This window comes from Microtus pennsylvanicus, chromosome 18 (assembly GCF_037038515.1).
Source record: "Microtus pennsylvanicus isolate mMicPen1 chromosome 18, mMicPen1.hap1, whole genome shotgun sequence".
In the NCBI taxonomy this organism is placed as follows: domain Eukaryota; kingdom Metazoa; phylum Chordata; class Mammalia; order Rodentia; family Cricetidae; genus Microtus; species Microtus pennsylvanicus.
The window spans coordinates 3,085,481-3,139,972 of NC_134596.1; the positions used below are offsets into that span (position 1 = coordinate 3,085,481).

Below are 54,492 nucleotides of genomic sequence, written 5' to 3' on the forward strand. Positions count from 1 at the left end.
CAGTTGGAGTTGGAGGCTGGCTCTTTGGAATCCTTTCTCTCCTTACACTGAGGGATTCTTGGGGCTCACAGGAAGGTCGTAAGGCTGGCACTGTGAGGACCTGACTCTGCAAACTCCATTTTAAAGAAGGGACTTCATCTTAAGCCACATAACGAGCTGGGGGGAGAGCAGATCAGCTCCAGAAATGAGCTGCCATAGCAGAAACTTGAACAGATGCCCTAAAAATGGCCAATTACGGAGCTAGGGAGCAGGGCCATAAGATTTAACGAGGTCCAGATGTTCTTGGGAGGCGTCCTGTCCTTGAACATGCCTTGTCAGTAATTTATGACTCTTTGTTAGGTTTTTGTGCCCCAAAACTGACCAATGGCTTCAGAAACTACCTTACCCTATGCCTTCCTTAGCCAGTTCCAAGGCAACAGGACATGAACTCCCCTGATTACAGCGTTTCCCCTTTAAAAGTTCTATCCTCCCTGGGCTGGAGAGATGGCTCAGAGGTTAAGAGCACTGACTGCTCTTCCAGAGGTCCTGAGTTCAATTCCCAGAGCCCAATGGTGGCTCACAGCCCTCTGTAATGAGGTCTGGTGTCCTCTTCTGGCCTACGGGCATACATGTAGACAGAATACTGTATACATAACAAATAAATAAATCCTCTCAGGGCTCCCTGCCACACTCTCCGTACCCACCATGCTGGGGAGCTGGAAAGGTGTTGGTCCAAACTCGAGTTTGAAATAAAAACCCTCGTGTCATTTGCATGGTAAATCCAGCTCCAGAGACGTGGACATCACAGTGTGGAAGCACAGTTACCTGCTGACACCTACCTGCCCCTCATGCTACCCTCCGTGAGCACACAGCCCTCCGTGAGCACACTGCCCTCCATGAGCACACTGCCCTCCGTGAGCACACAGTCCTCCGTGAGCACACAGCCCTCCGTGAGCACACTGTCCTCCGTGAGCACACAGCCCTCCGTGAGCACACTGCCCTCCGTGAGCACAGTCCTCCGTGAGCACAGAGCCCTCCGTGAGCACAGTCCTCCGTGAGCACACGGTCCTCCGTGAGCACACTGCCCTCCGTGAGCACACAGTCCTCCGTGAGCACACAGTCCTCCGTGAGCACACTGCCCTCCGTGAGCACACAGTCCTCCGTGAGCACACAGTCCTCCATGAGCACACAGTCCTCCGTGAGCACACTGCCCTCCGTGAGCACACAGTCCTCCGTGAGCACAGTCCTCCGTGAACACACTGTCCTCCGTGAGCACACTGCCCTCCGTGAGCACACAGTCCTCCGTGAGCACACTGCCCTCCGTGAGCACACTGTCCTCCGTGAGCACACTGCCCTCCGTGAGCACACAGTCCTCCGTGAGCACACTGCCCTCCGTGAGCACACAGTCCTCCTAAGCACACTGCCCTCCGTGAGCACACTGCCCTCCGTGAGCACACAGTCCTCCATAAGCACACAGTCCTCCGTGAGCACACAGTCCTCCGTGAGCACACTGCCCTCCATAAGCAAGCACACTGCCCTCCGTGAGCACAGTCCTCCGTGAGCACACTGCCCTCCGTGAGCACACTGCCCTCCATAAGCACACAGTCCTCCGTGAGCACAGTCCTCCATAAGCACACAGTCCTCCGTGAGCACAGTCCTCCATAAGCACACAGTCCTCCGTGAGCACAGTCCTCCATAAGCACACAGTCCTCCGTGAGCACACAGTCCTCCGTGAGCACACAGTCCTCCTAAGCACACTGCCCTCCGTGAGCACACTGCCCTCCGTGAGCACACAGTCCTCCGTGAGCACACAGTCCTCCGTGAGCACACTGCCCTCCGTGAGCACACTGCCCTCCATAAGCACACAGTCCTCCGTGAGCACACAGTCCTCCGTGAGCACACTGCCCTCCATAAGCACACAGTCCTCCGTGAGCACACTGCCCTCCATAAGCACACAGTCCTCCGTGAGCACACAGTCCTCCTAAGCACACTGCCCTCCGTGAGCACACAGCCCTCCGTGAGCACACAGTCCTCCGTGAGCACACTGCCCTCCGTAAGCACACAGTCCTCCATGAGCACACAGTCCTCCTAAGCACACTGCCCTCCGTGAGCACACTGCCCTCCGTGAGCACACAGTCCTCCGTGAGCACACTGCCCTCCGTGAGCACACAGTCCTCCGTGAGCACACAGTCCTCCGTGAGCACACAGTCCTCCGTGAGCACACTGCCCTCCGTGAGCACACAGTCCTCCTAAGCACACTGCCCTCCGTGAGCACACAGTCCTCCTAAGCACACTGCCCTCCATGAGCACACTGCCCTCCGTGAGCACACAGTCCTCCGTGAGCACACAGTCCTCCGTAAACACACTGCCCTCCATAAGCACACAGTCCTCCGTGAGCACACAGTCCTCCGTGAGCACACAGTCCTCCGTGAGCACACAGTCCTCCGTAAACACACTGCCCTCCATAAGCACACAGTCCTCCGTGAGCACACAGTCCTCCGTGAGCACACAGTCCTCCGTGAGCACACTGCCCTCCGTAAGCACACAGTCCTCCGTGAGCACACAGTCCTCCGTGAGCACACTGCCCTCCGTAAGCACACAGTCCTCCATGAGCACACAGTCCTCCTAAGCACACTGCCCTCCGTGAGCACACTGCCCTCCGTGAGCACACAGTCCTCCGTGAGCACACTGCCCTCCATAAGCACACAGTCCTCCGTGAGCACACAGTCCTCCTAAGCACACTGCCCTCCGTGAGCACACTGCCCTCCGTGAGCACACAGTCCTCCGTGAGCACACTGCCCTCCGTGAGCACACAGTCCTCCGTGAGCACACAGTCCTCCGTGAGCACACAGTCCTCCGTAAACACACTGCCCTCCATAAGCACACAGTCCTCCGTGAGCACACAGTCCTCCGTGAGCACACTGCCCTCCGTGAGCACACTGCCCTCCGTAAGCACACAGTCCTCCGTGAGCACACAGTCCTCCTAAGCACACTGCCCTCCGTGAGCACACTGCCCTCCGTGAGCACACAGTCCTCCGTGAGCACACTGCCCTCCGTGAGCACACTGCCCTCCATAAGCACACAGCCCTCCGTGAGCACACTGCCCTCCGTGAGCACACAGTCCTCTTCCGTGAGCACACAGTCCTCCTCCGTGAGCACACAGTCCTCCGTGAGCACACAGTCCTCCTAAGCACACTGCCCTCCTTAAGCACACAGTCCTCCGTGAGCACACTGCCCTCCATAAGCACACAGCCCTCCGTGAGCACACTGCCCTCCGTGAGCACACAGTCCTCCTCCGTGAGCACACAGTCCTCCGTGAGCACACTGCCCTCCGTGAGCACACAGTCCTCCGTGAGCACACAGTCCTCCGTGAGCACACAGTCCTCCGTGAGCACACAGTCCTCCGTGAGCACACAGTCCTCCGTGAGCACACAGCCCTCCGTGAGCACACAGCCCTCCGTGAGCACACTGCCCTCTATAAGCACACAGTCCTCCGTGAGCACACTGCCCTCCGTGAGCACAGTCCTCCGTGAGCACAGTCCTCCGTGAGCACACAGTCCTCCGTGAGCACACAGCCCTCCGTGAGCACACTGCCCTCTATAAGCACACAGTCCTCCGTGAGCACACTGCCCTCCGTGAGCACACTGCCCTCCATAAGCACACAGTCCTCCGTGAGCACACAGTCCTCCATAAGCACACAGTCCTCCGTGAGCACACTGCCCTCCGTGAGCACACAGTCCTCCGTGAGCACACTGCCCTCCCATAAGCACACTGCCCTCCGTGAGCACAGTCCTCCATAAGCACACAGTCCTCCGTAAGCACACAGCCCTCCGTGAGCACACTGCCCTCCGTGAGCACAGTCCTCCATGAGCACACAGTCCTCCGTGAGCACACTGCCCTCCGTGAGCACACTGCCCTCCGTGAGCACACAGTCCTCCGTGAGCACACAGTCCTCCTCCGTGAGCACACAGTCCTCCGTAAGCACACGGCCCTCCATAAGCAAGCACACTGCCCTCCGTGAGCACACTGCCCTCCGTGAGCACACTGCCCTCCGTGAGCACACAGCCCTCCATGAGCACACTGCCCTCCGTGAGCACACTGCCCTCCGTGAGCACACAGTCCTCCTCCGTGAGCACAGTCCTCCGTGAGCACACAGTCCTCCGTGAGCACACAGTCCTCCGTGAGCACACTGCCCTCCATGAGCACACTGCCCTCCGTGAGCACACTGCCCTCCATGAGCACAGTCCTCCATAAGCACACGGCCCTCCGTGAGCACACTGCCCTCCGTGAGCACACTGCCCTCCGTGAGCACACTGCCCTCCGTGAGCACACTGCCCTCCGTGAGCACACTGCCCTCCATGAGCACAGTCCTCCATAAGCACACAGTCCTCCGTGAGCACACTGCCCTCCGTGAGCACACTGCCCTCCGTGAGCACACAGTCCTCCGTGAGCACACTGCCCTCCGTGAGCACACAGTCCTCCGTGAGCACACAGTCCTCCGTGAGCACACTGCCCTCCGTGAGCACACTGCCCTCCGTGAGCACACTGCCCTCCGTGAGCACTGCCCTCCGTGAGCACACTGCCCTCCGTGAGCACACTGCCCTCCGTGAGCACACAGTCCTCCGTGAGCACACAGTCCTCCGTGAGCACACAGTCCTCCGTGAGCACACAGCCCTCCGTGAGCACACTGCCCTCCATAAGCAAGCACACTCCCATCACTGGAACTTTAGCCCTGTGACTCGTGCTTGCAGAAGAGACAACCTCAAACTTATTTATTCCTCAGCAAAATGAGATGTCCACGTGGACAGGACATGAGCCCCACAGGTGTCCTCGCTGATAAGACATAAGTACCCAGGCACAGTGACACAGGAGACAGCTCCAGAAGCAGTCCCTAGAACCCTCGGTCGACAACAGTCTCTCCACTTCTTAGCCCTGGGGCTGCATCTCAGAGCGACCAGTCTCCCATGCCACCTCCTGTCACTCAGCCAGTGGTGAACTCAGCCTGTGCTCAGGGGCACATTTCTCCACCTCAGGGGCAGGAGAAATAGTTCCTAAGTTTTATAGAACAAAAGGACAAAAAGGTACCAAAAAGAGGAGACAAGATGTTTGTGGGTAGAGGTGCTTGCTGCCAACCGATCCTGACATCCCAAGTTCGATCCCCAGGAACCTATATGTTGGAAAAGACTCCTGAAAGGTCAGCGGTTGTCCTTTGACCTCCACATACGCACTATGACACATACACATAAGAAATAAATATAATAAAGAGAAGGCTCAGAAGTTAAGAGCTCTTGCTGTTCTTGCAGAGGACCGACCAGGGTTGAGTTCCCCAGCACCCACATGGTGGCTCACAATCTTCTGTAACTTCAGTCCCAGGGGATCCGATGCCTTCTTCCGACATCTTTGGACGTACTGGTGGTGCACAGACATCCATGCAGGCCAAATACCCACACACATGAAAAAAAATTTTTTTAAAGAAAAGATCCAGGCAGTGGTGGCACACGCCTTTAGTCCCACCGCTTGGAAGGCAAATCTCTGTGAGTTCAAGGCCAGCCTGATCTACAGAGTGAATTCCAGGACAACCAGGGCTAAACAGAGAAACCCTGTCTTGGGGTGGGGGTCAGGGGGAAGAAGAAAAAGAAAAAAAGAAAGTAAGCCATCGTAATTAACCAATTAATGATGTTGGTTGCTTACCAAGGGACAACATTCCTTCTATGAAGTGATATTTCAAAGAATATAAAATCGCAGCAAACTCTGTTAAGGCCCCTGAATTCATCTTCCTCCTTTCCCAGCTGTGAATTACAATTTCTGAGGAATTTCACAAACAAGACTACGAACTGTGTGTTCTGTAGGGAAGCATCTTAAGCACGGGGTCCTTATCAGCTCTGACCCTACCCTGTGCCTCTCAGGAAACACCTTGTGAGTTCATTTACGGAAAAGCAGCAGGGGAACCCTTAGAAGTGTTTGCACGGCCTGAAGAGCTAGTGCACCGGGAAAAGGTGCTGGCTGTGCAAGTCCTAGGACCTGGGTTCAGTCCCTGAAAACCACGTGATGGGAGGAGGGAGCTGACCTCTAACCACAGACACCCACTAAATAAATCTAATAAAAACGTTTAGCCGGACAGTGGCGGCGCACGCCTTTAATCCCAGCGCTTGGGAATGAATTTGAGGCCAGGGTGGTCTACAGAGAGAGTTCCAGGACAGCCAGGGCTGTTACACTGAGAAACTTTGTCATGAAAAACAAACAAAAAAAAACACGCCTTTAATCCCAGCACTCGGGAGGCAGAGGCAGGCGGATCTCTGTGAGTTCGAGACCAGCCTGGTCTACAAGAGCTAGTTCCAGGACAGGCTCCAAAACCACAGAGAAACCCTGTCTTGAAAAACCAAAAAAAAAAAAAAAAAAAAAATAACAAACAACAAAACAAAAAAAAGACCTCACAGGGGATTCTCTCTTGAGAAGCTGCACTTGGATGAGCACTGTTTTCTCCTTAAATGTCTTTCCCTACCAATGCCCACGATGCATGCATATCTACTCAGGCACATACATATTCTTGTTGTTTTTGTTTTTCAAGACAGGGTTTCTCTGTAGCTTTGGAGCCAGTTCTGGAACTCACTCTGTAGACCAGGCTGGTCTCGAACTCACAGAGATCCACCTGCCTCTGCCTCCCGAGTGCTGGGATTAAAGGCATGTGCCACCACCGCCGGGCCACATACATATTTTTTAATCTCTGCGATGCATGCATTCCAAAGTTGATGAGAGCAAGAACTTTAGTCCCAGTCCCATGGGAAAATGGCAAAGACCCCCAATCCTGCCACTGGGGTGAGGCTGGCGAGGACGGCAAAGCCTTTCTCGGGGCCATGTGTGGCTGTTGATCCTGTGTGTGGGGAAAAGCCCATGGTAGCTCTCGTGGCCTGAAGACCGCCCCATGGAGATGAACTCATACCATTGCCCAGCTTTTCTGTTCAACTCTACATAATAAAGGGTGTTCTCCCCAGGGGCTCAGGTTTTCTGTGTCCTTTTTTCTTCATTCCTTGAATGTCCCAGTCATGTCTGTCTCCAGAGCCATTCTGGATGCAGCAGACCTCCACGTCACTCTGTGGCAGACACATCTAACTAATTGTAATTTAAAGGGCTTTGTTTTGTTTTTCAAGATAGGGTTTTTTGTTTGTTTGTTTGTTTTGTGTAGCAGTGGTTGCCCTAGAATTTGCTCTGTAGAGTAGTTTGGCCTTGAACTCATAGAGACCTGCCTGCCTGTGCCTTCTCAGTGCTGGGATAAAGCTTGCATCATCACGGCCAGGTTAAGAAAGATAAAATTTTTAAAGCATTCTGGTTTTGAGCCTGGGGATGTAGTTCAGTTGGTAGAATTCTTACCTAGCAAATGTGCAACCCTGAGTTCGATCCCAAGCTCTACATAAAAAGGGCGTGGTGGAGAACACCAAGATTCGAGGTGGAGGCTACAAGTTCAAGCTCATCCTCAGGCACGGGCTGTGGAGACTGCCAAAAACAAACAAATGAGAGGCAGGAGCGTTGCTGCAAGTTTGAGAATAGCCCAAGGTACATAGTGAGGCCCTGTCTCAAAAAAAAACAGAACAAAATCAAAAAACAAAAACAGGCAGGTAGTAGTGATACACACCTTTAATCCCAGAACTCGGGAGGCACAGGCAGGCGGATCTCTGATCTTGAGGCCAGCCTGGTAGTTCCAGGATAGTTAGGGCTACACAGAGAAACCTTGTCTTGAAAAACTAAAAACAAAACAAATGCGCACCCCCACACACAACGGAGCCAGCCGTGGTGACACAGGATTTTAATCCCAGCACTCAGGAGGCAGAAGCAGGTGGATCTCTATGAGTTCAAGGCCAGCCTGGTCTACAGAGTTTCAGGTCAGACAGGGCTATGTAGAGACCTTGTCTCAAAACTAACAAACATAAGTCAGTATGTATACAGTCTGGGCTCTGCTCCTGTATTAACACCAACAGGCTGTCCCCTTGTCACAGCCCCCCACCCCCTACCCCGCAATCCCAGCACAATGGAGGCTGCGGCTGGAACACGGGTAGGAATCTGTGGTTAGACACAGTGAGACTGTCTCAAAACGAAAGGACCCAAACAGGAGTAGCAGCAACCCCTGCTGGCCATCCTGCCTCCTTAGAGTGTGCGAGTGATCTTCCACAGTAGGGCCAGACCTGTCCTGTTTTGCTGTCACCAAACCAGGACCCTGTGTGTGCCCGGTGGTGGTGGCAATCAGGAAGCAGAAGCAGGATCTCTGTGAGTTGAAGAGCCTGGTCTACAGAGTGAGTTCCAGAACAGCCAGGGATACAGAGAGAAACTGTCTCAAAAACAAACAAACAAACGAACAAACAAAAAAACTAAACAGAAAACCAGAACCCTGCTGCTGCTGAGAAGCCCTATAGTCTCCACCAGACATGCCATGCCACAGAATCTTCCAGGAGCATACTAAAACAACTCCACAGAGCTAGCTCTAAAAGACCCAAGGTCCCACACCATAGCAAACTTCTGCAGCTACCTACCAAAGGTCATTGTTGCAGGGCTGTGGTGTCCCACCTGCCCAGCTGCTAGTGAGGATGGACACCCTTTACAGATGTGACTCTGGGCCACACAGCTGGTGAGTGGGGTTCAGTCTCGGGACCCCTGGAATTGGGGGTTACCTGCTTGTGTTTCCACTTACAGGGATGAGGGGTACAGATAGTAGATAGTAGGTTTACAGCCATTGCAACAGACAGGAAGTAGGTTCAACTCTCTGTAAAGAGAATCAAGGAAGTGTGGGCCAGTGAGATGGTTTAGTGGGCAGTAGGTAGGGGACTTGCTGGCAAGCATGAAGACCTGTGTTTGACTCATGGGAACCACGATGAAGAGAACAGATTACCCTGACCTTCATTGGGGGAGAGGAGGGCTGGGGGTTCTGTGGCAGGCACACACTCAAATATTTTCATTTTTAGAAAGGCTGGACTCTGATCTGTCTGCCTCTGAGTGCTGGGATTAAAAATGTACACCACGTTTTGCTTGTTTTTGAGACAGGGTCTCCAGTGGCCTTAAACTCTGCTTCTCCTCAAGTCTGTTTCCTGAATGCTTGCAGTTGGTCTGAGGTACTGGATGGCCCCCAGAACCCTGCACACCCCAGACAAGCACTTCTCCTTGGAGCTACAATCCCAGCATCGCATTGTTCCGGTGGGTTCTAGGTCGGCGCTACACCTGAGCCACATCCCCATACCAGCTCTTTAGTTTACTGAGCCAGGGTCTAAGCCGCCCAGGCTGGTCTCTGAAGACCCTCCTGCCTCAGCTTACCCTCCTGTCTACAAGAGCTTAGAGCTGGACATGTCAGATGCCATTGGTGCCCAGGATTAAAGACCAAAACAGACTGGATGGTGGTGGCAGACGCTATTTTTTTGAGTTTGAAGCTAGTCTAGTCTCGAGGGATGGTTCCAGGGCAGCCAGAGAAAGCAGCTTGGAGAAAAGAGAAAGACCATAAAGGGCTGTCACCTGGAATCTCAGCACCTAGAGGTCGACCTGGTCAATAAAGAAAGCTTCCGGCCAGCTAGGGACACAAAGCACGACCCTGACAAAATAACTAAACATCAAGCCACCTAGGGTGGAAGTGCCGGTCTGGCTGGCACTGGGGGCTTCAGTGAGCCAGAGTGCAGAGGGGGGCAGCCAGGGGTCTCTCCTCACCACTCCCACCTCCTCATGGCCTGTCACAGGTACCAAGGAGAAGCCCCAACTACCACTGGGAGGAAATAAGAGCCGGGTTGCTGTAAACACAAGGCCCCACCCGAACGGAAGCACCTGTGGTTGGAGGGGCCACACCTCTCAACAATTGGCTTCTTATTCCTCAGGGTCCCTGTCCCCTGCAGTCCCTCCCCTCAGGGGTGGCTGGCAGGATCCCAGCTTGGGCGGTGGCCCCCCTGACCTGTCCCTGCCCCTTCCTGCTTGCTTTGATGTAGGCCCACTTCCTTTGACAGGAACCCCCTCCCTCAGAGGCTGGTAAAAGGCAGAAGGCCACGGTGAGGCAGTGTGCGGCACCTCCTGCAGACAGAGGACTCTTCCCAAGGCCCTGTCTCCCAACCCTTGTACCAGTGCTGAGCTTCAGACCCTGGTACAGGCCTGGGGGGCAGGGACTTGGGGACCCCAGCAGCAGCAGCTCCAGCGCCTCCCTCCAGGTCTGTCTCCTTCCCACATACCTGGGGATGCCTTGGGTCCTTTTCCTGAGTGGGTATCCCCACCACTCCCACTACCCTGGGGTCCTCTTCCCATATACCAAGTCATCTTTCCCATCTCAACAGCGCTCTGTCCTCCCTGTCCTGGGAACCGGTGGTAGGCAGCGGCTCTCCGGAAGTGGCCACTCAAACAGACTGTTGACACTCAAGTGGACAGCCTGCCTCTACCTAGGTGGCTCACCTGCAAGGCTGTCTTCCTCTCCAGCTGCGGGGTGGGGGCATTGTGTCAGACTGTCCCCTGGGGCACTCTAAGGCTTGACCTCAATGAGGTCAGGGGTGGCCTCACTTCCTCTCCAGGGACTGGGCGGTGAAGGGTAGAGGCCAGAGGCACCAAATAACTAACTGACCATGTCTACTTGGATGACAAGATTTATCAAGGCTTAATAAAAAAAAAAAAAGAGCCTTAACTCAGGTGGTGGTGCACACCTTTAATCCCAGCACTCGCGAGGCAGAGGAACCTCTGGGAAACAGGTGAAGGAAAGGCAGCAGGACCCCCTAGGATCAGAGAAGCCCTCAGGGACAAGCCCACTGTGGCCCAGGACAGAGACTCCACACCTGTTTTGTAGCCAGAAAATAACTTTATTTGATCCAGGTCAGAACTTCTGGAACTGCTTCTTGGTGCCAGCGGCCTTGGTGACCTTGAGCACATTGAAACGCACGGTCTTGCTCAGGGGCCTGCACTCTCCCACAGTAACAATGTCGCCGATCTGTACATCCCTGTGGGGTTACACAAGAGTCTTCAGGAGGAACCCCGAGCACTCCCTGGATCCCCACTGAAAGGCTGCGGGTCCCCTCCTCGGCTCCACCCACCACAGTGGCCATTCAGGTGGTTGCTAAGAGCAACCTCCCAGACACTTATCAGTGGCCTTGCCTCTGGTTCCTCAGCAGCCTACACACCTGACTAAGCCACTCTGCTCACAGGACACCCCAGCTTCTCCCCAAAATCGCCCTTAAGGGCTCCCCCACCAGCGGCCCTTCCTGATTGACACAGGTGCTTGTCTCAGGTTGTGCCAGGTTAGTAGAGAACTGTGCTCACCTGAAACAGGGGGACAGGTGCACGGACATGTTCTTGTGGCGTTTCTCAAAGCGATTGTACTTTCGGATGTAATGAAGATAGTCCCGGCGGATGACAATGGTCCTCTGCATCTTCATCTTGGTCACGACACCTTGAGGAAGGGGGGGAGGCGGGGAGATGGTGTTAGCAGGCCAAGGGTAATTCACCCCGCAGGCAAACAAGCTGTTGAGTGGGGCTCCCAAGAAACCCTGCTTCTGGCATCAGTTTTGCCAACTGGCTGTCTCAGCAGTGCCCTTGGGGCTGTCTGAAGACCATCGTGAGAACAGACATCATCTGCCGGGGACCTGCATTCACAACCTCAGTTTTTTACTCACCGGACAGGATCCGACCTCGGATGGAGACGTTGCCAGTGAACGGGCATTTCTTGTCAATGTAGGTGCCCTCGATGGCCTGAAAGGATGAGAAAGTGCAGCTTGAACTACCAAACTACAATTCCCAGGAGCCCCGGAGGCAGCCACTCCGAAAAGGGCGCGGTGGCCCTGCTGCCACATGTAAGGCCACATGAGTCTCATCTGCTGGAGGGTCTTGTACCTCCTTGGGCGTCTTGAAGCCTAGACCGATGTTCTTGTAGTACCGAGGGAGTTTTTCCTTGCCGGTTTCTCCAAGCAGAACACGCTTCTTGTTTTGGAAGATCGTGGGCTGCTTTTGGTACGCACGTTCGGTCTGTAGGGACAATCGCTCGGTGAGCTCACCTGTCCACCCTGGCACGCTTCCACCCCTTAACGCCAGCGCCACGACCACCCTAGACACACGACCAGCCTAGACACACAACCACCCCGCATCTGCTCTAGCGTCCGCACCAGGTCCAAACGTTTCCCGTCTTAAGGCCCGAACCCCGGCCTTTCAGCACCGCCGTCCCGAGCACACGCGCTCGCCCTCGGGAGCCACACCGCACGGACACGCAGCCCAGCATGGTGGGCCGGGGTGCGGGGCAGCCCCGCGTCCACAGCGCCGACCCCAGCGAGCCGGCGCTCACCCCCACGCTGCCCCACAGGACTGACGCCCAAAGCGCCTGAGACCCCACGGCTGTGTAAGCCCGGGACGTCGGAAGGCACAGGGCAGGCGCCCTCGCTCCGGCTAATTCGGAGGATGACGGGGACGGCAGAGAAGGAGATCCACGCTAGCCTCGGCGCCAGCCCTCAGCACGAACCTGAATGTCCGCCATCTTCCCGGCAGCCTGAGGAAAAGAGAGGTGGGCCAACTCCCGGGTTTCCTTCTTCACTGCGCGAGGTCCGGAGCGGAAGTGACGTAGGGCCAGCCCTGCACGGATTTAGGGGGCACTTCCGGTGCAGAGCACGCGTTTCTGGAACTGTCCGTACGCCGCCATGATAGTGGAGGACTATGGGGACCGGAGCGGAGCCTATCATCTCGCGAGATCTCAGGCGGCCATTGCCGGGGATGGGCAGGCTGGGAAGGGACTTCCTGCGGTGCCGCGAGAGCAGCAGGGCGGGGTCAGGTTTCTTCGGGAACGGGAGGCACGTGGAACGTAGAACCGCGTGGTGGGCTCAGATTCCCGGGGGAGGCGGCGGTGGCCATGTTTTCCGGCTCACGTTACAGCTTTCTTTCCTTTATTAAAGTGTCGTCCACGTGTATCGGCGGCATGGCCTCTGTGGACCGCTCCTGCAAACCACCCAGACTGGAGCTATAGGAGCCAAGTTTCTTTGCTTGTTGGGTGTCCATTCCACCCCCATTCCCTCTGGGTTTTCGTCCAGGCTACCTTTGGAGAGGACCACACCCCTCGGAAACCGAGGGACCCCAATCATTAAACTCAGGAGGCAGGAAAAGCTTTGTGCCAAATGGAGTTAGAAGGATTTTCCCAGCTATATCCAGGACATCAAAGGCTACTGTCAAGATAGAATAACGTTTTGCAAATGGTGTTGGGATTCCTTTAATGCCAGCACTCAGTTCCGTTTCAGACCAGCTAGGGCCATCTAGTGAGACTGCCTAGTGAAGCAAGCGACCTCCTATCCACCTAGGAGCAGCATAAAGAGGAAGGTATTTTAGATGTGTCTTTCTGGGATGTTACAATTTCGCCAAAGATTTAATATGTAAAGGATTTGACTTTTTTTTTAATCACCAAGAAAACATACCCAGTGTGTGACAAACCATAAGCAAAATTACTTTAAGCTGGACGTGTTCATGGTCAACTGTTTACCACCCAACACCTCGAAAGCTGAGGGACAGAGGTCAACCCTACCCCAAACAAACAAACTTGACCACTGACAGGATTCCTCCTCTACCCTGCACCAGCTAACTAGTCCAGGCAGGCCAATTCAGCCATCCCAAAATTACAACCGTACATTACCACGTGGCCCTTTTTTCTGTGACAGTGTCTATTAAGTAAACCTGTAGTTGAGGACGTGGCTCAGGGAACCACTATCAATTCTACATTTCAAATGCCCTCAGTTGCATGGTGGGTCTCACCTTTCATCCCAGCACCTGGACACATAAGGACCTCCAGCTTTGAAATCAGCCTGGTCTACAGAATTGGTTCCAGGATAGGGAAGCTACAGGGAAACAAACCCTCTCTCCAAAACAACCTCAGGAGCCAAGTTCCTGGTCATATGGTAGAACGTAAGGATGATCGAGACGTGCCAGCTGCCTAGGATACCTTTAATTGACAGGCTTTCTGATAGCCCTGGCTCTCCTGGAACTCTGTAGACCAGAGGATCTGCCTGATTAAAGGTGCGCACTGCCACCTGTAATCTTGCATCTGGTGTAGGCTGGTGGGAATTTGAGATTCCCACTAGGGCCAGGTTAGATCTCCTGGAGTTAGATGGTTGTGAGCCACCAATAAGGCTGTCCCTTAAACCCTTCATACCTTTACATCTGAGGAACCATTTTAAAGTTTAGTTTGACCTCCCTTCCCTGGTTGGCACTGTTCCAACTAGCCTCCCCAGCCTTAACTCATTTAGGGCAGAGTTCCTGAAGTCCATGTGATAGTTAGTGGCAATCCCATACCTCTGAAGCTGAATTCGAGTTAGTAAGTAAAACCATTTCAGGAAGGACCCATGGGAAGATTTGTTTGCACCTTTTGAGCAACGAAGCACGTTCGTGCCTTCAACAGAAGAGCAGACCACAGCCTGAAAATTCCAAATTTTTGGTCCCATTATTGGTACCCCTCTGTTCCTGCCTATATAGCAGACATAGTGCAAAGATACCAGTTTTCTTTAACAGTCAAATAATTTATTAGCAACGAATGCTGCAGCAAAAAGTAAAATTGCTTTCTGAGCAGCGCTGGGAAGGGGAAAAGGCAGTGGCTTCCCAGTGTGCACTTCTGAATCCCAGCCCAGATGTTAGGTCTCCATCCTCACAGCTGCAGAATACATTGATGGGCTGAGTAGCCCAGTCATTAACACTAAAGCCCAAGTAATTCCAGCTCAGAGCTTTTATAAAAACACCCTCTTTCCCACAGGAGCAGTGCCTAAAGCACCTTTGTCTCCACTTCCCTAGTCGGCGGTAGAGGAAGAGCAGGCCAGGCAGGCATGAGGCACAAAGAGTCTTTATTGGGCTCACACAAGGAGTCCATTGGTCTTGAGGACCTCTGTGAACTTGCAGATTTTCTTCTCCACGTTCTTTTCCGCCTGTTTCCGTAGCCTCTGTGGGGTAAAGACAAGTGATAGTCAATGCCTGCTCCTGTCCCAGAAGCACCCTCACCCCGCGCTGCAGCCCCGTCCTCACCAAGAGCTGCTTCTTCTTCCGGTAGTGCATCTTGGCCTTCTCCTTCCGCTTCTCCTCCAGAGTGGCTGTCACTGCCTGGTACTTCCACCCGACCTCATGAGCCAGACGCCCCAGGTAAGCAAACTGCAGGGGCACAAAGCTGTAAGGACATGGAAGGTGCCCCGGCAGCACAAGGATGAGCTAGAGAACCCTAGAGATTCTATTAAAGGACACATTCCCCTCCCCCACTGGAGCCCCTCCTGGCATCAGTTGAGCCCATGGCATTATCGGCACTGCCCGTCAGTGGCATCCGCAGACCATCGTGAGAAAATAGCCATCATGTGCCAGTCTTGAGGTCCCCCCAGCCCACTCTGCAATTTGGAGCTTACCTTCCTGGTAGGCTTCAGCCGCACAACCTTGAGGGCGGCAGGGACCACCATCCGCTTTTTCTGTTAGGGAACGAGAGGGGCTCAGAGACCTGTGAGCGACACCTGGGAAGGAGGCTGCTGGGGCAGGCGTCTCAGCCAGTGGCGTTTTCATGAGGCTCAAACAATGTAGGTAATAGAACATCACAGACGCTGGTCGCACAGAGGCTGTAAGGCTAGGCTTGCAAGGCTCACCTTGTCATAGGGTGGAGGGATCCCATCCAACACCTTGAGGCGTTCCAGGGCAGCCTGGCCTCGCTTGGTCTTGTGGGGCAGCATGCCTGGAAGAACAGCAGGCCTCCCTTTCAGAGGGGCTGAAAGCCCGGCCTTAGGCCAGAGCAGGGCAAAGAGCCAGCCTCAGATGGTAGTGCATGTGGAGTCATCTCACAGTTGGGAAACTCGAACACGAGTGGGAGAGATCCTCATCACAGGCTGCCAAATACCCGCCTTCCATGTAGCCCACAGGCCCAGCTCACTCACCTCGCACAGTGCGCCAAAAAATGCGGCTCGGGGCTCGGAAATGGTAGGGGCCTCGGGAGGGGTTGGTGTTCATCCGCTTTCGGAGAAAGGCCAGATACTTCACTGTCAACAGAAAAGGTGGGTGACGCCTCCTCAGTCCCAGAAACAGCTCCTAACTAGAGATCTGTTTTTGCAGGACAAACAGTGCCCCATCTGGAGACCATCCCTTAGCCCTAACTCACACTTGTTTCTGTAGAAGTTTCCGGAAATATTGATGCCCTCACAGCGAACAACGACCACCTTTCGGCCTAGAAGAGAATGTGGGTTGTAGACAGTCAGGAAAGTTACACTAACACCCAGCAAAACCAGCTCGAATGGAAAGCCAATCTCCTGCTCTAAAAATCCCTTGAGCTAGGAGTCCAGAACACGGAGGAGCTGGCAAGTCTCAGAGCGGTGCATGGGTTGATCTCACAGTCGTGAGACTCAAACGAAAGATGGTGATTGTTGCTCATCACTGACTCCCAGGCCAACAGGGAAATCCTGAAAGAAACTTACCCAGCAGTACCTGCTTGGCCACAATGGCCGCCAGGCGACCCAGAAGATGGCCTCGGCCGTCCAACACCAGAACCTACGGGAGACAGAAAGGCTTAGGGAGCAATCTGGCTCTCCCTACGAGCTACCAACCACTCCCGCGCCTTTCCCCACAGGATGCCTATTAGCCAGATGAATAAGCCAAGGCAGCCTCGGCTGGTCCAGCACGGGGAAGGGAGACTTCAGGTGCCTGCAATTCCTTAGCCGAGCGAGCTTCACCGTACTCTCTACCAAGCCTCAAATTACTGGATAGCTGGGATCTACTGGCTCCTGTGGGAATGCCCTGTACTACAACGAAATTTGACACTAAGACTTGGTTTTGGGTAAGTTTAGGCCACAGTGGCTCTGCATCAGAGTCTCAACGTGCTCACGAGAACAGAAACCATCCTATCAACAGCACAAAGCAAATCCTTTTAACTCCGTATACAATGGCTGTCCTGTCTAGTAATTCGGCAAGCAGTGAAGAGGTCTGCAACTCAATACATGTGCCTGACATGTGCCGACAGCCCAGCCCAAACTACAGGGGACAGCCACACAAGAACCCCCTTCCACAACTGTCTTCCTAGAGACAGATCCTTAGGGTACCATTTACCAGACTTCTCCAAATGGAAACTTTTAAACGTCTAAAATTAACGTGAAACGTGCAACTCGACTCCTGACTAGCCACAAAAATCACGATGCTTCTGCTCAGTCTCCGAACAGCTGACTTTACCCTACTGAAGATCTTTAAGAAGGAAACCGGCCACCCCAAAAATCACAAAACCAGGCGCCTCCATTTCAGCATTTCCCATTACCTAGGAACCACATGAATGTACAAACACAGCAACGTGCACCCTACACTCCTCGCATCCCAACCGCCCGGGATAAAGCCTGAAGGAATTCTTTGCGGGTGTTGGGAACCCAAGCCCCACTCCCGTCTTCCCCAGGGAAACCGTAGCATTCTCGGCGCCCCATACCTAGACATCGCGGCTTGCTATGCCCGCGTTACACACTCCCCTCGCGACAAGAAACTTTCTATCTTGCTTAACTGCCGTCCGTAAGTCCCACGCCACAGGAGGCGTGGGGCGCAGGCCCCGTGCCGCTCCCGCCCGAAACCCACCCGTCCCCCTCACCGCCCGGGAAGCAGAGCAGACCTGCCCCTCCGCCATCTTCGGCAGCCGCCTGGGAAAGGAGGAGGTCTTGGCGCAGGGTTTCTTATCCCTTGCTGCAGGGGCGGAGGAAGTGACGCAAGCTGGGCCGAACCAAAGACTTTCCGTCTTCTCATTGGTCGAAGCGGTGTGCATGCGCAGACTGGAAGGTGGGTCATCTTTATATTGTCCAATCAGGACACCGTTTGAGTTAGCCCTTGGCGGCCATGACTGTGCGGGGCGGGAGATCACGTGGGTCCCGAGGAGGCTTCCCAGGGACAAGGCCGTCCAACCCCGGCGGCCATATTTTGGAGGGAGTGCTCTTCTCCGCTCGGAAGGCCGCTGTGTGGGGCGCCATTGCTCCCCTCCAGTAACGACGGTTGCAGAACACGTGGTGGCCATAAGGGGGCGTGCATCAGTCCTGGCCGGCTCACCCGCGTTGCGTTTGAACCCTAGCGGTTAGCGTTTCCTCTCTTCACCCTCATGGTGTGCAAGACAATTGCCGGCCTTTTCTGAGCCTAGCAGGCTCCCAGTATTAAACAGGTGGAAATAGTTATCGAAGATAAGAGTTCGGGGAGCCGGGCGGTGGAGGCACACCTTTAATCCCAGCGGATCTATGTGAGTTCGAGGCCAACCTGGTCTACAGAGGGAGTTCCAGGACAGGCTCCAAAGCTACAGAGAAACCTCGTTTCGAAAACAAAGCAAGCAAACAAAAAGAGTTGGGGGAAAGTTCCTGAGCTGCATCCACCTGCTTCTGTTTCCAAAGGCTTTGCATTAGCTGTGCACATTGTCTGCGATGCCCTCCCTGCTCTGCACCTATAGCCCCCCCCCCCAAAGCAAACAAAAAGCCAAACAAGTCGATTTGGCAGTCTCCGTGACACATTCCAGCTTGAGTCGATTCTACCTGGAGTCTCCAACACTTGGCTTTCCGGCCACTTTGCTGTCATGATCTTGGGGAACGGGGCTGTTCCTGCCTCACATCAGGGTTCTATGGAGCACTACCCAGCCCCGAAGCAGGGCCACTGGAGGCCTCAGAAAACAAACAGGACCTTTTGTCGTTGGTTTTGGCTTTTGACGTAGGATTTCTGCAATTCGGGCTGGTCTTAAGCTTGAGATAACTGCCTCAGCTTCTGGAGAGATGGGATTACCTCACCAAGCACCGCAAAATCCTGAAACCTAAAATAGCCCCCCCCCACTCCCTGTCCCATCCACAGACAGGTCCGGAAGAGCTTGTAAAAACCATTTATATACAAGTTAATGGGGGCAAGGCCTTTGTACAGAGTGGGGTGAGTGGGGCTTTTGCTGGATTCTGATGTTGACTCCATCCTGGGGAGAGAGCTGGAGTGGCCGCGCAGTCCAAGAGGGGGCCAACCTCCACCCAGCTTTCCCTGTGTCCAGGCTGTGCGGCGTCTGTCAGGTGAGTCCTGCTTTGCCTTAGTATCCTCCTCTGTAAAATTGATCGATAGTCTGTCTGAGGACTGGCGTTTGGTCCGCACTCTACCTTTGAACCACGCCCCCGCCACGCCCCTTTCAAGCAAGCCCTCTACCACTAATCTACATCCTCCCAACCCTCTCCACTTCTCCCATTCCCACCCCACCCCACCCGGTTTAGGTTAGTCTGGGATTTCTATGTACTAGTAGATAACCCAGAATCCTTGCCCCTTTGCCTCTTCTCCAGTGTGCGGGGACTACAGACTTGACTACAAAATCTGTTACGAGGGTTTTTTGTTTTGTTCTTTGTTTGTTTGTCTTTCCAAAGGGAGTCTCACAGACAGGCGTGGCGACACACACCTTTAGTCCTATCACTGAGGAGGCAGAGGCAGGTGGGTATCTGTCTAAGCCAGCCAGGTCTACACAGCAAGTCCAAGTCAGGTAGGGCTACCTGAAACCCTGTTTCAAAACAAATCATGGCCCTCAAGCTGACTTAAAGAATAAAAGGCGGGCTGGAGAGATGGCTCAGAGGTTAAGAGCACTGGCTGCCCTTCCAGAGGTCCTGAGTTCAATTCCCAGTAACCACATGGTGGCTCACAACCATCTGTAGGGAGGTCTGGCGCCCTCCTCTGGCGTGTGGCCATACATCGAGGCAGAATGTTGTATACATAATAAATAAATAAATAAATCTTTAAAAAATTTATATTAAAAAAAAAAGAATAAAAGGCCTCTGCCTCTGAGCCTGTCACCTGAGTTCCCCGGGGACCCATCTGATGGAAGGAGAGAAGTGGCTTCAGCAACTTGTCCTCCGACTAGTGCACAGGCACAGTGGTGCACATAGGCCACCATGCGGAATTATTTTTAAATTTTTATTTATTTTGGGGAGGCTTGAGTGTAATTTGAAAAAAAAAAAGAGCAATTACTCTCAGGTGTGAGAGTACACACCTGTGGTCCCAGCTCTCCAGAGGTAGAGGCAGGAGGATGGATTACCCAGGAGTTCCAGGCCACCTGAGCTACATAGACACCATCTCAAAAAATAGTAAATAGAGTTGGTATTACAGATATGTGCCACTATGTCTGATAAATGTTGTGTGTTTCAGAAACAAGCCCAGAAATAGGAAACCACAAAAGTTTAGACACTGTTCCTCCATCTAATTGTTTTAACTAAGCTAGCAGGGAGCCCATTTCCGGCAGTGAGAATGTGAGTGCAGATACAATGTTTCCAGTGGCTGTGTGGCTGCCGCTATAGATGGAACCCGGAGCCTTTCTTCTGCGAGCTCCCCCAGCCCCGCCCAGCATTCCCCCAGCCCCGCCCAGCATTCCCCCAGCCCCGCCCAGCACTGCTACTCTTCAGTGTTCTAAGTTCCCAGGGCTGGCCTTGCTGTTTAAACCCCTCTGCCTCAGCCTCTCGACTACTAAGATTTCAGGCAGGCAGCTCCACGCCCAGCAGTCATTTTTTATTTTAAGGAGATGGGATGACAGAAGCAGCCACACAGCGCTACAGTGTCCTCTCTTTCTCTTTCTTCCTTTTTGCTTTTCTTAAAGTCAGTATTTTCCAGCTTCAGCATCGCCAGCTCAGAAGTACTGGAATGTTCATCACCGTGCCTGGACATTGTGTCCTCTGGCAGGGCATGGAGTTCAGTAGCACAGTATTTGCCTAGCTTTTTCCTTGTTTGGTTCCCAACTCTAACACCGAGAAAACCAAGAAAAAAGAAAAAGAAAAGCCTTGTTGTATGTAACATGCCTGTGGGCCCAGCTATTAGGAAGGCAGGGGCAGGAAGATTCACCAAGGTGTTCAGAGTCAGGTGGGCAACATAGTGAGACCTCATCTGCAAAAACATCAGGGTCACTGATTGAGTTGCTTTGTGTGTCTCACAATGGCCTTGAACTCACCGTGTAACCCAGGATGGCCAGACCTTGCAGCAATCCCCCTGCTCTGGCCTCTCGAGTGCTGGGGTTACAGGTGTGGCCTCATATGAGAGGGATTATGGATGCCTGCAGGGGGCCTCACCTTCTTGCCTGCCTCCACGCTTGCTCTCCCCACGCCAGACTCTTCCCTCACACTTCCATGGCTCTTTGCTGCCTTGTGATAGTGACGACTTCGGAAATCCCCTGAACTTTGTGACACTGGAAGCTTATCAAAGACTGTTCTTCCCCAACACACACCACTCCCCAGAATCCCTGCCCCTCCTATGACATAGTGAGCCCCCCAATCTTGGATTGACTCTGTATTCCCCAAGCCTGGCCATTCCGTGCTCTGGTAGAAGCAGAAGACTCACCGAGATAAGACCTTGGCGGAGTCAACGCTGCACAAGTTTCATATTCTAGGGATGGGAGGTGAGGGGCACCTGAGGCCCCACAAAGTCGGCCTCAGTACCCCCGCAGGGCCACCTCCACCCTCATCCCTCACCACCCACGCCACCCAACTGCCTGGACTCTCGGCTCACCCCAGGGTCGTGCACCGCCCTCCTCCGTTTTGCCCTCTGACAGTGAAGGTACCAGGCAGTTGCCAGCGGAACGAGGGTGAGAGGCAGCAGCAGCAGGAAAAACAGATGACTGGACGGAGGCTCTGGACGCCCAGTGGCTTCTAGGGCTACAGGGTTCTTTGGGGGTAGCAGGGTAGAGGACTCTGGGGAGAGAGCAGAACAAGTAACAGAGGGGACTCATCAGAGCAAACACTGAGTGTCCTGGACCACGGCTGACTGTGCACGAGGGTCAACAACAACCAGGGTCAAAACCTGAGTGAGGACGAGCCAGGCCTGGGCAGCACAAGCCTTTGATCAAGCATTCCAGAGACAAAGGCACATGGAGCTCTGTGGATTTCAGATTAGCATGGTCTACATAGTGAGCTCCAAGACAGACAGGGATATTTAGTGAAACACTTTCAAAAATAAACCAAGTTGGATATAAAAAGTATGAGCCTGGGGCTGGAGAGATGGCTTAGTGGTTAAGAGCACTGGATGTTCTTCCAGGACCCAGGTTCAATTCCGGGTATCCATCTGGCAGCTCACAACTGTCTGTAGCTCTAGTTCCAGGAGTTACCAATCCAATACCCTCTTTTGAGCTCTGTGCACGTGCACACACACACACACACACACACACGTATGCACACACGCAAACGCGCACGCACACACAAGAGCACACAGATTAACAGAAATGGTTAATTGAAGTTAAAAAAAATGCTAGTTACAACCGGGCAGTGCTGGTGCCGCCTTTAATCCCAGCACTCAGGAGGCAGAGGCAGGCAGATCTTTGTGAGTTCGAGGCCAGCTTGGTCTATAGAGTGAGTTCCAGGACAGGTTCCAAAGCTATAGAGAAACCCTGTCTCAAAAAACCAAACAAACAAACAAAAAGCTAGTTAGAAACAAGCTTAGGTCTAGAGAGATGGCTCAGCCATTAAAGGATAGGCTCACAACCAAAAATATAGCCTAATCTAAGGCCAAGAATTTATAATTATTAATGAGTATCCCATGTGGGGCTAGAGAGATGGTTTAGCAGTTAAGAGCACCGATTGTTCTTCCAGAGGTTCTGAGTTCAATTTCTGGAAACTACATGGTGGCTCACAACCACCTGTAGTAAGATCTTGTGCCACCTTCTGGCTTGCAGGGACACATGCAGGCAGAATATTGTATACAGGGGGCTGGAGAGATGGCTCAGAGGTTAAGAGCACTGACTGCTCTTCCAGAGGTCCTGAGTTCAATTCCCAGCAACCTCATGGTGGCTCGCGGCCATCTATGGTGAGATCTGGTGCCCTCCTTTGGCATGCAAGCATACATGGAAGGAATGTTGTGTACATAATAAATAAATAAATCTTTAAAAAAAGAATACTTTATCTTTAAAAAAAAGAATATTGTATACATAATAAGTAAATAAATATTTTTTGTTTGTTTTTTTGGTTTTTTTTAAATTTATTTCTTTATTAAAGATTTCTGTCTCTTCCCCGCCACCGCCTCCCATAAGTAAATAAATCTTTAAAAAAATAAATCTCTATGTCTTTATTTGGGAGATGACTGGTGGCCCAAAGAGAAAGCCTGCTCCAATTACTATATATAATTAATACATGGTAACATGAAAAAATCAAGTGCTATGAAGCCAGATGTGATGGCTTCACACCTATAATCCCAGCACTCAACGCCAGCTTAGCCTATATAATGAGACCCTACCTCAGAGAAGAAAAAAGGGGCTGGGGAGGTGGCTCAGCAGCTACGAGCACTGGCTGCCCTTGCAATGAGACCCTACCTCAGAGAAGAGAAAAGGAGCTGGGGAGGTGGCTCAGCACTGGCTGCCCTTGCATTGGACCTGATTTCATTTCCTAGCACCCACATGGTGATCCACAACTGTGTAATTCCAGGTCCAGGGAATCCGATGCCCTCTGCTGGCCTCTTTCAGCACTAGACACACATTCAGTGCATTTACAGCTTGTAAGTAATGCACTCATAAAAATAAGTCAGAAGGAGAAAGAGGAGCAGGAGGAGGAGGAAAGAAAAAATAAAGAAAAAAGAGAAAGGAGAAAGACCTTGTTTCAGGTTCCAGCTAGTGGAAGCAGAAGCCTCAAGGACACACAGTAAGCAAGCCTGGTGGGTGGTACTGGGGGTGCTGGGTTTCGGCGCTGCTGCTACCTGGCTGGCACTGCACCTCTAGGCACCGAGAAAAATTCTGGCAGGCCTTCCCCATGCAGGGCTTCAGAGCCAACAGCTGCGTGTAGGTGTCCTGCAGGAGGTGGGAGATGTTGGTCTGGACGAAGTGAAGACATTCCGGTAGAGGCTGGGAGCAGGGATGGACAGGTCATCACCATGTCACACCAGAGTCTCCACCAACCCAGGGCCCTGACATGCAGAGGACACAGAGCCAGTGGGCCCAGGTCTCAAAGACTCCAGGGTCCTCCAGTTGTTAGAGGAGAGAACCCCTTAGTAATGCCTTCTTCACCTACTGAGGCACGGACCCAGTACCAGGTGGCCCCAGGGCTCGGAGGTTCCAGCTCTGCCTCTGCGGTATGCTGTGGGCAAAAGAACTCCCCAGAAGACCTAGCAGAGCTGAATGTACTTTAAGGCCCGGGGAGGGACTTGGCTCTTTTCGTTTGTTACCAAGTTCCAGTGCTAACCCGGAAGGCACATGAGGTGACAAAATGTATCTCCGTGTTGACAGCCTCCAGGAGTTTTTGCATCTTAGACCCTGCCACAGTCTTCAGGTGCTCCATCCAGCGCTGGGCCAGGAAGAGGCTCCACAAGGCCTTGCAGTGTTTCTCCTGCAGACCAAAACCCAAGCCAAATCACAGGGAAGAGGGGCGGAACCAGATGACTAACAGGGGATGGGCCCAGCCAGAGGTTGAGGGAGGGTGGGCGGGTGATGGCTGAAAGGGATGGGTGGGGCCAGATGACTGAGGGAGGGCGAGGCTAGGTGGCTGAAGAGGATGGGCGTGGCCAGATATCAAAGGTAGGTTGGGTGGGATCAGGGTACTGAAAGTGGTGGGGCCTTGCTAGAGACCAGAAGGGGTCGTGTGAGGAGGGACAGAACCAAACCCCTGAGATGGATACCAGGGGAGAAAAGTGGCTACAGGTCTGAAGATCCCTGACGGAGAGGCGGGGCCAGGGGCCTGAAAGGGAGGGCCCACTACACCTAAGGGAGAAATGAACAGTGAGACCAGTCTTGAGAGCTTGAGAGAGGGAGGATGGCGGGACAGACTTCTGAAAGATCGAGATAGGACGCCTGGATCTGATGCGGGGAGGCGAGGGTCTAAATCACCAGATCTGAGGAAGCAGGAGGTGGCCCCATAGCATTGCCCTGAACGATGGCGCATCTTGAGTCTGGATCCCACCTCCATCCCAGGGCCCTCCCGACAGTGACTCACGTCCTGAAGGTTGATGGCCACAGTGACTGGGTAATCTTTAAGCAAGTAGTCAGTCTGTGGGGAGAAACAAGGAGAGACGACAAATTAGAGAGGATCGGAGGAGTTGGAAACAGACCCCGAGACAAGGGAACATGAACACAGGACCCACATAGAGAAGAAGGGACTCCAAGATACAGTAGGAAAGAGAGCCTCAGAGAAAAAGAACAGAGGGACACGGGCCCAGAAATTGAGAGCGACCCAGAGAGAAGCAGAGACAGACAGCAGAACAGGGACTCAGAGAGAGCAAGCCCACAGAGACACTGTGAGAGGCAGGGCAGGGCAGAGGTGTGGGGTGGGACCAGCACAGTGGTCTGGCCTGGGCAGGAGCCGGCTCACCAGCTCTCTGATCCTCAACTGGAAGTTGGAGGAGATAGGACTGTGGCTGAAGTAGCAGTCAGGTGTCCCCCGCAGACAAGGACTCAGCAGCAACAGCAGCAGCAGCAGCGAGGACTACAGGGAGGTCGAGTCAGCACCTGACTTCCATGCAGGGGCTCCCTGTGTCCTGCTCCTTCCTTAACTGGGTGTCTTCTTCCCTGTCTCTGCCTGTCCTGCGCCTTGGCTGCTGTGACAAACCTGTGCCCATATTCTCCATTTCATCCTGCACCGTCTCCTTTCTTCTGAGGCTGTCCCGGGTCTCTCTCTCCATGCCTCCATCCCTTGCCCATCTCCCTTCTCCGCCCTGCTCCATCACCCCTCAGGTATACGCACATTTGGACTCCAGGCTGGTACCAGCACTGTCATCTCGGCCGGGGACCCCTCATGCCTGTGGCAGGGTCTTGGGAGGGACAGAAGAGCAGACCTCGCACCCTGCAGCCCCTTACCCACTCGCCCCTGTGCCCCGCCGCCCCGCCCTGCCACCCTTGATGTGGGTGCGTTTCCGCCTCCTGCACCCTCAGGCTTCCTGCATGAGCCCCAGTTACGGTGAAAACTCATCTCCCTTTCTAAGAACCCCGACCGACCGACGGTCCTGCCCCAGAATCCTCCCCAGCCTCGCACCCTGCTCTCACAGTCCGGGAATGGGGACCTTGGGACCGCCCCTCAGGGACCTAGAAAGCCATTCACCCCACGCACCAGGCTTGCCCCAGCTGGGTGTGGAAAGACCAAATTGGTGACAGCCAAAGACCGAAAGTGAAAGAAGCTTTGGGGTAGACAGGGCAAGGGGTGAGTTCGTGCCCGGGCGGGACGCGCCACCCAGCGGTGAGGAGTGGTGCGGCCGCAGGCCTCAGCTAGGACAAGCTCACGGACAGCATGAAAGATCTAAACCCAGGCCTTCCAGTAAGGACCAGTGCCCATCACATCAGCTGCCACCGTACTGGCCTTGCCGCCACCATCTCCCACAAAGAATGTCACAGTGGCCTTCCTTCTGAGTTTCCTACTTCCCCAACTGCTCGCAGGGACACAGAACTTGTGAACCTGCCAGTCAAGTTCCTCCAGTCTCTGGGTTCTTGATTCTTTCCGGGCTTCAGCGGGGGGCAGTGATGGTACAGATCGGTCACCCCAGTTACCAAGGAGCCTGAGGCAGGACGACTGGAGATTAGAGGCTGGCCTTGGATACAGAGCGCATTCAAGGCTGGCCCGAGCAATTTACTAAGACTCTGTCTCAAGCAGTATAGAGGGTCAGATACACAGCTCAGTCGGAGAGCAGCTGCCTTGAAGCCACGAGTAAGCGGCAGAGTACTTGTCTATCACGCTCCAGGCCCTTGACTCCAAAAAAGAGTGCCACAAAGATCTGCAGAATTTGGTCCTGTGCTGGGCTAACCTTGTTCGAATCCAACACTAGCCTGGTGTGTGAGGTGGGTTTACTCTCACCCCAAGGTCTTTGCACGGACTCAGCATGAGGGACACCCTCCCCTCCAGATACCTATGTCTGCCTCCATCTTACACAAGGCGGAGGCTTCGTGACTCCCTCTTCCAGGTTGCACCCCTTGCACTACCGGACTGACCCCCACTTTGCTCTTATCAGCACTGAACATGCCCTGTGGCTCCCTTATCTTATCCATTGTCTTGGCCTCTTCAGTGGCTGTCTCCACCCTGAAAAGTCCTTGCTCTGAGAACTCTGCCCGCCTGCAGCGTCAACCACGCGCAGACTGTCCAGCAGGCCCTGACTCTTCCTGTCCATCATTGCTGTGGAGCACAGGTGGTGTTTGGGTTTGGGTTTGGTTCCTGGGAGATAAGTCCTCGGGATTTTCCAAGTATGGGGAGTGCCGTTGTTTATCAGGGCTGGCACCTGGGCTGCACCTGAGTTGCCCTTCAGAAAGGAGCACACTGTCCCTGAAAGGCTGAGAATGAAGACTGTGGCATCGCGGGTGTAGGAGAACCAGGAGTTCAAGGTTAGCCTTGGCTACATAAGACCCTGTCTCAAAAAAGGCAGGGTATGGTGATGCCACCTTTAATCCCCAGCACCTAGGATCTCTGTGAGTTTGAGGCCAGCTTGGACTACATGGCGAGACCCTGTCTCAGGAACATAAGACAAAAGAAAACCCAACCAAACAAACAAAACTAAGCCAGGCTGGCAAGGTGGCTCAGCAGGTAAAGGTGCCAACTTCGAAGCCAGATAATCTGAATTAAATCTCTGGGACCCACAGGAGAGGAGAGAGGCCACCTCCAAACACTGCTCTCTGACCTCCATGTGCAAACCGTGGCAAATGACATAAATAAAATTTGAGAAGGAAAAAGTGGCTAAGGGCAGGACCGACTGTGGTGACATTTCGCGTGAACTCACCCCTGCTGGGCGATCCAGGACTCTGCCCAGCTACAGGTGCCACCCCCGAAAAGGTCCTCTCCTGTACTGCAGCCTAGCCCGGGCTACATGAGACCCTGTTTCAAAAAGCCAGTAATAATGATGAAGATGATGCTGGTCTCAGTCTCCAGGACCCCAGTCTTTCCATCAAAAGCCCCCAAGCTGGACCACAGTCTCAGAGATGATGTGGGGTCTCTGTATCCCTTTTCCCACCATTCTTTGTTTGCGACCACAGTGATCTGAGGCAACTCCTATTTTAGCTTCCTGCTGATATAACAAGAGATTGAGTGGCTGGAAACAACACCTTATCTCCAGCAAGGCAGTGACGGCGCTCGCACGCAGGCACGCACGCAAGCACGCAGGCACGCACTCAGGAGGCAGATGCAGATGAATCTCTAAGCTTGAAGCCAACCTGGTCTACAGGACTGAGGGAGTTCCAGGACAGCTAGGGCTACACAGAGAAACGCTGTGTGTGTGTCTGTGTGTGGGGTGTTTGTGTGTGGTGGTGGTGGTGGTGGTGGTGGTGGTGGTGGTGGTGGTGGTGGTGGTGGAGGTGGGGAGTTTATCTCCATTAGGTCTAAAGTCTAGAAGTCCAACTGGCTCCCTCTGCAGGACCCAGGGGAGAAGAGCTTTAGGACAGCAGCTTCCCGAGGCTCCTGGTGTTCTTGGGTTTGCGCCAGCTCCCTCAGTCTGATCACTGGTCTCCTCATGCACATGCCTCTACTGTGTCCTTTCGATGAGTCACAGGTTCCTTGTTCTTCGATAATGCATGATGACGCATCGCAAGACCCTGCTGCCGCGGATCATACAGCGCTTGGCTAGCAAGACCCTGCTGCCGCTGTGCGCTTGGCAAGACCCTGCTGCCGCACATCATACAGCGCTTGGCTAGCAAGCGCAAAGCCCTGGATTCCATCCCCAGCACAGCAGAAACCAGGCTGGGCAGTGCACACCTGTAATGCCAGCAAAACCATCCTTCACTGAGACTGAAGCCAGCCCGAGTCTTGCAAAACAACCAGTCCTGCATCTCCAACTCCAGTCTGCCTAGGCTCCCCTGTGCTCCGAGTTCCGACTGCTGCTGTATAGATTGTGGGGTGCGCAGGCCATGGTTAGCATGTTCTTAGAGCACCAGGGAATCTGTCACAACCAGGCTGACTGGTGCTGGCTTTGTCACAGTGAGAGCTTGGCTAGCCCCTAGTCCTCATAAGTTGTTGAAGTTTTTATCTACCCTTAACTGGGATATGAGGTAGTAAACTGGACAAAAATACAACGTAGCTTCTCTTTGTGTAGCTCTAGTGAGTGAACCAGGGCTCACACATGCTGGGCAGGGCTCTGCTGTTGAACCATGTCCCAGCCCCTTACTGGGGGATACTAGGCAGGAGCTCTACTGCTGGCCTACACCTCAAACGCTGTAGAGTTTTCCTTGATCCACCTGCTCGAGGTAGATGGTCTGCAGCTCTTCAGGTCCCTCCTGGGAACTCCGGCATGTATGTCTTTCTTTGGCCAATAACCTGTGAGTGAAAAGTGAAAGTTCTTTTTTTTTTTTAAAGTGAAGGTTCTTCATGGTAGGCGTGGGAATGGGTGTGGGGAGTGGGCCTGCGTTGTGACTGTGTTGCCTTAACTTTCTCGTGTGTTGGAAACTGAACCCCACATTCACACTGTTGGCATCTCTATCTGGAACTTAAATACAGTGATACACTAGACTTGGTATTTCAGCACTTGAAGGCTGAGGCAGGAGGATCACAGAAAATTCTGGAACAGCTTAGGCTACACAGTGAGTTCCAATTCAGCCAGGGTTAGTCAAACTCTCTGAGTCTTTTTTTTATTTTTTTTTGGTTTTTCGAGACAGGGTTTCTCTGTGGCTGAGAGTCTTTTTTTAAAAATATTTATTGATTTATTATGTATACAATATTCTGTCTGTGTGTATGCCTGCAGGCCAGAAGAGGGCACCAGACCTCATTACAGATGGTTGTGAGCCAATATGTGGTTGCCCGGAATTGAACTCAGGACCTTTGGAAGAGCAGGCAATGCTCTTAACCACTGAGCCATCTCTCCAGCCCTCTTTGAGAGTCTTATGTAGTAGTTAAGGAAGTTCACGAAAACCCAGAATAAAAGATAACAAATGTTTACTGGGGAACACTCACAATAAGAAAGTTGCTGTGGTCCTCTGCTCTGTGGGCGCTGGAAGCTGCTAACAGAATCCAGACCATCAGCTAAGAGAGAGCAAACATGTTTTTTGTCTGCACTTACCTCAGACCACATCCTAACAGGCTGGCACCCAAAGGCTGCTGGCTGAATGAACTCCCAAAACACCCTTACTACGTACACTATGTAGCGTAGCTCCGGCATGGAACAAGATAGAAAAGGCTGCGCTCAAACTCAAGGAGACCCTCTTGCCCTGTCTCTGGGATTAAAGGTCTACGCTACCACTCCCAGCAAGACTCTGCCTCAGAAAGCTTTAAAACATGGGACTGGAAAGATGACTCAAGATTAAAATCACATACAGGATCTGAGTCCAGTCCCATGGTGGGTGCAGCTCCATGGCATCCCACACTCTTCTGGCCTCATGTGCCCATATCCACTTACATAATAAAAATAGAGAAAACATTGTGCTGGCTGGGTTTTGTTGGGCTTCTCTGTGTAGCCCCCACTGTCCTGGAACTTTAGAGATCCCCTGCTGTAAGTCACGGGAGGGGAGGAAGCTCAGTCGGCTAAGATCTGGCTGCAGGCAAGCCTGTAGGGCATTTTTTTTTTTTTTTTTTTGGTTTTTCAAGACAGAGTTTCTCTGTGGTTTTGGAGCCTGTCCTGGAACTAGCTCTTGTAGACCAGGCTGGTCTCGAACTCACAAAGATCCGCCTGCCTCTGCCTCCCAAGTGCTGGGATTAAAGGCGTGCGCCACCACCGCCCGGCGGGCATTTTCTTAATAGTGAGTGGGAGAGCACAAGCCACAGTGAGAGAGGCCGACCCTGCCTGGTGGTCTGGGTGCTATAAGAAGGCAGGCTGAGCAAACGTGGAGCAAGGTAGTAAACGCTCCTCCATGGTCCTTGCATCAGCTCCTACCTTGGCTTTCTTCAGTGTTACATCACAGCAAAGGTAGCCCTAATTAAGACACATACAATCAGCATGGCGGTGGTACACACCTTTAATCCCTGCAGTCAGGAGGCAGTGATGCGTGGATCTCTGAGTTTGAGGCCAGCCTGGTCTACAGAGTGTGGGAGTTCACATGTGACTCATTTTCCATCTGGAGTAGATTCTGACTTATAAGTCATCTGAGTTCACGCTTGTCTGCTCTGCTTCTTACAATACTTTTTTTTTTTTTTTGAGACAGGGTTTCTCTGTAGCTTTGGAGCCTGTCCTGAAACTTGCTCTGTAGACCAGGCTGGCCTCGAACTCACAAAGATCCTCCTGCCTCTGCCTCCTGAGTGCTAGGATTAAAGGTGTGCGCCACCACTGCCTGGCTGCTTTTTACAATAATCTTGAGGGCTGTGAGACTTCTGATTTTGCCCATGAGAAAAGAACATCCTCTCTAGTAGAAAGAGTACGGCCGACGCCAAACCTCAGGAACATCAGGATAGAAAGTAAGGCTGCTTCTGAGCAGCAAGCGCTGTTAGAGAGGAGGCTGCTCACTCAAGGACCAGAATGGTCTTGTCTTAGATACTGACTGTCTGTGCTGTGCAATTTTCTGCCTTTGCTTATAAGCTAGTCCTGGAATGAACTCTGGGCTGTTTGGCAGTTTCAGCATGACCAAACAGACCTCCCAATTCTATCCTGTGCTTCTGTCTCAGTTCCTTTCATCTGATATTTCCTTAGCCTTAGCGTCCCCCCAATGCAGGAACCCCAGCTGACTGTAGCAGTGGACCCTACAACAGAGGAGTTCCAGGACTGGCTCCATTAAACAAACAAAAACAAACAAAAACAAAACAAAGAAAATGGATTAAGATAGCCTCCCTCTGCCCAGTCCCCCAGGCAACACTGATAGAGAGAGAGAGAGAGAGAGAGAGAGAGAGAGAGAGAGAGAGAGAGAGAAGGTCAGAAACAGAAGAAAGAGAAGAAAAGGAGGAGAGGGCAAGCGAGCACGCCTAGCCAGCATGCAGCGAGTCAACCAGTCAGCTGTAGCCCAGATACAGGGTTACTGCAACACCTCGGCCATCCTGGCGTCTTCCATCCACTTCTCTTTCCTGTGGCCATCATATTCGGCCTCAGTGAGCATCGGAGATTCTGTATCTATTCATGTTTCTTGCTTTATGACTGTCCATGGTAAAAAGGCTTAGCAGAGGAAGTTAAGGAAGCGCAGGGTGTGCCACGTGCACACACATATAATCCCAGCACTTGGGAGGCATAAGGGGGAGGATCACAAGAATTTCAGACCAGGGGCTGCTGAGATGGCCTAGCTGATAAAATGACACTGGTTCTGACTGCGTGAACACTTGGGCGTGATCCCCTGAACCAACACGGGGGCACGGGGGTGGAGAACTGATGCCCATAAGTTGTTTTCTTTTACACACACACACACACACACACACACACACACACACACGGAGTTCCAGGTCAGGCAGGACTCCATAGTGAGACCCTGTTTCAAAACAACTTTAATGTTTTTCTTCCAACTCAGGCTTGGTGGCACACGTCTGTGATCTGGCTCTGGCTGAGGCATGAGGCATGTATAGACTTGCTGAGCTATACCTTGAGGCCTTGCTGAAAATGACCAGATGGGGAAAAACAAGCAAAAACACAAGCCAAACTACAGCTAAATCCATGGGGATTTGTTGAGAGCAAACACCTAGTCACAGCCTAGGTCCAGGAAGCCAGGTCCTGCCTGGCAGCTGTACCCTCACTACCTGGCCCAGTACTGATGGCCCCTGGCTCTGGCTGCCACAGGCAGATCTCCTTCCCCTTCAGATGTGCTAGGATACAGATCTTCCAGCTCAGAAAGAGGGCTGTTGGGAAGGAGGCGGCCCACCCACCTCTGAGCCTTCCAGGGACTTCCCTCTAACTCCTATGACCCTAGAGTGCTGGATGGGGCTGAGTTCCCTTTAGCCATCCCACAAACAGTGTTGCCCCAGGGTTGTCTACAGGGCCACACACGAAGAAGCCACTGTTCCCGCACTCTCAAAAGCAGTAGAAGTTGCTCAGTTTATTGGAAACCATCGGAAATTTGAGAGAAAAATTCCAAGCATCTAGTATCTCTGGGCATGCAAGAGTGGGCAGCTCCAGGCATCAGTCCCCCATCGGCAGCCATAGGGCCTTGGTTCGTGCTGCGTGCAGACTCAGTTCGGGTCCTGCCCCCTCGACCTCCTTATCCCAGGCCCTTGGGAAGCCCCTGTTCACCCACACAGACTTGAGGTTTCCTGCAGAGGCCCATTCCACAAACTGGGAGCCCTGGGATGGGGAAACATGTGATTAGTACTGCCAGTAGTTTAGTTGCCGAACAGCTGCTTCCTTAGCAACGAGGACTTGTGCCTGAGGACATAGTGCCTGACAAGGCTGGACATTCGGATCCTGGCCAGCATTCCTTCCAGATGCAGAGGAAGTAGAGCCAGGGAACCCCGTCTTCCCTAGTGCTCCTGTTCAAGGCTTTTGCCAATCGGGACTTCCCTTCCACCAACAGATGGTTTAGGAGGGTAGACCTGGAGCTCAGGATATTGCTAGGGTGTAGTCCTTAGCAATAGGTCTTCCAAAATGACGACTTTGGGCAGGGGAGGCATTTAGGCCCTTTAAATGAAGACCCTCTTCCTTCACAAAGTGGTGGCGCACGCCTTTAATCCCAGTACTCAGGAGGCAGAGGCAGGTGGATCTCTGTGTGTTCAAGGCCAACCTGGTCTACATTGTGAGTTCTAGGACAGCCAGGGCTACAGAGAAACCCTGTCTCAAATAAACCACCACCACCACCACCACCACCACCACCACCACCACCACCACCACCACCACCACCACCACCACCATCACCACCACCACCACCACCACCACCACCAAGGACTCTGAAGTACCTGGGCAGAACCGAAGTACCACAGGGCCTGGACTTCCTGATGTAAGGCCAGACAGCGTGTCAGGTGGTCCTGATCTCCTGTCAGTACGTTCACAAGGCCGGCAGGAAACAGGGTGGCTATATCCTAGGATGTGAGAGAGTAAGATGCCCAGGGGTCAAGCAGCAATAGGGCAGGTGAGGAGTGGGCAGCTGGGAGTGGCTGTAGGAGCTCCTACAGGGAATAGGATTTGGGTGATAGAGGCTTGGATGGGGTGCTGGGACTCAAGTTACCAAGGCTACCAGGACGGAGGAGGCCAGCTGAGCTCCAGAAGACCTAGGAGCAGCCATAGGCAGGAGGGGAGGCAGAGGATTTTACCTGACAGACCTCCAGGGCTGGAAGAGGACAAGCCCTACTGGGTACTAAGATCACAGCATTGCCGTGGGCCAGGGCGGGGGCCAGCAGTGACACAAAGGCCAGCAGAGGCCACTCATCTGGACACACCACAGCCAGCACTCCCAGTGGCTCTCGAAGCCGGAGCACAGGGCCTCTCAACCCTGTTACCTACAGGGACAGACGACAATCAAGGACAAGTTCCCAGAGCCTTCCCCATTGCCTGCCCCCTTCTCCCCTCCCCACATTTGACATGTTCCTATGTTCAGAGCAACTCCAATAAAGTGTGACTAGGGGTGCTGGTTTCGGGAACAAAACCCTGGAGCCCAGTGGCCACTGCTGGCTATGTGGATCTGAATGAGTGAAACCTCGCTGGGCCTCTGTGTCTTGCCTTCAATTTGCCATGCTCCTGCCTCAGCCTATGGAGGAACTGAGATTTTTCAGTGTTTTGTGGTACTGTAGAGGGTTCCAAGCATGCTAGGGCTAGGCAAGTGTTCTCTAATCCTTATTTGGGTCTGGTTTACTTTCTGATTTGTTTTGAGACAAGGTCTCCCTGTGTAGAACAATCTAGCCTTGCACTCAGAGATCTTGCCTCTGCCTCCCAGTGCTGGGACTAAAAACATGCACTGGGCAGGGGGAGGGGGTGGTGCACACCTTTAATCCCAGCACTTAAGAGGCAGAGGCAGGTGGATCTCTGTGAGTTCGAGGCCAGATTGGTTTACAAGAGCTAGCTCCAGGACAGGCTCCAAAGCTACAGAGAAACCCTGTCTTGGAAACAAAAACAAACAAACAAGGGTGCAACCCCTTCTGCTGATTTATGTATTATTTACTTAAATTATTTTGATATTTTGAGACAGAGTTTCTCTGTACAGCCTACTGACCTTGAACTGGAACATCTGTCTGCCTCTGCCTCCCGAGTAGAGTACTGGCTTAATCTATTGAGTTATGTATCTACGTGTGTGCAGGAGGTAGGGAGACACAGTTATGTGCACATATGAGTGTTGGAAGGGGAGCTAGGTAGTCACGGGAGGCTGTGGGCAAACCCATGCTCTGTGAGAACAGGAAGAGCTCTTAACTGTGGCCCATCTCTCTCTCTTTTATTTTGAAATGAATGAGCCAAAGTATTTTTGTTTTAATGTACTTGGTGTTTTGCCTGTATGCATGTCTGTATGAGGGTGTCAGGTACCCTGGAACTGGGGTTACAGACAGTCATGAGCTGCCATGTGATTGCTGGGAATTGAACCTGGGTCCTCTGGCTCTTAACCACTGAGCCATCTCTCCAGCCTTGCCACCTCTCCCTCCCTCTCTCTCCCTCCCTCCCCTCCTCTTTTCTGGACAAAGAATTTCACTATGTGGCCAAGGATGATCTGTCTGCCTCTATCTTCCAGGCCTGCACTACCATGCCTGTTTACAAAGCCTTCTTGCATGTAAGCGAGCCTACATTCCACAGATGTTAAATGGCATAACCTGAGAAGTTCTGACCATGTGTACACTCGAGAACACCCTGCTGTCCTATAAGTAATTGTAACCTTCCCCTCCTGCCCTGTCTGAGCCCTCTGGGTTCTCAGCCAAGCACTGATCTGTTGCTCCTCTCATCAAGGTTAGTTGTATCTTCTAGAACTTCTGGGGCTGAGCCTGGGCTCTGACTCCTGGCTGCTGCCGGCCCGGGCCACCTGCTTACAGGTGTCTGACCTGAAGTGTCTGGCCTTGGTCCTGAACCCACGTGCTCCAGATCTGGAGTCGCCTCACACTCAGCTCTACTTCAGTCTTGGCGACCGCAGGTGCTGCTCCGTGGCTCTCTAGTTGGGAGGCCAAGGCTGGCTTCTTACGCTCCAGTGCAGCTGCCAGGGCACACAGCAGGACTCCTCGGGCCACTGGAGACTGGGCCCCCCAGCTGTGGGCAAACAATGCAAGATATGGGAGGGGCATAGCCTGGCCTCAGCTATTCCCAGACAGGACTCCCAGCCCAGGCGCCCTGACCTCTGGGCTTCCCAGGACTTCCGTTGGACCCTCTTACCCAGCGGCAGCCCGGTGAGCAGCTTCTACAGCACCTTGGACATCCTTGGCTCCACCCTCAGCCACACAGCTATAGACTTTGCCTGAAGAATCCTGGATGGGCATGGAGCGCCGGGCCCCAGGAGACTGGAAACGGCCCCCAACGAACAGCCCATAGGCAAGTGCTGGGCTGCACAGAGTGAGGGTGAGGAGGTGTTGGGTCCACTTGGACCCCATGCTCCATTATATTGGCTGGACCATTTCAGTTCCCGTGAACCTTTTGGACTCAAAATTTTATTGTCATGAACCTCTGGAGGACTCTGAATTCCTATGCTGTGAGCTTCTGTAATGAGCCTCTAGGACACTCAAATTCCTATGTGCACCAAGGTACCCCTAGATTCTTGCTTCTGGGAAAGCTCAAACCATTGTAGAACTGAGGTTCTCCAGACCTAAGATTAGGACTATGAGGTCCTAAGACCCAGAAAGCTACACTCAGAACTGGAGACCCTAAGTGCCCTCTCCAGCCTCCTCACCCTCACGCTTAGACTACCAGGCCTGCAACAGCTCACCTGGGCTCTGTTTCTGGCTCTGACGGCAGTTTGGAGGGCACAGCAAGGCCAAATGTGTCATAGCTGAGACTCTCGCAAAGGAAGGGCTCCAAGGAAGGTGTCCCCAACGGCCACAGATACTCAAACAGACCCTGTGAGAGACGCACGGTCACAAGGAGATCCGAGGGTGTGCAGAGATACAAATGCGAAAGGTGAGCACTCACATCTGGGCCCCCATGCCAGGAAGATCCACTCTCTTTGCAGCCGCCTATGGGCACTGCGGGGTCTCGGAGGCCGTGGGCATTGATCCACACGATGCCCATCTTGAGCCTGTGAGGCAAGTAAAGACACCAGGGCGTGGGAGGGCAGGGGACAGGAAGCTGGGGCAGAGGAGAGGGAGATACTTGAGGGGGGATAGGGCAGTGGCAGAGGGGGAAAACACAGCCTTACCCGTAGCCCAGCTCCAGGGCCTGCCCTAGCCTCTCACTCCACACGCTGGCACTGCCTCCCCGTGGTGTCCCATTAGCCAGGGCTAGTGCCTCCTTGGCTGTGCGGAAAGGGGAAGCCACAACCACAGGCCACGGAACCTAGAAGGGGTGTCAGGGGCCTCCTGTCAGTGCTTCACCCACTGGGGGAGCAAGCTAGTGACGGTCTAGTGTGCTCACAGCCCCAGGTCATAGGGTCACCAGAACAGAAGGGCAGGGAAGGATGTCTGCGGTCTCAGAGTCTCACCTCAGCCTGGGCACATGGGGCAGCTGGAGGCAGGCCGGACACTAAGGCTGGAGAGAAGAATGGGCTGTTGGCGGGTACATCACCAGCCTGGAATACCTGGGAAGGAGAAGAAAGATACAGATATAGATGTCTGTCCTCCCTAGACCTGACTGTATCTCAACCCTCCTTCCTAAACCTCCAGGCTTTGTTCTCTTCTCTGAACTTAGGTATCCAGGACTCCAGTCTCCTCCCTCAGACCCACGGGTCCAGTCTCTAGTCTCCTCACCCAACCTGGACATCCAGACCTGGTCCTCCTCCCTCAGACTCAGGGGTTTTGGGCTTGTCCCAAAGCAGCAGTTTCTGACTCTCAAACAGGGGTTAGGTAGCCAAGCTCTAAGACTCTGTTTTGTGACTGGGGCTTACCTGTCCACCCTGGCTTTGGGCTTCATCCACAAAGCTCTGGGCCAGGTCTCGGGCAGCAGTTCCTCGAGCCCCCATGTCTACAGCCCCATCCAGTCCTCGTCCACTCCGTAGCTTTGCCATCCTAGCCTGGAGTCGTCTTAAAGTTTCATCCCATACAGATTCCTGGATGAGGAGCCTGAGCCCCCCCTGTTGAAAAAAGTGTATCAGAAGCAAGCAAAGTCAGGGGCAGTGTAGGGAGAACAGGCTCCCACAGAGGGCCGGGCCTCAGGGACGGAGGACAAGCAAAGTCAGGGGCAGTGTAGGGAGAACAGGCTCCCACAGAGGGCCGGGCCTCAGGGACGGAGGACAAGCAAAGTCAGGGGCAGTGTAGGGAGAACAGGCTCCCACAGAGGGCCAGGCCTCAGGGACGGAGGACAAGCAAAGTCAGGGGCAGTGTAGGGAGAACAGGCTCCCACAGAGGGCCGGGCCTCAGGAACGGAGGACAAGCAAAGTCAGGGGCAGTGTAGGGAGAACAGGCTCCCACAGAGGGCCGGGCCTCAGGGACGGAGGACAAGCAAAGTCAGGGGCAGTGTAGGGAGAACAGGCTCCCACAGAGGGCCGGGCCTCAGGGACGGAGGACAAGCAAAGTCAGGGGCAGTGTAGGGAGAACAGGCTCCCACAGAGGGCCGGGCCTCAGGGACGGAGGACAAGCAAAGTCAGGGGCAGTGTAGGGAGAACAGGCTCCCACAGAGGGCCGGGCCTCAGGGACGGAGGCGCAGCCGTAGACAAGAGGTGCAGTGTACAAAGTTGGTGGCACATACGGGTAATTCCAGGAGGACTAGAGGTTCAAGGCTAGCCTGGACTATATAATGAGTTGGAAGCCAGCTCGGGCTACATAAGTCCCTGTCTTAAATAATACAAGGGTCCACAGAGCGGAAAGTAAAACAAGTTGGGAGTGAACACCCCAAGTCTTTGGAACAATATGGCGGACCCCTGGATCTGAGGACAAGCACACAGGTCTCACCAGGCTTCGGTCTGACCAGATGGCATCCACCACACCTTCCACAGCCGAGTCCACGTCTGCTGAGTCCAGCAGCAGCAACAGGGACTCTGTGCCAAGGGCCAGGCCCAGCTGAGGCCCCTTGCCTGCTAGGCTCTGTCGCAGAGCGCGTCCTTCCTGAGGGAGGCCCATGGGTTTCAGCTGCAGCAGGAGCCTCCTGGCCCTCTGCCATGCCCAGCCCACTCCCAGCCCTTTAGATACCTCCACAGTTCCGCAGAAGGCCACCTTCTGGACTCCAGGTTGGGAGGCCAGAACAGACCCTAGCGAGGCAGGGCCACATACCACATTGAGGATCCCTGGGAAAGAGCCGAGCTCCCCTGCCAGCTGAGCCAGGAGGAGAGGCGTTGGGAAGGCTGGGGGCACAAGGACCACCACAGTGCAGCCTGGGGAAGGGGAACAACTGAGGAATCCTGCAGTCCAGTCTCTGGCTCTTTCTCGCAATCAGGGTCCAGGTGTCAGCCCTCCTCCCTCAGACCCCAAACATCCTCCCCGAGAAAAGGGGATGGGGAGGACACAGCCCTCACCTACCCACAGCCAGAGCAGGGCAGACTCTCCACATCATGTCCAGGAAAGAGAAAGAAGTTGGCAGGATGAAGCCAACGACTCCTGCGAAAAATCCATAGTGAGGGCTGGAAAGGGTGGTTTACTGCATGGGGAGGGCTCCGGGGCCTACAAGTTCTCACCCATAGGCTCCCAGCCTGCCAGTGCCTTCTCCTGGGCATGGGCCTGGACGGCATGGTACTGGAGCAGTTGCTGGGCCAGTGGGACATCTCCATCGCGAACTTCTCGAACAGCCCGCCCAGTGACCAGGGACTCCAGAGTCCACAGCAACTGCTGGTGCTTCTGGATAATCTTGGCCAATCTTTGGAAAATGTAAGGAGTTGGTTCTTGCCCAGGGCAACCTGGACTGTAATTCCCACAAGCCTCTGGGGCAGAACCATAAGTTATCAGGGACAGCAGGTACCAAAGCTGTATAGGAAATGTAATCTATGGGAGCCTCAAAACTCTGGAGGGGGGACACTATAGAATGGTCCTGGTCCCCAATTAGCAACCAGTCCCAAAGATACTAGGAACTTGAACCGGAGTCTCTGATCCAACTGCATTATGGGAAATGGGATCTTCATAGCTGTCCCTAAAGTGTGATGGGAAGCAGGGAGCTTGGATTCTGATGGAGGGCTGAGAAACCGAGCCCCCATGATAGGACACTGAACTGTGGGAAACAACGGCTATCCTGGCCACTAGAGCCCCACATGCATGCGGGAAACACGAGCCATTAAAGCAAAAGGCTCTTTGGAAATGGAATCCCTGTGACTCCTGAGGGACGAGGCCTGGTTGGGCTTCCTCACTGGGTCAGGTGTTGGGCTCGAGCAGCTCCAGGCAGTTGGCTCCAGGTCTGAAAGGCTGTCCTTGCTGCATCCACAGCTGCAGCGATGTCCTCAGCCTGCGCTGGCAGGCAGCTGGCCAGGGTTTCTCCTGCGAATCAAGTGGGGGACGGATTGGGAAGCCCTTGGTGACCAGGGAGGCAGATAGTCAGCCCTTCCTTCTTCAGCCACTCCCTGGTCACCGCGCTCACCGCTCACCACGTCCCAGAGGCCAGGAACCAACTTCCTTTTCCTTCTTCCCTTTTCATTAGAGTTTCAAACTTTTATTTATTCATTTGGATTTATTATGTGTATGAGTGCTTTGCCTGCATGTGTGTATGCACATAATACACGCAGTGCCCATAGGGGTCAGGTGTCAGATCCTCTGGAGCCAGAGTTACTGGTGGACTGGTGGTTGTGAACCCAGGTCCTTTGACAGAAGCAGTCAGTGTTCTTAACCACTGGGCCATCTCGCTAGTCCCTCTCTTACTATGTCTTTTAAATTTATTATTTATTTTGTTTTTTTTTTTTGAGACAGGGTTTCTTTGTGTAGAATCTGCTGTCTTGGAACTCACTGTGTAGATAAGACTGGCCTTGAACTCAGAGATCTGCCTACCTCTGTATCTGGAATATTAGGATTAAAGGTATGTGTTACTACCACTCAGCCCTTTAAATCTATTTTTAATTATGTGCATATATGTGTGTCTGTGTTGTCTGTGTAGTACGAGCACTGGAGTGCAGGTCCTCCTAGAGACCAGAAGATGGCATAGGATTGCCTGGAGCTGGAGTTGCAGGTGGTTGTGAGCTACCTGATGTGACCCTGGGTTTTCTGAAAGATCATTAACACTTAACCACAGAGCCGTCTTTCTTCTTCTTTTTAAGTGGCTCACTATGGAGCCAAGGCTGGTCTGGAACTCACTCTATAGTTCAGACTGGCTTTAAACCCATGGTCTTCCTGCTTTAGCTTCTGGGTTGCCCAAGCTAGAGGTATGAGCCACCACACTTTGCTTGAGGAAGGAAATTTAACAGAGAGGGGCTTCAAAGAGCTTTCTGGGGTACACTAGGAACTGTAATTAGTGAGGCTGTCACTAGGAGAGATGAGAACCCTCATCCCACGACCACCATCAATGGCGGCTCTTGCTCTCAGTAGCCTGAGTACAGGTCGCTGGGTATGTATATGTATACGGCTGCAGCTCTGAGAGAGGCCTTTGTCCTTCCCGAATGACTGGGGTCATCAAAAACCTGTGATAGGATCCTGGCAAGGCACTGGATTCCTGTGTTCTGGCTTCAGCCACGTTCCATTGATATAGTGGCCCAAGAGGCGGTTGTGAGTATCCAGCCAGGCCTGGAGGAAGACAAGAGTTTGGACAAGGGCCTGAGGCAGCTGGGGCAGCTCAGTACTTAGCCAGAGTCTCCTTGAGGAGACTCTTGTACTCTTGCCCTCAGCTGATGCTTTTCCTTCTGGTTTTTTGTTTGCTTTATGCTGGTGATTGAACTCAGGGACCTATGCGCTACCAAATTATACTTCCAGCCCATTATTATTATTATTTCTACTATGATTAAAACATCTGAAACTCATGTTAGCCAATACTCAGCTATACTCTATACAACCCCAGTACTCAGGCTAGTCTGGGCTACATAGCAAGATCTTGGACTCTTTTTTTTTTTTCTGTTTCTCTTTCTGTTTTAGACAGGGTAGTCTAAACTCACTGGTGCCGTGAATGAACTCCTGAACCTCCTGTCTCCTTCTCCTGTGTGCACTACTATACCTGGTTTAAATAGAATATGTTCAAAGAAAAATAATTAATAAAACATTTCCTTCCATAGAGAAATGACCAAGTTTGGAAGCACACAGTAGTGTTTGTTTGGTGCTTGGTGCTGGGATGGAACCAGGGCCTTGAGCATATTAGGCCAGGGCTCTACTGCTCAACTTGATTCAGCTCTGTCAACTTCACACTGGTCCAGGACACCTGGTGTGCAGGACACCGTGTCCCCAGCCAGCATTCTGCAAGAAATAGCACCCGTGCCTCTCTGTGTCTTGTGGGGCTGCTAAGCTAGCCAAGTACATTCACTCCTGCAATCCTGCTCCTCTGCATCTCGGCCACCACCACTGGGAGAACAGCGAGGACTCAACAGGCCTTGCAGCCCCGTGCAAGTGACCAGGCTGTGGAGTCTGTGCCTGAGGCTTGACAAGTACTTGCTGCACAGGCCTGGCCTGGCTTTCAGTCACAGCTCTGGTACTTAGCTACTATGTAACTGTTATTATTTTGTGTGTGTGCACACTGTATGTGAAGGCCAAAGTCTGATGTTGGGTGTCTTCCTCAATTGCTGTTTATCTTGTTTTATAAAAGACTCATTATGGTTTCATTTTTATATGTATGAGTGTTTTTCATGCACGTATGTGAGGCATTACACATATGAAGTGCCCACAGAGGTCAGAATACAGAGGCAGTGTCGCTGGAACTGGAGTTACAGATGGTTATGAATTGCCACGTGCCTGGGTCCCTTACAGGAGCAAGTTCTCTTGGCTGCTGAACCATCTGTCCAGCCCCTCTGTCTTTTGTCAGAGAGGGTCTCTCACTGAACCTGAAGCTCAGTTTCAATTAGCAATTAGCGGGCCAGCAGGCCCGAGGATCTTCTTGCCCCAGCCTCTTTCACAGTGGAATTACATGTATGTTGCTGTACTGCTTTTTTACGGTTTGTTTGAGACAAGGTCTCCCTCTGTAGCTCTGGCTGGCCTAGAACTCACTCTGTAGACCAGGCTGGTCTTGAACTCAGAAGCAATCCATCTGTCTCTGCCTCCCGAGTGCTGCAGTTAAAGCTGTGCACCACCATGTCTGGGTGGATTTTGACTTGTGTGCACGGGAGCATGGGATTTGAACGCAGGTCCTCACTCTTGTGCAACAAGCACTCTGCTAACTGAGCCATCTCTCCAGTCCTCTAACATATAACCTTAGCCAGAGGCTTATTTATTTATTATTATTAGCTATTATTTTTTTGAGACAGGGTTTCTGTGTCACCCTAACTGTCCTGGAACTTGCACTGTAGACCAGACAGGCCTCTAATTCAGATATCTGCCTGCCTGCCTCCCGAGTGCTGGGTCAAAAGTGTTCACCACTACCAGGCTTAGCCAGGGTTTTCTAACACTCTGACCCTGCTAAAACATCCCCAAGCCTGATGACACAGTTACTTCTGTGGCCTTTACTGTGCCTTACTCTCTACGCAGGCTTCATGCTGCTTCCTCTTCCTGCTTACATTTCTAAGGTTATTAAATCCAACATCTACTTCCCACTTTCTGTTGCTTTTCCCTTATCTTGACAATTGGGTTTGTCATTTTTACTTTTTTTTTTTTTAAGCAAAATGGGCTTGGTGTGGCAGCATAGGGCTATAACTTGAACAGTGAAGCAGGAGGATCGCCATGATTTAAAGGCCAGCGGGTCTACACAGTTAGTCCCAGGACAGCCAGGGAGGACTAAAAAGCAAAACAAGAACAAAAATAAACAAATAAAAATCTTTTAAAAAGGAAAACTGTCACCCAAAAGTCCTAAATTGAAGTGTGCATAGGGCCAGAGCCATTCAGAAGTGGGGCAAGGGCATGTGAGCTGTGCATTAAGTATACCGGACGACAGTTGATGCTCTGGGACTGAATAACAGGGCTGCTGTGCAGCAAAGCCTTATCTGTTAGGAATAAAGGCTGGAATATTTATGGGAAAGCAGCACCACAGCTGGCATTTGTTTAGACCACTCTGGAGAAAAGAGAAAAAGCAGAAGGGAGCACTGGATGGGCTGCTGACTGCTGAAGTTGTGATGAGTACACGGGAGTTCCTAACAGTGACTGCCATGTGAAAGATGGAAAACTTCCTTCAAAGGGAAAAACAAATCCCACAAGAATGTCCACAGGGTTCTGGCAGGCCACAGGAGAGGGAGACGAGCGTCTGTTGGACACGGAGAACTGAAAATGTCTCCAAAGAAGCCAAGACAATTGGGTCCAGATGAGTTTTGTCAGGGAACTAGAGCCAAAAAGTTGCCAAACTTTGGAATTTTATTTTGGAGAGAAATTAGAATCCAGGATGTTTAGATGGAATTAATTGTACAATAATTGACATTTCCAAAAACAAAGCTCAAGCCAAGGAAAACATGTTTGCTTAGTTGAGCTGCTCAGATTGTAAACTTGAGACTTTTGTTAGAGTAAATGGGGAGGGCGGGAGGGGGATGGGGACAGGGAGGAGATAGGCCAGACAGACACACATGGCCGAGAACGTGAAGTGATGGGTTCAGAATCCAAAGCATGGTGACGGGACCAGCTCTTTCTCTCATTTTTTGAGACTGTTTTGGAACTCATAAATTCTCCTGCCTTGTCTTCCAAATGCTGGGGTTACTGGTGTGTCCCACTACGTCAAAACTCCTTCAAGCTGTGTGGACTATGGGCAAAATGACTCAGCTCATCAACCCTGGGTTCTGTCACTAAAATAACAAGAATAATCCCCTCTCCGTTGTTCTGCAGATTAAGTGAAATCGTGCTTAGCACAGAGGTTGGCACAATTCATCTATCCATCCATCTCCGCCTTCGACCTACTACTGCTATTCCGGGCATCGTACCACTAAGTAGCCTCCATCTGCGGCCATTCTCTGCATCTGTATCTCTAGTTACTCCTAGCGCAGTATCTTTTTACGCTGGCATTTCTCTGGTTGGTATCTCCAGTACAATTGTTTGTGGAGAAGCCCAAAGGTCAAGCAACACTAGACTCCACCTCAGGACAGTCAGTCTCCATACCACCAGAGCCCAGTGTCTGTCCTATGCTGGACTCCATGCAGGGACAGCTGACTGGCCTCCAGCCAGCTATCAGAGTTAGACCCTGCCCTCTTAACCAGCACCTGTTTCTCAGGGATTGGGCTATGCCCAACCTGGAACCTTAAATGAACTACAAATAGTTGTGTGCTGCCTGCTACAGGAAACGGCAACCATGCCTTTGTTTCAAAAAGTTGTAGCCATCTTACAAGACTATCTTTGCTTCAAGAGGTTAGGGCTACCTTGTTACAGTCCTGTCTGTTTCAGCACGCTCATTCTAACTTGCTGAGTTCATCTTCTGCTCCTGAAACCTCAAAGACTATTTTGCCTTCCGAATTCATTTGGAAACCTAAAATATAAAAACCCTATCTTCCTCACATCCAAGGCTGACCTCTTGAACCCCGCCTTAGAGTAGAAATAAAAAAGCTTGCTTTAATTAATTTTGCCATGATGATTTAGGTCGGTGGTCTTTCTCCTCTAATCTTTGGGATTAACACTCTTAAACTTGAGTGTTATAATGCTGTCCTTCCGAAGCTGGAGCCCATCTGGTAGTGAGGATTATCTCTCCAATCCCCTTAGTATCTAGTGGGACCAGGAGCAAAAAAATCCCAGGCACCTACTAAATTCCACCAGGAAGCCAAGTGGGTTCTGGAAAACCCTGACGGCTTACAAGAGCCCTAAGAAGTCCAGGATCATGAGGCTCTTAAGGATTAATTATGAACATGAAAATCTCTAAAAGAAACCCACTAAATTGAAGGGTTCAAATGGTCCCTGAGGATCATGGGAACTCATAGGGGTTGGGGGTTCACAGGAAGTTCTGACCAACTTGGGGTTCTGAGCGTTCCCGTGAGTCTCCGAGGAACCACCCCTCCCTGACGGGTGCTGAAGAAACGCCACGGCGGCGTGCGGCACGCGATCCCGTCCACGAGACTCGCGGCGGGAATCACGCGAGCTGGGGGGGGCGGAGCTTCCGAGAATGCCGCAGAGGACCACGGGAACCCGCGCGCCAAATGCAGCCCGTAAGCCTGAGCTAGGGAGTAGACGGCCGCCGCCGGGCAAGCTCTCACCAGTGCGCATGCGTGGCTCTCCGGCACCGGTCCGTACTCCAGTGTCGTGAAAATCTCGCGGGCGCAGGGTCGGACACGCGTGGCCGCCATCGCTCGCCGAACGCCTTCCACGGAGGACTGCCTGACGAAGGACCTTGGGATCGTGGAGGTCCGAAGGGCGGCACCGCCCACTCCGGTCAAGGGGGCGGGGCCCACAGGCTAGGGCGTGGCGCGAGCTCGAGGGCGCGTCCCTCCCCCTTTAGAGCCACACCACGGCTCCCGTGGGCGGACGCTGGGAAATGTAGTTTCCTGGATAACAGCAACGGGGCGGGGCGGAGATCTCCGCATTAACAGAAGGGCTCCAGCGTTGGGAGGACAGCATATTGTCATTTTGACTCTTTAGAAAAATAAATTGGCCGGACGGTGGTGGCGCACACCTTTAATCCCAGCACTCGGGAGGCAGAGGCAGGTGAAACTCTGTGAGTTCCAGGACAGGCTCCAAAGCTACAGAGAAACCCTGTCTCAAAAAACCAAGAAAAAGAGAAAAAGGGAAAACTTGTTTTGTTGAGACAGCGTCTCACCACGTAGCTCTGGCTGTCCTGGAATTCACTCTGTAGAACGGGCTGCTTTAAACTCAAAAAGATCTGCCTAGCTCTGCCACCTGAGTGCTGGATTAACGGCAGGCGCCAACAAACCCGGCAGAAAAAAAAATGTTCTCTCTTTTTTTTTTAGATTTTTCGAGACAGGGTTTCTCTGTAGCTTTGGAACCTGTCCTGGCACTAGCTCTTGTAGACCAGGCTGGCCTAGAACTCACAGAGATCCGCCTGCCTTTGCCTCCCCAGTGCTGGGATTAAAGGCGTGCGCCACCATCGCCCGGCAAAAAATGTTCTTGATGTTTTCCCATCTTAAAAAAATAATTGGACAGCCGGGCGGTGGTGGCGCACGCCTTTAATCCCAGCACTTGGGAGGCAGAGGCAGGCGGATCTCTGTGAGTTCGAGACCAGCCTGGTCTACAAGAGCTAGTTCCAGGACAGGCTCCAAAACCACAGAGAAACCCTGTCTCGAAAAACAAAAAACAAAAAAAAAAAAAATTGGAGGTGGGGGTAGAAAGAAATAACTGGAGGCAGATAGTGCAGCTTTTAGTCCAAGAGTCCACTAGGGAACAAGAGCTGGCACTGGGTCTCAGGGATAGTTGAAAAGCAATTTTTTTGTTTGTTTGTTTTTAGATATAGGTTTCTCTGTGTAGCCCTGGGGACAGGAGTCGCTGGGCGGTGGCAGCACAGGCCTTTGATCCAGCACCTGGGAGACACAGACTGGCAGATCCCAGGGTTCGAGGCCAGTCTGGTCTACAGAGCGAGTTCCAGGACAGCCACGGCTACACAGCGAACACTGTCTTGAAAACCCAAAAAGAAATAGAAAGAAAGGATCGGAGCATAAGACCAAGTTCTCAACATAAAGGAGATTTATTTGCCCGAGAGGGACAATGACAGGGGGATAGGAGGCCATGGCTGAGGGAAGGATATTGGCCCTGGAGGAACAAAGGGCTGCCTCTGGGTAAAGTGGAGGCAGACGTGGCACATGGGGAAATGGCAGTTTATAAAGGGAAAGGGGAAGCCTGTGTTAGGGTGAGGTGTTTAATTTTAATTGGCCATGTTAATTAGGGTAGCCAAAGGGGACTGGGGACTTGTGATTGCTGGACTTCAGTACTTTGACTCCTAGGCCTTGTCGGTCAGCCGCAGGAGTAGGAAGTGGCCAAAAAAGAGACTAGACCTTGGTGGCTAGTTTTAGGGGTGTAATCTATGGTTTAGCAGGGGAGAAGGAAAGAGGAAGGGCACGGGCAGCAGAGCCGTGCTTGCCAGGCGCCGGCCTTCTAGAGCCCTTTCAGTCCTAGAATTTGCTCTGTAGACCAGGCTGGCCTCGAACTTAGAGCACCACTTCCTTCTGCCTCCCAAGTACTGGGATTAAAGGTGTACACCACCACCACTCAGCTAAAAATATTTGTCTTTTACTGGTATGGGTGTTTCTTCACATGTATGTCTGTGCACCACGTGGGTACAGTGCCTGTGGAGGCCAGAAGAGAGCCGTGGAGCCACTGGGGCCGGAGTTACAGGCAGCTGTGAACCACCAAGTGGGTGTTAGGAGCTGAACCTGTTCTTTCTGAAAGCAACGTGTTCTTAACCACGGAGTCATCTCTCCAGCACTAATATTTTATTCTTTTTAAAGTAAGCAAAGATTTGCTTTTGTTTTGCGCGCATGGGTATTTTGCCTGCCTGCAGGTCTTGTGAATCACATGCATAGAGTACCCCCAGGAGGCCGGAAGAGGGCGTTGGATCCCCTAGACCTGGAGTCACCATGTGGGTGCTGGGAATCAAACCCTGGTCTTTTCGAAGACCAGTAGGCTCTCAAAAACTGAATTATCTCTCCAGCTTCTCCTCCCCATGGTTTTTTTATAAACAAAAATCTTCATTTTGCCCAAAAAGGGTAGTTAATAGTATTGAAATTAAGGGTGTGTGTGTTGGGTGGGTCGGACCCAGAGCCTAACGCACGATAGACAAGAGCCACATACAGAGATACTAAATTTTCAGAGTGACAGTCCTTTCTGCACTGAACCGCCCGCAGTTGTTAGTGAAGGGCAGAAATGTAGGTTTTATTGATTCAAGAAGTATATCGTTTCACGAGCCGCCTCAGGTCTTACTTTTGATTGGCTAGTTAGGGGGGGCGTGACTTCAGCTTTCTAATACAAATTGTCAGCGCGGGGCCTGCTTGAATGATCCGGCTTTGATTCGTCGGAAGTGTGATTACTTCAGTTCCTTGGTTACAGAGGCCGGAAGTGTGTCTTTCATTTACGGATCGGCCAAACAGGACCGATCAAGAGACCCAACACGCTTGAGGAGACAGTGCCTTCTTCGCACGGAACTGTAGACCATTACCAACACAGATCTTAGAGTTCTGGGTAGAGTGCGGTGTGTTAGAATCGACCGAGGTCCTGCAATAAACTGGCTTCGTTTGTCCGGGAAAAGTTCTCCACGTTTTGAACGCCTAGGACTTTTTTTCAGGGCCATGGCGGAGTCGAAGCTTCTGGCACCAGAGCTAAGCGATGGAGAGTCGATGGGTGATGAGACCGTGCGGTTTCAGGAGATGCTACTGCAGGTGCGGCCTGACTGGACTTTTGGGAATCTGGGTGTTTAAATATTTATACACTGGCGCTCAGAGATGCTGCTTCAGTTCCCAGAATGCCCTGCGGTAGCAAGGAGGCCTATGGGAATCGTAGTTGTTTAGCTCAAAATTTACCAGAGTTTAAAAGAAATGGAGTTGGGGTGATCTTGGGAGTCCTGTAAAAAGAAAAGGGAGCTAGACTGTATAATATAAGTGAGCCGGGTGGTGGTGCCGCACGCCTTTAATCCCTGCCCTGGGGATACACAGGCAGGCAGATATCTATGAGTTTGAGAACAGCCTGGTCTACAGAGTGAGTTCCAGAACAACCAGGGCTACACAGAGAAACCCTGATTCAAAAAACAAAACAAAAACAAAAATATATATATATAATATTAGTAAAAAACCTGTGCTCCCCAGCCATCACAGACGAGGTGTCCTATAAACATTTGGGAAGCACATGAGGGTTTTGACAGGACAGAAGCATCATGGAGGGTTGTTTTTTTTTCCCCTCACAGGCTTCCAAAGAGCTCCAGCAAGCCCAGATGGAAAGGTCAGAATCTACACAGATCCAGCCCCAGCCTGGTGAGAAATAGATATAGATATATAGGAACATATATGTGAATGTTTATATACTTATAGATGTATATACACATGTATGTATATGTGTGTATGTATGTGTGTGTGTCTGTGTGTGTACACATAGAGAGATTTAGAGTATCCCAGAGCAAGGATGGGAGACCCTGAGAAAGGTCAGGAGAAACTAGGAGCAGGGGACACAGGATGAAGTAGAGAGATCATAACTGCATACAAAGGCCTAGAAGTAGTTAGGTGAATGCACAGGTAGGAAGATCAGAAAAACTGGACCACAGAGAGCAGAGCGGGAAAGTAAGAAAATGTCAGGGGCCTGAGGGAGGTAGAGGGGAACAGAGGCCAGAGCCAGAGAGTGAGAGGAGCCAGCAAGAGGGCTGAGCAAGGAAAGGCCTGGCACTCAGCCTGGTGACTCCTGAATGTTCTCTGACCATCACACACAACAGCCATGGCATGAATGCACATGCGTGCACACACCCACCCACATATACACACAAAGTAAGTGCATGTAATAAAAATTGAAATGGAGAAGGAACTGGGTGTGGTGGTGAGGGCCTGTAATCTCAGGAGGCAGGAGTATCCCAAGTCTGGGCCAGCCTCGGTACAGAGTGAGAGACCTTGTCTCAAAAAAGGGAGAGGGTGGGTGTGGGGTGAGAACGAGACTGCCCAGGGACAGATGGCCAAGATAAACCCACTGTGCAGGTTTCTGCATAAAGACCAACTCATCGGAAGGAAAGGTTTTCATCAACATCTGCCACTCTCCCTCCATCCCTCCCCCGGTGGACGTGACTGAGGACGAACTGCTTCAGATGCTGGAGGAGGACCAAGCTGGCTTCCGAATCCCCATGAGCCTGGGAGAGCCACATGCTGAGCTGGATGCAAGTCAGTACCCTCAGAAGACACCAAGTCTCTTCCCTCAAGATCCTGCGATTCTCAGGAGCTTCCAGTCAGGGTTGGGAGCCAAAGCGGATTGACCCAGGCCTTCAGGGAACATGCCCTGGGGCTCTTCACTGAGTTAAGGAGGCTTCAGAGAAGGCTGCCTGGAACAGTAGTAGTCTGATAGAAGATTTGGAGAGTTAACTGGGCAGTGGTGGCGCACACCTTTATCCCAGCACTAGGTAGCACAGGCAGGCAGATCTCTGTGAGTTTGCGGTCAGCCTGGTCTACAGAGCGAGTTCCAGGACAGCCAGGGCAGACAGAGAAACCTGTCTCAGGAAAGATTTGAAGAGGGTTTTAAGCAGAGACGACTAGTGAGCTGGGCATGGTGGCTCACTCTTACAGTATTAGCTCTTACTGAGGCAAGAGAATTGCTGAAAGCTAGAGGCCATGCTGAGCTACATGGGAAATTGACAAGGGCCATGTCTGGGGGATACAGTGACTAGACTGATGGGCATCAATGAGGAGAGACTGTAAGTGTGGACAGTCAGGGTTCTCTAGAACAGACATGAGCTTTTTCCTAGAGGTGGGCAGGATAGAGGGAGGTGGTTCTTGGGGCCACTGGAGAGGATCAGGGTCTGTCTTGGGGATATGGGCATCAACCTGGAGTTGAGCCTGGAAGCCAAGAAGGACCTGGTCAGAGTTGCCTGGGGAGTGTGTGCTGGCCTCACTTCCCGTGTCTTGGATCTGGTCCTTGGGTAAGTTCTCGTTTTGGGTGTTACACGGAGGGTTGCAGGGCCCTTGTTCCTTCTTTCTTTCCACAGAAGGCCAGGGCTGTACTGCCTATGATGTTGCCGTCAACAGCAACTTCTACCTGAGGATGCAGGTGGGGTGTATGTAATGGGCAAGGCCCAGGGAGGGTGCTTACCCCAACCCCGTCCCCACCATCCTGTCTCTTGTTTGTCTCACCTTAGAACAGCGATTTCTTGCGGGAGCTGGTGGTCACCATTGCCAGAGAGGGGCTTGAGGACAAGTATGGTTTACAGCTAAATCCAGGTGAGAGGCCGGAGGGCAGTGGGAACGGCCTGGATGGCACACTGGGAGAGGTGAGTCCAGTGTGTCAGCGATTTCCTCCACCAGCTCTCAGCAGGGGGTGGAGCTTCTGGGGAGTGAAGGTGGGGCTGAGAAGGGGCGGGGTCAGGAGTCTGCTGGGGGGGGTGTTGGGTGGTGCTAAGGTGGGTAGGACCTCCTAAAGTCAAGATTGCCAGGTCAGAGCAGAAAGTGTCTGGGAAGGTGGCCTAGGCTCTATGGACTGGGAGGCACCACCTGAGGGAACCCCACTTCAGCGACCTCCCACTCTGCAACTCTCAGAATGGCGCATGCTGAAGTATCGGCCTTTCCTGGGCTCCATCTCGCAGCAGAACATTCGCTCCCAGCAACGCCCTCGGATCCAGGAGCTGGGGACCCTTGAAGGGTGAGCCTTCATGAATACCAGGGCTGATGACCATCCTGGGTCTCTTGGGACGCAGGGACAGAACTGAGACTCAGAGTTGGATGGAGGGAGGAAGGGACAGGAAGCCAAGTAGAGGGTACAGGGCTGTCAGACCAGGTGGTCACCCTCAGTCTGCCATTGTTCCCATACAGCCCAGAACGGCCTCACCTGAACCTTTGGTTGGAAGCCCCTGACCTCCTCTTGGCCGAAGTTGACCTCCCAAAGCTGGTGAGTGCCGGCTTTTTAGTCAGAGAAAAGAACTAGAGTCTGGACACCCTGGGACTGGGTCAGGACATCGAGGAGCCAAAGTCCTGGGTCTGAGGGAGGAGGCTGGGCCTGGACTCCTGGGTCTGAGGGAGGAGGCTGGGGCCTGGACTCCTGGGTCTGAGGGAGGAGGCTAGGGCCTGGACTCCTGGGTCTGAGGAGGGAGGCTGGGGCCTATACTCCTGGGTCTGAGGGAGGAGGCTGGGGCCTGGACTCCTGGGTCTGAGGGAGAAGGCTGGGCCTGGACTCCTGGGTCTGAGGGAGGAGGCTGGGCCTGGACTCCTGGGTTTGGGTTAGGTCTCTGGAGGCAGTGATGTGGGGCTGTCCCCAGACCCAGAAAACCAGCAGGTGCAGCCACTGCTCTCCGAGTCTGAGTTCCTTGAGACTTAGAGTTACTGTCCTTTGATTTTGTTTGCATTGTTTTGGTTCTGAGGATTGAAACCACAACCATGCATGGTACGCCCTTGTAGCCACAGTTTCCCAGTGCTGGGGCTGTGGGCTGACCTTACCTCATCCCCAGGACGGAGTTCAAGGGCTGACCCTGGAGATTGGAGAAAGTCACCTGGTGATGGGAGGCTCCCAGCAACTGTACCGCCTCAATGCCTCCATTCCCCTGCGGATCAACCCTGAGGCAAGCAGGGCTGCTTTCCACCACCGGAGAAAGGTACCTGGTGGGACTTGAGGAAGCTGGAGCCATGCATCTGTCGGAGGAGGCTGGGTCCTGAACCCTCGTTCTCTTCCCTTTCTCAGCAGCTGATGGTGTTCTTGCCCCTCCTGTCAGTGTCTTGACCGGAATCTCCTTGTATCTCCAGAGGTGGCGAACATGTTGGTGTCTTCTCTAAATGTGAAGTAAACAGTCTTTCCAGTTCTTTCCAGCTTCAGAAATGAAGACAGGGCGGGTGGAGGGGAAGAGGGCTATCAGCTCTGACCCTGGTGTCCCCTAGACGTCCCTGGACTCCTTTCTTCGTCTCCCCTGGGCCCCAGAGCTGACCCTACTCGTGTGCTCCCACTTCATGGTCCCAGAGCATCCAGGCTCAGCTCTGACCCCTTCCTTCCTAGACTGTGACTTCCTACAGACACCCAGCAACCTCACAGAACAGTGTCCCACATCACTGACTCTTGCTTCTCCTCGTTCTAGTGCCCCCTTCTCTAGAATGGCCTTCCTCGTGCAGTGGGTGCTCTCTTGTGACGGGGTTACGCTACCTGATCTTTTAGCAACCAAACTCAAGCAGCGTTTCTGGATCTCCTGCCTCTACTCCATGAACTCTGTCCATGCCTGGGGTCCAGCTTCCTATCACAAACACACCCAAGTCTACACCCCCCCCACTTCCTGCTGACTCAGCTGTACTTCCTCCTGGCGCAGCCTGCTGGTCTCGCCTTTGGGACACTCCTACTCTACTTCCCAATATTCCTTCCCCTTGTCAGTACTGCTGTAACCCAGGGCCTCTAATGCCAAGCCTGTGCAAGGGAGTCAGTGGTGACGCATGCCTCGCCTTTAATCCCAGTGCTCAGGAGACAGACAGAACTAGCCCCTGCTGCTGAGCCTGAGGACTGGAGATCCTTTTCAGTGCCCCACGTGGTAGAGGAAACTGACTCCCAAAAGTCGGCCTCTCACCTCTACAAGGCGCACTGTGGCATCCCAGCCTGAGCACGCACGCACACACACACACACACACTTCAGATTTATTTACATGTATGAGTGGTTTACCTGCATGCACACTGTTTTACCTGCAGAATTCAAAAGAGGGCGCCAGATCCTCTGGTCATGAGCCATCGTAAGGGTGATGGGAATTGAACCCCAGCCCTCTGCAAGAGCAACAATGCTCTTAACTACGGAGTCATCGCTCCAGCCCCAAACGTAGTTTTTAGCTTTTGTTTTTTTGTTTGGTTTTTCAAAACAGGATTTCTCTGTGTGGCCCTGTTTGTCCGGGAACTCGCTCTGTAGACCAGGCTGGCCTTGAACTCAGAGATTCCGGACAGTGGGGGCACAGGCTTTTTTAATCCCAGCCCTCAGGAGACAGAGGCGGGCGGGGGGGGGGGGGGGCGGGATCTCTGAGTTCAATGTCAGATGCCCCACAGTGAATTCCAAGACAGACAGGGCCACACAGAAACAACCCTGTGTTAAAGAAAACTACAACAAAACCAAAAACAAGGCCATACCGTTGCTGAGAAAAGCTGGTAAAGTCCTAAGGGTGTCTGTCCTGTAGCCAAGCTTGGTGGGTATGCCTTCAGTAACATGCTCTGGAGACTG

The 54,492-nt window shown here is 52.7% G+C and overlaps 5 protein-coding genes and 5 non-coding genes across 23 annotated transcripts; 1 reads left to right on the forward strand and 9 right to left on the reverse strand.

Moving 5' to 3' along the window:
* Positions 1-10,751: 10,751 nt before the first annotated feature.
* On the reverse strand, positions 10,752-12,578 carry Rps11 (ribosomal protein S11). The gene is made up of 5 exons (XM_075952823.1): positions 12,431-12,578; positions 11,812-11,943; positions 11,595-11,670; positions 11,242-11,371; positions 10,752-10,922 (listed from the first exon to the last, which is right to left on the reverse strand). The coding sequence occupies exons 1-5, from the start codon at positions 12,443-12,445 to the stop codon at positions 10,799-10,801; spliced, it is 477 nt and encodes a 158-aa protein (XP_075808938.1). The 5' UTR covers positions 12,446-12,578; the 3' UTR covers positions 10,752-10,798.
* LOC142837990 (small nucleolar RNA SNORD35) lies at positions 11,472-11,558 on the reverse strand. The gene has a single exon (XR_012908440.1). It is a non-coding gene; the product is annotated as a small nucleolar RNA SNORD35 (small nucleolar RNA).
* Positions 12,579-14,444: 1,866 nt separating the features above from the next.
* On the reverse strand, positions 14,445-17,594 carry Rpl13a (ribosomal protein L13a). 4 transcript variants are annotated; one of them, XM_075952281.1, is made up of 8 exons: positions 17,549-17,594; positions 16,380-16,452; positions 16,067-16,132; positions 15,846-15,947; positions 15,561-15,646; positions 15,330-15,389; positions 14,962-15,084; positions 14,445-14,879 (listed from the first exon to the last, which is right to left on the reverse strand). In XM_075952281.1, exons 1-8 carry the CDS (start codon positions 17,561-17,563, stop codon positions 14,793-14,795), a joined length of 612 nt encoding a protein of 203 aa, XP_075808396.1. In that variant the 5' UTR covers positions 17,564-17,594; the 3' UTR covers positions 14,445-14,792. The 4 variants fall into 4 exon arrangements, with proteins under 4 accessions (XP_075808396.1, XP_075808395.1, XP_075808397.1 ...); XM_075952280.1 differs by having other exon boundaries at positions 17,528-17,578; XM_075952282.1 differs by having other exon boundaries at positions 17,372-17,567.
* Positions 15,198-15,286, reverse strand: LOC142837991 (small nucleolar RNA SNORD35). The gene has a single exon (XR_012908441.1). It is a non-coding gene; the product is annotated as a small nucleolar RNA SNORD35 (small nucleolar RNA).
* Positions 15,454-15,520, reverse strand: LOC142837983 (small nucleolar RNA SNORD34). Its single transcript, XR_012908435.1, has one exon. It is a non-coding gene; the product is annotated as a small nucleolar RNA SNORD34 (small nucleolar RNA).
* Positions 15,717-15,801, reverse strand: LOC142837981 (small nucleolar RNA Z195/SNORD33/SNORD32 family). Its single transcript, XR_012908433.1, has one exon. It is a non-coding gene; the product is annotated as a small nucleolar RNA Z195/SNORD33/SNORD32 family (small nucleolar RNA).
* Positions 16,264-16,346, reverse strand: LOC142837982 (small nucleolar RNA Z195/SNORD33/SNORD32 family). Its single transcript, XR_012908434.1, has one exon. It is a non-coding gene; the product is annotated as a small nucleolar RNA Z195/SNORD33/SNORD32 family (small nucleolar RNA).
* A 1,174-nt stretch (positions 17,595-18,768) lies between the features above and the next one.
* On the reverse strand, positions 18,769-26,020 carry Flt3lg (fms related receptor tyrosine kinase 3 ligand). 10 transcript variants are annotated; one of them, XM_075952277.1, is made up of 9 exons: positions 25,932-26,018; positions 25,569-25,635; positions 25,197-25,310; positions 24,822-24,875; positions 24,075-24,218; positions 23,593-23,737; positions 21,421-21,602; positions 21,253-21,321; positions 18,769-18,989 (listed from the first exon to the last, which is right to left on the reverse strand). In XM_075952277.1, the coding sequence occupies exons 2-8, from the start codon at positions 25,599-25,601 to the stop codon at positions 21,298-21,300; spliced, it is 696 nt and encodes a 231-aa protein (XP_075808392.1). In that variant the 5' UTR covers positions 25,602-25,635; positions 25,932-26,018; the 3' UTR covers positions 18,769-18,989; positions 21,253-21,297. The 10 variants fall into 10 exon arrangements, with proteins under 10 accessions (XP_075808392.1, XP_075808389.1, XP_075808390.1 ...); XM_075952278.1 differs by lacking the exon at positions 18,769-18,989 and adding an exon at positions 20,416-20,659; XM_075952274.1 differs by lacking the exon at positions 21,253-21,321 and having other exon boundaries at positions 25,932-26,020.
* A 6,691-nt stretch (positions 26,021-32,711) lies between these two features.
* On the reverse strand, positions 32,712-46,020 carry Aldh16a1 (aldehyde dehydrogenase 16 family member A1). Its single transcript, XM_075953316.1, has 17 exons — positions 45,887-46,020; positions 41,273-41,375; positions 40,016-40,142; positions 39,353-39,531; positions 39,198-39,275; positions 38,871-39,052; positions 38,634-38,786; positions 37,631-37,816; positions 37,229-37,324; positions 36,947-37,083; positions 36,721-36,826; positions 36,518-36,648; positions 35,971-36,138; positions 35,646-35,847; positions 33,939-34,124; positions 33,585-33,707; positions 32,712-32,976 (listed from the first exon to the last, which is right to left on the reverse strand). The coding sequence occupies exons 1-17, from the start codon at positions 45,974-45,976 to the stop codon at positions 32,815-32,817; spliced, it is 2,409 nt and encodes an 802-aa protein (XP_075809431.1). The 5' UTR covers positions 45,977-46,020; the 3' UTR covers positions 32,712-32,814.
* Positions 45,898-53,110, forward strand: Pih1d1 (PIH1 domain containing 1). 2 transcript variants are annotated; one of them, XM_075953317.1, is made up of 10 exons: positions 45,898-46,034; positions 48,922-49,015; positions 49,537-49,603; positions 50,312-50,491; positions 51,310-51,371; positions 51,460-51,541; positions 51,857-51,959; positions 52,130-52,205; positions 52,762-52,905; positions 52,992-53,110. In XM_075953317.1, the coding sequence occupies exons 2-10, from the start codon at positions 48,926-48,928 to the stop codon at positions 53,028-53,030; spliced, it is 843 nt and encodes a 280-aa protein (XP_075809432.1). In that variant the 5' UTR covers positions 45,898-46,034; positions 48,922-48,925; the 3' UTR covers positions 53,031-53,110. The 2 variants fall into 2 exon arrangements, with proteins under 2 accessions (XP_075809432.1, XP_075809433.1); XM_075953318.1 differs by lacking the exon at positions 45,898-46,034 and having other exon boundaries at positions 48,700-49,015; positions 52,995-53,084.
* Positions 53,111-54,492: the final 1,382 nt, after the last annotated feature.

Coding starts and splice junctions, on each gene's coding strand:
- Rps11 (XM_075952823.1), bottom strand. Junction 11,671..11,811: donor GCTTCAAGACGCCCAAGGAG/GTACAAGACCCT, acceptor TCATCCTTTCAG/GCCATCGAGGGCACCTACAT. Junction 11,372..11,594: donor CCGAGGTCGGATCCTGTCCG/GTGAGTAAAAAA, acceptor CCCTTCCTCAAG/GTGTCGTGACCAAGATGAAG.
- Rpl13a (XM_075952280.1), bottom strand. CDS start 17,563: ATGGCGGAGGGGCAGGTCTGCTCTGCTTCCCGGGCG. Junction 15,647..15,845: donor TTTTTGGCGCACTGTGCGAG/GTGAGTGAGCTG, acceptor CTGTTCTTCCAG/GCATGCTGCCCCACAAGACC. Junction 15,390..15,560: donor TCCCTCCACCCTATGACAAG/GTGAGCCTTGCA, acceptor GTTCCCTAACAG/AAAAAGCGGATGGTGGTCCC.
- Flt3lg (XM_075952272.1), bottom strand. CDS start 25,514: ATGGAGGCATGGAGAGAGAGACCCGGGACAGCCTCAGAAGAAAGGAGA. Junction 23,738..24,074: donor TCACCTCATGTGCCTTCCGG/GTTAGCACTGGA, acceptor CCCTGCTCCCAG/CCTCTACCGGAATGTCTTCA. Junction 21,603..23,592: donor AGAGGTGCAGTGCCAGCCAG/GTAGCAGCAGCG, acceptor CTCTCTCCCCAG/AGTCCTCTACCCTGCTACCC.
- Aldh16a1 (XM_075953316.1), bottom strand. CDS start 45,976: ATGGCGGCCACGCGTGTCCGACCCTGCGCCCGCGAGATTTTCACGACA. Junction 37,817..38,633: donor TCTGGTCAGACCGAAGCCTG/GTGAGACCTGTG, acceptor TTTTTTCAACAG/GGGGGGCTCAGGCTCCTCAT. Junction 37,084..37,228: donor CCCCATGTGCCCAGGCTGAG/GTGAGACTCTGA, acceptor CACCCCTTCTAG/GTTCCGTGGCCTGTGGTTGT.
- Pih1d1 (XM_075953317.1), top strand. CDS start 48,926: ATGGCGGAGTCGAAGCTTCTGGCACCAGAGCTAAGCGATGGAGAGTCG. Junction 51,960..52,129: donor GAGCTGGGGACCCTTGAAGG/GTGAGCCTTCAT, acceptor GTTCCCATACAG/CCCAGAACGGCCTCACCTGA. Junction 52,206..52,761: donor AAGTTGACCTCCCAAAGCTG/GTGAGTGCCGGC, acceptor CCTCATCCCCAG/GACGGAGTTCAAGGGCTGAC.